The 72089-nt window shown below is 39.8% G+C and overlaps 2 protein-coding genes across 3 annotated transcripts in view; both read right to left on the minus strand.

Annotated features, from left to right (window-relative positions):
- Window positions 1-16641: 16641 nt before the first annotated feature.
- LOC121674365 (protein cordon-bleu-like) lies at window positions 16642-45803 on the minus strand (the record flags this gene model as incomplete). Its single annotated transcript, XM_042048655.1, has 7 exons — window positions 16642-17951; window positions 23150-23401; window positions 25680-25799; window positions 26415-28432; window positions 29677-29780; window positions 41896-42208; window positions 45707-45803. Coding segments are annotated over 7 exons (2922 nt in total), but the record flags the coding sequence as incomplete, so codon positions are not given.
- Window positions 45804-60837: 15034 nt separating this feature from the next.
- The window catches only part of LOC121674390 (protein cordon-bleu-like), a 115946-nt gene continuing 104694 nt past the window's right edge, over window positions 60838-72089 (minus strand). For both annotated transcript variants that reach the window (XM_042048707.1, XM_042048708.1), the window contains 2 exons: window positions 68419-68557; window positions 60838-61514 (listed from right to left, as the gene is read on the minus strand). In XM_042048707.1, the coding sequence (XP_041904641.1) occupies window positions 61471-61514; window positions 68419-68557 (183 nt within the window). In that variant the 3' untranslated portion in view covers window positions 60838-61470. The remainder of the gene's footprint in view (window positions 61515-68418; window positions 68558-72089) is intronic.

A 72089-nucleotide genomic window follows, 5' to 3' on the forward strand; every position in this document is an offset into this window, starting at 1 on the left:
CATTACTCACTGGAAACCCTGTTCCAGCAGTCCTGGAGGAAGTGAGATACTAGGAGTCAGGGCACATTGGTGGGATGAGAGGTGACCCAGCCACCAGGGCAGCCACGGGCAGGAGATGTGAGTGGACTCAAGGGCAGACTCCTGTGACAGGCCCTGGAGCCGCTCTGGAGAGGGAAGGACAGTGAGCAGAGGATGGCTGTGCAGGGGCACGAGATGTGTGTTTGCATGCGTGTGTGCATGTGTGTGTGCATGTGTGTGTGGCAGGAACTGTGACCTTGCATGGGAACATGCCCCTGAGTGCAGGACGACACAGGGAGAAGAACTTTTTCTTCAGTATGGGGGGAAGGAAAAATGGCAAAAGCCCCTTTTATTGCAGCTAAGTGCCAGAGACTCCAGGAAAAAGCCAGGAGATTTTGGTGTCCTTCTTTAATCAGGGAGGTTTTGTTACTCCATGGGGCAGGCATCCCTGTTGGTTTGGGTAGCAGGGGAGGACTGGTGCAGGGTTTTACAGAAGGAGTAGACAGGTTGCTGAGGTGGGAAGGGTGGGAGAGTGGGGGACACTGTCTGAAGGAAGTGGCAGAAAGAGTCAATATACCCAAGGCTAAAGACTGACACGGCTGTAAGAAGTGATGGGGCATCTGAGGGCAGCTTGGAAGGACCAGACAAGAGACACAGAGCCATGCAGCTCTTCCCTCATTGGGCCACATCTCCTAAACTGAAAATTTGTGTATGGTTGGGCAAATCCCTGTTTGGACCATGTGATCTCCCCAGAGCCATAGGATTTATAGGTCGTCCCATGGTGCTGGTTCAGGCTGGAAAGGGCACAGCAGACCACGGCAGTCCTGACAGCCCTGCCCATCTCAGCCTTGTCAGCAGCATCTGCTGGCCTTCAGGCATCTTATAGCTCCCTTGAACAAACACCTGACAGTCACCTGGGGTGCATCTAACCTGCTGTGGAGATGGACATGAGAACACCTGGCTCTAGTTTCTGCCTCTTCCTCAAGCTCTCTTGAGAAACAGCCCTCTCTCTCCACCTTTCTAAACCACAGCTATAGCTGTACTTCCAACAACATATCCCTGTAAGGGGGTCCAGCAAGGCAGCTACGGACACTGGCACTTTGCAGGAGGCCAAGCTCTGTTTGCAGAGCTGCTTCATGGAGCAATGGGCAGTGCTGCACCACCAGGCCCACCTGGGTGAGAGAGAGAGCTGCCAGGGCTTTGCCGACGTGACCCAAGAGCTTGGGGGAAAATCCCATCATGCTCCAAGAAGTCCTGTCCTGTAACCAGCATGGCCATGGATGGGGGCATGCTGAATATATGTTAAAAGGCCTGACTTGGAGATATGAGTTATAAAGTAGTGTAAAGGATACCCAGGGAAAATCCAGGAAAGCTCTGGTCCTATAATGCTGCAGGGAAACAGCGAGTTTGGGGATGTCACAGTTTTCCTTCTCCTGATGCAATTCCTTGTTCGGTGTTAGAAGGAAAGGACCCCACCACTCCCTCCACCTAGCAGGAGCTCTGACTTAAGCTTAGCTGGTGTCACATGTATAACTGAGGAGTATATCAGAGAGAAGCTCAGGCCATTGCATTTGGTCTCAGGACAGGAGAGCTCTGATCGCAGACTCACAGGGGCTGCTTTTACTCCAGAAGAAGAGGATTTGCCCACAACCAGCAATTAAGATATCATCTCTATTTGATACAGAAATCACCCCTGCAAATGCTCTACAGAGTAATTTTTCCCTACAAATGCACCTCAGTTCTGTTAATGAAATTGTGAGAAGTTTTTTGCAATATTCAGTGCAAAACAGGACCTGTATAGCATGGAGGGTGACAGCACCCAGACTTTTCCTATCTAAGAAAATACCCAGAAATTCTGTACAATGACAGCAAGCCTGACCTTTTTCCAGACAGCAGCATCAAATTATCAAGCTGAAAAAAAAGAGAAGCAGTCCTTCTAAGAAGGAAAGTGAGCAAAGAGAAGCAGTCCTTCTAAGAAGGAAAGTGAGCTCTGGAAACCAAGTAATTTAATGTCCTTTAATGTCTCCAGCCAAGCTGCATATCACTTAGAGCAGTAAGGAAAAAAAAAGTGGCAAAAAAATCAAACCACCTTTCATTCCCATGAGGAGGTCACAGAGTTTATCATGTCCAAAGGCTTACAGCCTGGCCCAGGGGCTACAAAAACCAGCAGGAAGCATTCCCTCAGAAAATGATACATCTTTCCCCCTTCTGTCAGGATCTTGCTTCTCTAATCAGATAAAACCACGTATTATATTCAGTATCCTCAGAAAAGAAAGATATGAGATTGTGCCTTTTATTCAACTCCTTTAAGACCTTAAAGAGAACCATAACAAAAAGTCCAGTCTACCTGCCTGACCGCTCCTCTCATCTCATAAAAGATAGGAAAGCTGTTTATGTATTTTCTTTAAACTTTAGCTCAGAAATTCATGTTCTTGCTCTCATTTTCTTCTTCCAGCTCAGACTTTCAGGCATGCCTCTTGCTGTCATACTTGATGTGAGCACTGAGGACTTGGAGAAAGCCATCCACCTGTGCCTTGTAGCAGGAGAGCCTATGGAGTACCACTACCACTAGCAAAGCAAACGTGCAGGTGAACCCAAATGTTCTCAGCTCTTTGCTTCTACCCATTGAACTCCCAGCAGTAGAGAGACAGTTTATCAAAAATCATATGACGGTGTCTCTTCAGCAAATGGTTGAGAAATGTCACAATCCACTTCATTAGTCCTCTCAACAGGCGTGAACAAGGCTATCAGAAAACTACCTTACAGGTCAAAAAAATTAAGCAAACAGTCTAGGACTTCTTCATTGCACTTTTAGAGTAATAACAGAGAAAAAAACTTGTCTTAAACAGAAGTTGCTATTGCAGAGACATCAAAGCTTTTAAGCTCGGGCTATTTTAAAGCAAGATGATCCTAAATATTGCCCCAAAACAACAGCTTGTTAAGCAGGCAGGTACTTACCTGTAAGGCTGAGCAGGCTACAGAGCCCATTTCTACCACAATAGCTACCAGCTATTCTGCTGTGCAAATACACTCTTCAGCTACATGGCTGCAAGCAAGCTCATATCTCAGCAGAAGGGAGAAAACACCCCTTTGGTCCTTCTACAGCAGCTGCCTAACACAGGGATGTGGTTTGAACTTGCAGAGGAGAGAGAGGCAGGGCTGTACCTAAGAGCTTGCTGTGGTTGAGAATGAAGTCAATGAAAGTCAATGTTTATCCCCTTTTCTCAACTCACAAGATGTACAGCATTTCTCCAACATTTCCAAGGGAAGAAGAACTATGAACTGCCCAGGAACACATGTTGACTAGGCTTAAATAAGGGACAGAAGGACTGCAACTGCCTTTCAGCTGCTATTAAGGCTCCCAACCCTAGTGCTGGAAAAGTGATCATCTGTGAAGGGAAAAGTGTAGCCTGCAGCAGCAGAACAAAAAGACCACTTCCAGCTCTATACCCCCATGGGAAATTTTTCTTTAGGAAGTTCACAAGCTAATTACAATCACATAGACATGACCTGGCAAAAGGGAGTTACAGCTCATAACCATCCATAGAGCTGGAGCAAAATTTGAGCTGTGTCACTGACGAACTTTTGATCATGATCTGAGGGCATGATTGGGGGAGCAGGTTTGTGAGACAAACCAGACAAACCACCAAACTCATGGTGGAGTTTTAACTCAATAGCCTGTGGTGGGGTAGGAAAAGGGAGGCCCCAGGACATGGAGAGCACTTAGGGTTGTTCCTTCAATAACGCCCAGCTACTGGGACTGTGCTTAAATGAAACCAAGTATGAGCAGGTTCTTGCTGTGCACCTTTGACTGTCTTCAGTCAAATGACCCCATAGGATAATAATTACTCCAGAAATTGGCCCAGATCCTATCTCTAGGACTGCATGTGTTAAAAAAGCTTAAGGCCATCACCAGTGAATTAATTTGCCACACTCCAAGAGGCACATTGCACTGGGCTGCTTTTGAGAGGTGGCTCCCTTCCCCTGCCCTCTTTGTGGCTTCTTCTTCCCTTCATAAGATTTGCTTGAGCATCAGAAAAATCTGTCTAGGTAGCCTGAGCCATCCCACAGCTGGAAAGACCTGTGCCCTGTGGGAGGAAGAAAGCCAAGCTCATTCAGCTGTTTTTCAGAAGGAGCCAGGGTTATCCTAGCAGTTGAGCTGGTTGCTTGCCAGGAGGAGCAAGGGAAGCTAGGAAGGGAGTTTCTAAGGAAAACCTCAGTCTTTGGCTTAAAATGTGTGGCACAGGACCCAGGGATGAAGTTGGGCTGTGAGTCAGGACCTGAAGAGAAAATATTTATTGATGCTTGAGCAGCATTTGCAGAGGAGAGAGGGGAGTTGTGGACTCTTACCAGTTATGCCTGGAAGTGATGAGGCACAGAGATGCAACACACCATGTTTTTTCAGACATCACTAATGCTTCTGCATGAGCCTGGGGGCTCTGTGGGCAGCAGGGTTTCAGTCCACACGGGGTTGGGTGCATGTTCTGGAGATTTTCAGATGAAGTTTTAATAGGTCTGTCATGCTTATCAGCATCTCTAAGAGCTCCAGGTTTAGATAAGCATTGCAGAGGATGCATATTTAAACTGACATAGGGAGAACTCTTATTTTTTCATCCATCACTTCACAGGTTTCTTTCTTAACCTCCTCAGGAGGTAAGACACCTGCTTGTGTGCATATGTGTGTGTGTGTGTGTGTGCAAAATCTTTCTCATTCCATCTGTGTTGTGATTAATTTAAGTACAACGCAGTCAATATAATGCATTGTATATATTTTAATTTCTAGACATGTCATGTACAAAGGGTTGTTCAGGAACATGTGTATCAGCCCCTCTCCTTTCAGCAGCTTAGAGAGGAGAGGAAAATCTTTAGGAAAGAATATGTGTTTTGAATAGTCAGAATTCTTCATTTTGTCCTGTGTGGACATTTTCTTTCTTAAGCCTGCTGGTTTATCCTGAACGTTGGACTTGGAAAAAACCCCATATAATTAAAGGATTTTTGTTTTTGTTGTTGTTGATGTTGTTCTGTTTTGGCTTTGTTTTTTTTTCTTTCAGCAGTAAAAAGAAAATTGAAGGGGGAAACAATCTATTCCTCTCATGAATAATCTTCAGCTTGGGTCTATGACTGCTCTGTGGTCAGCGGTTTGTTGACCACTATGGTCTGGCTGTGCTGGCTGTGAGGAGACTCTGGATTCTGAAAATCTCTGACCTCTTTGCCAAGCAGTGATGCCATGAGCTCCATGCCAGCTGCCAAGGTCTGCTCTTGCCCCCAGCACCGCAGCTGGAAATAGGGCCTGGGAGATGGTGGGAGCAAAGCATGTTATCCCAGAGCTCAGCACTGCAGTGGGAGCCTGGGACAGATGACCTGGTGGGAGAAGCAACCTGCCAAAAGAGCACAATTAGCCCAGACTGGACGATTACTGAATGAGATTACTTGTGTTAAAGTCGTCATGTGGTTGCACTTGCTGGACCACTACTGCAGCTTGGTTAAAACTCCCTGTAAAGGTCCATTGTGATCTCCTTGCTTCTTACTGAAAGGACCTGTAAGGGGCAGCACAGAAGAGGGAGAGCAGCTTTGAGCATCATAGAAGACTTAATTAGCTGGACAAAATTTACCATGGGTATAACTAGGGGCAAGGCATGACACTTCTGCAAGTGTTACTCATTCAACTCTCTACATTTAATCATGCACTTCTGTAGCTATTCTGTGCCTAAACTGTCACTGCTGAGAGTGATCCTGGTATTGCCCAGGTTATTGTGGTCCAGGATAACACATAAGCATGTGGGCTTTGGAAACCTGTTTTATAAACTAGCTTTGGAGTTCAATCGTCTATCTCTATCTGGATTTATAAGTGAAATGGTTATTTAAAGATGACATGAGATGGTTATTTAAAGATGCCAAATTTTTGTCTTGCTCTTTCTTGGATTGTGATTGAGGTCCTACTTCTGCTTGTGCTAAGACTAATCAGAGTTATAGCATATACTTTAACCTTCTGCGACCAATGCATTTATGTGAACACTTGCTGGGACCTGGCAGTAAAGACAACTCAGCACCTTTACTCTAAGCAGTGCTTCACAAACATTACCCACACCACCTTTCTGAGGCAGCAACCCACCATAAACCTTTGCAGTTCGACAGCCAGGGAAGCTAGATGGGTTAAATAATCACATTATTATATTGTTCATATGCCGCCCAAGATTTGTACCTCCCCGGTGCTTAACTAATGCACACCAATCCAGCCCCCTCCTCGTCCTCTGGCAGGTTTCCTTTGAAGCAGACAGGACAGGGGAGGCCAGCAGAGAGGATATCCTGTATTAACACAGGCCTGGAAACCAGGACATGCAAGAATAGAGTGACTTGCCCAGGGTCACGGAGGAAGTCTGTGAGGAGGCAAAAATGTAACCCAGGCTTATTGGGTCTCAGGACCACCCTCTGTTCCAAACAGGGAATCATGGCCAGAAACTGCACAGAAACCAGGAAGTTTTAGCTACTGGATACATTCTGATATTGTGAAATTTTGTTTTGTTTGGGTGACTGTTCCAGATTCCCTAAAATTGCCACATGTATTTTGGAAGTCGGACTGCTACCCTTTCAGCAAAACACACTGAAGCCTGGGAAAGGGCTGAGAGAGGAGCTGAGGGCTCATTATGGCAGGACACTGTACCACAGGGAAGGTGCATCTCACCATAGTCTGAAACCACTGATATACAGCTCCCTTACAAATCCCCAGCAAGCCTTTACCCTCTATGGGTCCCCTATTTCCTCTTCACCCTGAATCAGTTTTTTGTTCTGCTGATAAAGTCATTATCTTTCTTTCTTTCTTTGACCCCATTGGGCACCCTGACCTTGCAAAAATGAGACAAAATACCACACACGGACCTAATGATTTAAATATGAGACTGCACATTTCATCTTGAAATTCAGACGATCTTATTCAAGTGTGGAGGGAAAACAGACAGAAGTACAGCCTTTTGTGTTTGGTTGGGTACATGTATTATTTATGATGTAGAATGAATGACTGATTACCTTGAATCTTGATATGTGAGGCAAATGAAGAAACGTTACCTCTTTATATGCAATGCTACAGGAAAGTGGTTTCTTCAAGCCTCAGATGTGGGAAAAGCTGGATTATGGCACATTTCATGTGTTTAATCTGCAGCTGAAAGGTAAACAGGCAGAGTTGATTTAACAACAAGGACCTACAGTCATCTGTGGGGCAAATTCCATTGTATTTAACAGTATGGTACCGGAGCTGTATCTGCCCAGTATTTGCTGATTAAAACTTCATGTAATGGCAATGTGATTACTGGCAGAACAGTGACCTTCACCCCTGCAACTCGGCTTCAAGGGCCACAGAGCTCTGCAGCTGAATAAAAGACTCATGTCTGCAGAAGACTTTGGTCATAAAAATCAAGGCACTTCTCTGACTTTGTGATTTTCCCATAATGACCATCAGGATAGCAGGTGGATTAATCCATTTTTCACCCTGCCAAAACGACCTCTAAATTATTACAGACAGAGAGAGGAAGACTGAATTTGTATTTAGTGGGAAAAGACTTGGGTCACCAACTTGCATACTCTATCTATAATGCCATAAGTAATCATACTGTCAGCAGGCATTTAAAAATCATTTCCCCCCCATTCTTTAAGTTACTTTTCTTATCACCTAAATGGAGAGGCCGACTCCATTTCTGAGCACAACTAGAGGCTGTGAGAAACAAAGTCCTGCCCTTCCCTTCCCTCCCCTCCCACAGGAGTCCCAAGAGCAGGAGCTCGACCGTTTCCCAACCACTGCTATGCACAGTTCCCTCATTTTCCTGTTACATACACTGACCTGTGAGTGTTGCCTATCTTCCTGGTATGTTTACAAAGAGCATAGAAAAAAGGACAGAGCACCCACACAGACTCGCAGAGGCGTATTCCAGTGATATGAGTTTAAATATAACTAGAGCTTGCAAGGCATTCTAAGGTGAAAAGCTTCACATAATTGCTGACTACCCTTAAAAGTTGTATTTCTTCTTTTTTTTTGCTTAACATACACTGTCTGTAAGCGATGACAACTGAATAGGCTATTATCTCACAGGATAATGGCTTTCTGCTTCTACATCGTGCTGAGTTAAATTGGAGATACCCAGGTGTGAGCAAGGGAAAGATGTTCATTTCCAAAGCAGAGAGCCACACAGTGACAGGCTTCTGCTACCAAAGCTTTATTTCTCTCCTGTGAAATGAACTTAAGAAGGCATTGTAAAAGTAACTCTTCTTGTTGCAATGTGTTACAAAAAATTGACTCTCATTTCTGTTGTCTGCTGCCTCTAGATACAGCAAAACCATTGCCAGTCCATGCCAGATACATGGACTATTTTAGCAGACAACCAAAGTAAATGAAAGCAATCCTCCTCCTCCTCCACCAGGTTTTGATATCCTGATCCAGTGAAATAACTAATACCTGAATACTCTCATTGACTTTCTGCAGCTTTTGGCACAGCAAGGCACTGGTCATCATGAGGGCTTTTCTACCCAGAAGGTGTCCTACTGCAAAGGCTTGGCTACACAAAATTGTAACTACACTGGTGTAGTAAAAATGGTTTAATTTTCATAGGGTAGAAACAGTTATACCAGTATAAAGAAGCTTATTTATGCTTAAATTTCTATTTCCATACAAGCAGGTGAATAAGCTGTACCAGCAGCACCGTTGTGCCAGTACAAGTGTCCCCAACTAGTGGTTCTATTGGTTTATCTACTTCAGTAAAAAATATCACACCTCAAATGGAAATAGCTGTACCAGTACAAAACCTGAGTTAAACAGGCCTGAGCAAAAACTTAAAAGACAGTCTCCTTTTTTTCCCCCTCAATACTATAAAAACTGTCTTAATAAGTAATCTGGCTGGATAGATTTTGAGCACTGGCTTGAACTACCTTTCAGTACTCACTGGCAAATGTGGGTCAAATATTCAGTAGTCTGATAGCATGAATGACAGTGCTTGCAGGGAATATTGTATTTTAATCCTTCTTATTCTCATTCTTTTCAAGCAGCAATTAATGCCCTGTGTAGAGATACTGGTGTGGACAAGGGCTGAGTGAGAAGCTGTGCTCATCAGGGCTGCCCAAGCACTGTGCTGACTCAACATCCCTTCTCCTGGAACTGCTCATTGCCTTTAGGGCCAGTTTGTGTTTCCCTGCCTGACCCCGCAGCACAGCTGGGGGGACAAGGCGGGAGAGGACGGTGCTGACAGCTGTATCCACACCCCACAGACAGACGAAGGAGTTTCAGAAATCAGGCAGACCAAACCACACGGCAGAACCTGTTCCCTTAAAAACAGAAAAATGCAACCCTCATCATACTGGATACTAGTCTCATGATTTTGTGGGTCTGACTCATCATTCTTCATCTCTGAAAATTCTGCCTCACAATCTGAAAAATAAAATCTGCTTCTAGGCACAGGTCAGGTAGAGCTGGGTTGTGTTTTTCATTAAACAAGGTTTATGTCTTCCATTTGGTATTTCACTGGCAGACTTCAGTGCTGGACTGATTTGCTGCTATGGAGAATAATGTTACCTGCTCTTGGAAGAAACCTCCCTTGGCAAGTTAAACTTTTTCTAATGCTACCTTTGATTATTGGTGACAATTTACTGTCCTAGACATATGTGGCAAAAGGGCATTTTTGCCATTTTTGGTAACAGTGGAAAGCTTTCTTCTGGTTAAAGGTATGCAAAGGGAACTGGTTGAAATTAGTTTTGAAATCTCATTTGCATCACATCCTTAGACATGTAACATGAGATCTGTATTCCGAGGAAAACAAGAAGTCCTCACCTTTTGTTCCCAGTTTTGGGAACATGCAGCACGTTATTGCCCTGGGTTGGGCTCAACACTGTCAGTTAGCACCAGGAAAAACACTCTGGAAATATACTGCATCTTGCCATAGACCACGCAAGCCTAAGAACAGCTCTTCTGAACCAATGGCAAGAAAAAAGGGGGAATGGAGGGAAGTACAGGGTGTCCCCAACCCCTTTTTTTTTGTCTGTGCTATTACTGTGCTCACTAAGTTCTGACTTGTTTTAGAATTGGGATTAAAATCCTCAGTCTTTCCACTGTGAAAAGAAGGGCAAGTTGTGAGCCTGTGCTGATGTAAGGCTTTTCCTTGAGAACAGGACTTCTCCTGTGCTGGGTCATTTGTTGTGAATTTTATTAGCTGGGAATAGTCTCCATTGCCTCCCAAGTGCAGTGTGTAACACAAGATCCACTCTTTGCAGATCGTGCCCGGTGATTTAGAACGTGCCAATGATTTAAAACGATCTGTGCTCCCTCCACCCAGAGTTGCCTGCCTGGGCTGCCATCCTGTGTTTATACAGGGGCTAATAGAAAGATCCTTGTTAAAGCACTCGGGCGCTGCTGAAGCAGTAGTATCAGGAACCTTTTCCTCTTGGACCTTCCCTTGGGGATAGTGGGCAGCACAGCTACAGGTGGGCAGGAAGCTCTAATGGAGATACTGGCTATTTAACTATCAGGGAACTTCTACCACGCAGAAAATCTGTTTTAAATTTAGCAGCTGGATTCCAAATCCCTCTTCTATTATGTGTTTGTTGGAGATGTGTCTCATTATAGACACGAGTACCCAGGAGCACTATCTAATATTTCATATTTAATGCATTTGGGAGAACAGGTAAAAACACAAGGGCATGTTAAGGTGTCTGGTAGGAAAGCCAGGGGAACAGCAGTTTTCTTTGCCTCTCTGAAACTTGAACGATACCAAGAGAGGTTGAGTCTGTTTCTTATTTGATCCCTACTTACTGTATTTAGTATATAGACCAGGAAGCTGTATGACTTGGAAAACAGGGCTAAAGAACAGCACAGGGATCCGGGGCTCCAGTTCTGCCTCTGCCACTAACAACTTGGGTGACCTTGCGCAAGTCACATGACTGCTTTGCTCCCATCCCCCTCTTCGGACTTTTCTAGTTTGTAAAGGTCTTTGGGGCAGGGACAGTCACTTATGTGGTGTCTGCACAGTACCAAACACAGCAGGACTCAGGAGCTCAATTAAGGCTTGTATTTACAAATATAAGTAAATAGTAATATAAATAGAAGGCATTCTGCCTGCTCAGCATACTGCTGCTGCAGAGGATTAACCCATTCCAGAAGTCCAATGTCTTCTTGACCGCTTTGATGCCAGGACAAGATGAATAAAACATGCTACTCATTACTTTTAAAAAGCATTTGCATAAAATATATTGCTATATTTTACTACATTTTCCTGTTGTGCAAGCCCACCTTTATGTGGTAAGATTTATTGCATGCTAAGATTTATTGACTTATTTCAGCGTGGAAATGACTATTAAGATTGACCTGTCAGCAGTTTTTAATTTAATTGCTCTTTGATCCTTCAGCCTTGAACATATTTGCATTTGCAACTAAGCAACACTTGTAGAGTATGGCAGAAGCAGTCACTGAGATGCAGAGTCCTAAGGAAGCCTGCAAGTTTCTCCATTTCTGGATGTGGACCATGTTGAGTTACTGCAGGTTTTCAATCTCACTTTACCCTTACAAGCGTGTTTTTGGGTGGCAAAAATACTCCTTTCTTTCCTTAACCTTTTAATCCTACTCTGAGTATAGAAAAGGCGGAATCTCAAAGGCACAATTTCCAACCTGAAACCAAAACCAGATATATCTACATCTGCCCATATTCCATGTTCCCTGCCCACATTAAGTGCACAGGCTTCATCCACAAGGGTAGGGGGATGAAACCTGTGGCCACTCTGCATGAAAATGCATCCTAGGTTGCTCTGTGATATAAAGCAAAGGTCTGGAGGATTGATGATTTCCATGGCTTTTATATGGAAATGTATTACATAGCATCCTCCTCTGCGGGGAAAACCAGCGCTACTGCACAACCTAGTGCAAAACTGACTATTTGGAAATAGGTAGGATGATCAGGACTATAAAGGAGAATGAGGATGTGGAACTTCCCTCTCCTGGAATGAAAGACCTGCTCTGCTTCCCAGTTTGAACCTGGAAAAATTATCTATAATGACAGATGCATAGGATAAAACTAGCAAGCTTTAACTTGTATAACTGGGCTTAGAACACTTTGTACGAACATTGGCCCCAGTAGCAGTAAAGCAGTAATTTTACATAACACAGAATCGTTGCTAAATTATTCATCAACACATAAAAATATAACTCTTTGCAGTTCTGCAGCACTGGCTGTCAGCAAATTGCCTCTGACAGTTCCTTCCATAAGTTGGGAAGTTTGGAACATTAGCAGCAAGGCTAATGAATGAGGAAGTATGCACTGTGCAGGCAGCCAAACCACTGCTCTGTGTTTGGTGCTGCTGGTTGGGAACATGCCAGGTACACCCACCTCCTGGGCTGACTGAAGGACTGAGGGCTGGATTTTATCAGCAAAGGGTCTATACTGGGGAGAGGTGGAGTCTGGTCCTGAGCATGTTAACCCACCAAGTAGCTGTATCAGCAGAGATATGTGCAGTCTCAGAATCTTGTTGGTAAAATTCAGATCTATCAGTAGTTTTGGTGGACCTGCTGCTTCCTGAGGCACCTCCTGCACGTCCTTTGCATTCTTAGATGCGGCTGGGGCAGGAAGGGCTGCAGCTCTTTGAAGTACATGTGCCTCACTCCTAGGTTCTGTCAGAGGGCAGATGCATCCATTTCCCTCTCCCTTCAACATTATCATTACCTCTGGTTTAAGAAGATGAGATTACACTGGCTACTGGCATCTGGGTGCTGTAGTTGGCAAACACTGGATCATGGATCATTCTCCACCCCAGCTGCAGTCCACATGTGGAGCCTTTGCTCATCGCCGCAGGACAAGCACTTGGTTTGCAGTCTTGAGTACTGGCTAAATCAAACCACATTTTGGCTTATCACAAGGCAAAAAAAGCCCAAACCAGAGACACAATCCAGCAGTACTGCCACCCCAAATCAGTACCCTCAAGCTGTGACCCACTCACCCGTGCCAAGCACTACTAGGGACAGATGCCAGTGCTTCTGACAGAAACCCCTCTGTTGAATGCATGGAACAAGACAAAGGCAGCCCACGCCTATTTGCACTATGTTTGCTTTGTTCCTGTTACAGTAAACACAGGTTCTGATGTAGAAGACAATGATGTTCCACAGTCTTGCTCTTTCAATAAGGTTTCCTCTTCCAGCTCCTGACTTGCAAACTGGACAGTGGTGTTTGTGTATGAATAAATGTCCTCTTTCAGCCTGGTGTTCAACTGCAACACCACTATGCTTTGTTCAGGGGAAAACCTTTTAGGGTTTCAGGCAAAATAGTGACCCCAGAAAAGAGACATGGCATGTACATGTTTTTATCAGTTCACAGACAAAAAAGCAAAGAAGAAAAAAAAACAAAAACAAAGGAAAAGAAATTGGCTGAAGATAGCATTATCTGGAGCTGGATTTGACATTGCCTCCAGCAGGGACTGCGTATAGCTGCTGTGATTGCGCCAAAACCTAGTCCCTGACTTTCTGGAAGTTCCTATTTTACAGGACAAAAAAAGCTACTGTTAAAAATGGAAAAGGATCCCGTGGTAAAGATACTTTTTTAACTATTCCTGACCTTCTCAAATGACGAAGGAGACTCTGCGTGCGCGCGTGCTCCTGTACATATGGAATGAGTGATGGGAGGGAACAGACTATGGAAGCGAGCTTGTTCCTAAACTCCTTAAGTGTGAAAAACACAATATTCCTGTTAAGTAGTTCTATTTTCTCTCTCTTTTTGAAGTCTTCAATACTGCAATAAATCAGAAACTGTTTAAACAAGAACAAAAAGTTGGTAGACAAACACAGGATAGTGGGACTTTGATACCTGGCACAGCATCATGTAACCTGCTAGTACTTATGCAAATTATATTTATTTAACAAATACTTTATAATATTTGGTAACAATAATAAAAAAAAGTACCTTTTTGCTCTCAGAAAGGGTCATCCATCTTACCATACTTTGATGAACAACCCTGAGAATGCAGCTACACAGAAAAACTTTCTCCAGCCAAAGGAAGACATCAGCTATGAATCAAACTCCATGCCCTACTCAGCAACAAAAAAGAAAAGCAGACCAAAACAGTGATGCACAAAATCCAGGTGAACATTACTAAAACATCAGGAATTTGTTTCATTTTATGCTTAAAAAGAACTTTATTATTGCAAAAGTAATTTTCTGCAAGCAAGGAAATGCAACCATTATGGCAGCTAAAGCTATAGCAGGGGAATGGCGTATTTTATTGTGTGTGCTCAGCAGCAACAAATGGAGTAACAATGGGAATAGTCTAATAAATCTTAACAGAAGTGTCACAGGCAAAGCACGTTGGTACACATAATGCATATGTAACCCAACAGAGAATTAGAGATGAGAAACAATGCACACAAATAAATACTTTAAATATGTAAAAGTTGCTAATTAATGGTTGCAGAAAACTATTTTTCATATTGCACCAACAAAGAACCAATTTATAAACATTCCATTCAGACTAACTGATTCAAATCAAGATTTGTGCAAATCTTTGGATTCAAATTAAACCTTGTGCTTAAAGCTAAGCAGCACTCAACAATAGAACTACTTCTTTCTTTTCTGGAGAGGTTAGAGGGAAAACTATCTTGGGGTGTCATTTTCCATTGTTTCATAAATGAATCTCTTGTTCTCTTTCTTTCTCCTTCATACTGATGAAGTGCCAATTTTTGGCTGTGGCAAATGTAGCATAAATAGTGCAAATCACTTGTATGAGCTATGGAAGTTGAACCCTGCCATGTTTGGAACTCCGCAGATTGATGTGCATGTCAAGAGGTCTTTTGGTCCAATACTTTGCATGACTAACAGGCTGTCTCTACCAAAAAAAAAAAAATCTATAATGAAGTCCTGTAAGTCAAATAGCTCATGCAGACAACCAGTATTATTTAAAATTAAATATCTAATCAGAGAGATTTAATGCTGACTTAATGGTTGAATAATGGTCTGAACTAAAAAAAAAAGTTAATAAAAACTTAAAAAAAGGGGAGAGAAGAAGCAGAAGCAGAAATTTTTATTTCAGATGTGAGATTAGATTTTTCTAAGCCCTAAACATTGAATTATACCTGTACAAAAAATAAAGATACCAAATCCAAACTCTCCATTCAGTTTCCGTGGTGATGCCATTTTTCCACTTAATTTCAATCTCTTACTAAAAAAGAAAATATAAAGGGCTGGATGAATCAGGCATATATCTGAGTCTTTCCTCTGGTTGAACTGAGGCAAGAGCATGTGGGGACAATCTAGGGTGAAGGACACTAAAGAAAAGGGGAGCTCCCTGTCCTTCTTGCAGTCTTTCAAAAAAGACAGGAGCTTGCAGACTGTGCTATGACAGGACATGTCAGGGTGTAACCTGGGCGACATGTACATCTCTAGACACAGGCTGTGTCTGCACTAGCAGTGTGGGACAGCAAGAGCAGCCATAAAGGTGAAAATACTTGGTACTGAGAACACCATGTCTTTACCAGACATGTTTCAGGGTTTCTCTTTTAACTCAGGATGAGCTAACCAATATTACTACTAAAAGCATGAACAGAAAGTTACTATATGGAAGGGTCATACCTGTAACTAGGTTTCACCATAAATGGGTTTACAGTAAAATCTGCATTTATCTGGGGTTTAATTGAGCTCCTACCAAGAGTTCAACAGCACCTGGATGACAGTTTAAGAGTAGACATAACTCCCATTAACATGAGAAAGGAATGAACACCCAGCCTAGGCTTCCTCCTGTAGGTAGCTGAACTCCCCCTCCATTTTTAGTTTGAGGTGTGACTGAGCCATCAGGATTTTTCGTAATATTTTTGCTGTCAAAGTCAAGATGACATCTCATTTTGTAGCTGTTTTTATAGCTTTTGAAAGCTTTCACTCAGAAATTTATCCATGAATAAAACTTAGAAACTTTAGTTCTATATAGTGCCAGCACCCAGAACCAGAACCTTTGCATTGTGAAATCCAGAGGATGTTATTGTCCAAAAATCCAGTTTTGGATCCCTTACATTGAAAAGTAAGTACTTATATAACTTATTACACTAAAAGGCTGTTAGTGTGGAAGGGCTACATACCCAGGGCCTCCAGGCAACACTAAGAACAAGAAGAAGGAGAGATGCACTGAATTTTGTCTTGCAGCAGCCAGCCAAGGAAGCAGTATTTGCTGCTGGTGGGAGTATCTTACAGCATCAAACCTATGAGTGACTGAATCCTTTCCTGTGACAGCATTTTCAACATGCTGTTGTTTCTGATCTTCAGCATACTGAGAAGACTTTGAAGGAAAAAGAAGCATAATCACAATCAAAAAAGGTGATCTTATTTATCCTAGGGTGCGACAGAGCACCTTAATTCAGAATACATAAGCTCCCCTAATGAGGAAATGGAACATTATCAGTACTCCATTATTGTTGAAATGTATATAACTCACATATCAATCCCAGCTGGTGATTTCTACTGCATTTCTAAACTGTTAGCTGTGAGCACTTTCCTGGCTTGAGGTATTTTACGTTAGACTTGAGATACTGAGCACAGAATACTGGTTTGCTTAAGTCTATCTCTAGTTCTAATTTCTCTGAGTAAATAGAAAATATCTGGCAAAAAAAGAGCCTTTAAAGTCATGTCAGGTTTTGATTTTGTTTTTATTCGTGGCACTAACAGACATCAGTATTTTACAATATATAATATATAGTCACATTAAATGCAGATGGCTAAATAGTCTCGTGCTTCAACAGTCCATAGCTATACATTTTAAATTCCAGCTAAAAAAAAAAAAAAAAAAAAAGGAATCTGCCACCACTCTAGTCTGTGATTATAAAAATGTAAATGTACAAACTTCCTCTTCTTCAGTTTCACTACAATATAGGAAACGTGAAAAAGCATTTTCATTTGTCCTTTTTAAGTTAATCAATTTAACGAAATATTTTCAAAATATGTACAACAACAACTACCAAAGTAGTTAGCATTTGAAAAAGATGCTGCTATAAATACTTGTGAGACAACATACAACAGCCATACGAATTAGAAACCAAGGGCCAACTTATGCATGACCTGAACAACAGACCACAAAAGTCCTGGATACTGATAGAAAGCAGCTTCACTTCATTTTGCAATGCAGAACGAATTCTGCATCTTGGACCTCTATATTCTGACTCTTGTTTATAACCTTCACAGTCTGTTGCAAATAGAGATCCTTTAAGGTGGCTCAATATTTCTGAAGTGCCATGAATGTTACCAGGGTTCAGCATATCTCTGCACATTAGCATTCTATACGTCGTATCCCATAAGTAACTTTTCAATAGACACTGTCTCACATTCATTATTGATTGCCTGCTTTCTCAGAGCTCCAGCAGAGACGCAAAGTTCATTTAATTTTAAAAACTGATGACCCCAGCATATGACAACTTAGGTATCATAACTTTTTTCTTGTGATTGTTTTTTATAGACCTTTATTCTGGTTTCACCCTAATCACTTACAGCCCTTTTTGAAATCAAAAAAGAAGCAAGTAAATAGTTTGAAATACTTACATACTTTTAACAGCTTGAAATGAGTATTACTTTTCAGATAGCTAGCAAAGTTTTTAATTTTGCCCATAAACACAATTAAGTATTAACACAGGACTGCACAGTGTTTATATTCTTATTAACCTGCCAACAAGAATAGTTTATTGGCAACCTTAAATATTCAGAGGCAAAACACAATTCCTTGGCACAGAAGCTTTACAGCAGAGCAACATATTTTCCCCTTAGAACCATTATGCAGGAACACACAGAAAATTAACTACAACTTATTTTGGCTTGTAGTCAAGAGAATAAACTAAACTTCTTGATGTTTTTTGCCACTTCAGACTCTGAATGATGATTAGGGGTGCATATGGGGTTAGATTTTCCAGTTACCTATTTTTTTTACATTGTTCAAACGAGCAGAGGGACCTGTAACAAAGAAAAGCACATGATCATTCAAGATATTTTTAAACCTCCAACTGCTGACATTGTTAACCAAACATTCTCCCATGGGGCCGACTTCAAGTTTGGTCTGTTCATCTGCTCCTTGAGACTATTTAAGCTTATCTGCTTTTTTTCTAGCTATATCACTTGGTCTAATGAAAAGTGCTGTCCTTCCCTAAAAACGCACCTAAAAGTCCTAAGGAAGTATGGTCGCAATTGTGTTGTTTCTGGAGCATAGGTGATGCATTTTTCTGAGATATTCCTTCATTTTGTGGAACGAACAGAAGCCCAGGCTGGAAGTATGCAACATCTGACAGTCAAAATCTGTTCTGTATTGGTTAGCTGTCACTGGCCATAAAAATCAATTGATGAGTACTTTGCTTCCTGATTGGATGAAGGAAACTCCCAATGGCTTTGATTCAGGAAAACACTTAAGCAAATGCTTATCTTCCTTCCCAGTCCTCAGGTCATCTAAACATATGCTTAATTTTAAATACATATGCTAAGGTGCCCTTCCAAATTCAAAGTTACTGAGCTTTGGTTCTATCAGAGAGATATACATTAAGGTCACTGCAAAAGCTAAACAGGAATAATCCATTTAATAAAGTCTAAATTTTCCATTTTGGCCTTTATTCTTGAGAAAAAAATAGGTCATGGTATTAATTATTAGCAAGGTGAAGAGTTCAAATTAAGTTTTATCTTCCAATTCAAACAGAGTAACAGCATGCAAATGCCTGCCTCTCACTCTGCATGGGAACTGGAATCACTTTATAGGCTCATTATAACCTGTATATCAAGCTTGGCCAACCTTATCCTGGGGCCTCCTGCCCTGTTTCCAGCATACCAAAGCCTGCATCAGCTGTGGCTTTGAGTCTGTAATTTCTGTCATTGACCCACAGATACTGATGATAACAAACTGTATTTGCTCATTCACAATTATGCTTCTCTGTTTATGTGAGAAGAATAGTCCACTGCTTGACCTAAAGGTATGGAACTAGGCCATGCTTCCTAGAAGACACTCAACAGGCCATAATTCCGATCGATGCGTTACTTGTTGACAACCAACTCCAAATTATTCCAGAGAACACCAGGGACTCATTGCAGTTGGTGCAGTAATTACCTTATCTGGCTCCTTTGATTGACAACAGAATGATACACTGCACATATCAAGAGCTGACGTGACCTAACACGGATGCCAAACATCACCATGAATGCTTGTGTGAACTGTGATGGAGCCAAATTCATTTTTAAAACCTCAGTGAACAAACAGAAAAGGCTACTTCGGTGCAACTCCAATCTTTATTGGAAAATACACGGAATCTGCAGAATCTCCCTTACACATACCATTTAAAAGTGGTCTAAAACAATGATTTTACTAAGAGCAACAGCCTGTTCTTTAGAGATATAACTTGTTTTCTCCACCATGTGCAGACACCTTCCGCTGCAATATTTCTACCAAATCCCTGGGTACAACTCTACCTAAAGTGAGTGGATGGTGTATAAGCTAAAGCAACTGTTATAGCTTCTCTTTGTTGAGTAAGATTTTTAATCCTGCATGGACTTGTGCTCCAACTACCTACAGCTAGACATCTAACAGGTTATTTGCATGTGTAGTTACGGTTTTTTTCACAGATAATCATGGTAAATCCCAAGGCAAGTTACACAAACACAAAAATACTCAAGCATTGATATACAGAATTTCAGAAATCTAGCTATGTTATTTTGCATTTTCTGAGATGGCAAATAGGAAGTTAAAAACTGGACATATAGATCTTAACTATATGACACTTTGACACAATTTAAGAAAAACACTAGTTCACTTCTAAAATCAGAACGTCAAATGGTACAGCTCTATGGCCTGAGTCTTGCCCACCAGAATTAGCCAAAATTTGGTCTCAGATGAACTTCCGAAATCAACTGATTCTCCTTTGCACATGCAGCAGGCCCCATGGCTGGGACGCAGCCTCCTCACTAGTGAGATATGTTCATTTCTCGAGACAAGAAACCACCAAAGGCACCAGGGCCGCCATCATGGCTGGTGGCTTTACTTGACACCACAGTTGAGCAGGCTCAACTGGGCTTAGCATCTGCAAGGATTTTTCTTCAGGAGTCTGTGAACAGCAACAGTGTGCAATAAAACAGAAGCCATTTCTTCAACACAAAGAGAGATTTATTTCCTAAAACAGGCACAGTACTCGAAAAAATGGATTAAGGAAGAGTCAGGAGAGCTGCGCATATACTATCTTACCTATACTTGGCATTTCCCTGGAGCATCTATTTCTGCTCTGGTTTGTTTTGGCTGACCCAATTAAAGACTGTGCTGTGCAGACCCTGACTCTCAGCTAGGCAAGGTCAGCCTGCAGCAACTTCTCTCCTCACTTCCTGCACAGTGAATCTTTTAACCTTAAAGTTCATGACTTTAGCAAACAGCTGTGTAATCAGCGGAGGAGTGGAGGAGCTGCCTTTTCACAGATATTACTTGAGCTCAAATGTTTGTTGGGATGCTCCTTATCTAGGCAATTGGTTGCTTTTTACATTTGCTTCTCCTGACAGCTCCGTTTGATCTACTTCCATTGCAACTAACCCCACATAAATAAGCATCGAGTCACACATAACTGTGCAACACAGATTCTTCCCAGTTTTCTAAAATATTAGCTAAATAAATGACTCTGTTGTCAGCAACACAGATTTTTCCCAGTTCTCTACAATATCAGCTAAAAAAATGACTTTGCTGTCAGAAGCCCTTGTCCCAGAAGACTTTGAGAAGACAATGGAAGAGAAACAGATGCCATTACTGAACTGAACTACCTACTCCGCTGTCTAGTTTGCTGCAACCAAAATCTTCCAGAAAGCAAAGCCAAAACCAGCCCTGTGCTCACATCTCCAAATCACAACATCATAGAACTTTGACAGAGGAGGCAAAACAAAGAAAAAAGTTTGCATCAGCCTTGGCATAAAGCAACCTGTCAGCCACTGCCTACAAAAAACTTAAGTGTTCCTTAGACACGAGTAAAGGAAGAAAACCCTGATATTCAGCTATCATGTACTCCCTCCTCTGTGGATTCAACTTTTGCTGCCACAACTTGTCTAACTGCAGGGAAGAATCAGAATTTGGCTCTCAATATAATGCAGAAAACTAGAAGAGATATTAAAACAGACTGGATAGAAAGTCTTTTCAGAAATCTGACAACATTTTTACTTTAATCAGTTATCAAGGACATGAGATCTCAGATGTCAAAGTGTCATGATGACTTTGGCATATACAAGACTAGCTTGCATATCCAATATCTGGAAGGACAGCAGAGTAATAAGAAAATCATACTCTGTCTTGGACAAAACACTGCTCTCTTGTATTTTCATAAGAGACCTATATAATGAGATGTACTCTTCTGCTGTTCCAACGTCGAAACTAGCTAAAATTACTCTGTCTTGGAAAGGAGACAAGACAGGCATAGTATTTAGCAGAATACATGAGTATATCTGGTGTACTTTCATGACCTGCACTGGTTATCCAAGTGTTTTGAAATAAATCCCCCAAAGATATGATAAAGACTTGTTTTCATGAGTAGTGCTATGGATCCCCTCAGAGCAATGCAGTTGGAAGAATAAGAAATCTGAAGTATCTAGAAAACAACTGCATGAAGTACCCTTGAATGTCCAAGTCCCATTTTTTCTGTCAACTGGTGAAGTGGGGAAATAAAGGCCTGACTTCTTCATAATTTGTAGTCTTAGAATCATAGAATTTCTCAGATTGGAAGGGACCCATAAAGATCACTGAGTCCAATTCCCTGCTCCTCCCAGGACTGCCTAAAACTAAACCATATGACTAAGAGCATTGTCCAGCTGCTCCTTGAACTCTGTCAGGCTTGGTGCTGTGACCACTTCCCTGGGGAGCTGTTCCAGTGCACAACCACCCTCTGGGTGAAGAACTTTTTCCTACTGAACAGGAAAGTCATATGAACTTCCCCTGACACAGCTGCATTCCCTTCCCTTGGGATCTATTGCTGGCTGCCACAGAAAGGAAACCATGCCCGTCCCTCAGCTGCCCTCCTCAAGGAAGGCACTGACTGCGATGAGGTTGCTCCTCAGCCTTGTCCAAGCTGAACAAACCAAGTGTGAACTCATCGTATGCATTACACAGACGTAATTTTTCACATGAAAAATTAACTGCACACCCAGATTCCTCATGTAATCAGAACATGCTGATGTAAATTTCCATGAAACACTGATTTGTTTGTGCCATTTGTATGATTCTGTGGAATTTCTGGTTCATCAGAAACCAGATTTTTTTGACAATTTTTGAATGTTAAAATTTGAGTGCATTTTAAAATTTAAAAGAGGACAAGTGAGCAAGGCTAAAGTCTATTTACACACGGTTGGCATCAGCTAAATCATGCGTTAGGAAAACTACATCTGCTTTTCTACATTCCCTTAAGTCCTTGGATCAAAATCTATTCTTGGATACTGCAGTGTAATTGGGATGCCTCCACTAAGGACAATTGATCTGCTTCTCTTTACCAAGAAATACAGTGTAACTTGAGATTAGGAACAACAAACTTTGATCAAAGAGATAAGTGAAGTTACTCCAAAAATCACACACAGACAACTGAGCATTTTGCCATCTGGGAGCTGACCGATTCACATCTAACCAGAAAAGTGAAACACACATCATTCAATTAATGAAGTTCAGGCAGACATTAAATTGACCTCACAGTTTTACTGACAGCTCTCAGCACATGTGACCAAGGTTTAAGTGTTGGGAATCAAGGTCTAGGACACAATACTGAAATTAGGAGAGAATATTTATTTATAAATCCGCTTCAGGGTCTCATATCTGATCTTTCTTAGGCTCACCTTGTCTAAAGGACATCTAGTATTATCTCGGATAACAGAGAACGAAAAGGTCATGAAAATGCTTTCTGAAATTATAGTCATGCTCTTGATGGTCTCTTTAATAAAAAGTATTGTCTGTTCACATGGTTGCATAGTCACACAGGTGTGTTTCATTAGCTGTTCAAAGGTTTCAAATCTATTCCTGATCTTTGATTCAGTTAGAGGAAATAGTGCATGTAGCTTCTTCTGATGGAAGGAAGAAATGTGTGCCTAGAACAGCTTAAAAATGGCTCTGAAAACACAGCAGGCATAAGTCGTGTCATCCCAGTAAAACATAAAAGTACATTTACCTTTCTTAACTTTGCTGCTCCAGCACCAGAGCGAATGGCCTCCATTAGGGCTTGCCTTGCCTCTGCTGGGTTACCTGTAGCTGTGGCAGAGGATTTAGGAGCTGCTGCTGACAGCTGAATGGGAGGTGGTGGTGGTGGCTGGGCAGGGGCAGGTGGGATATACAGCTGCTCTTCCTGAAGGTCTTCTGCCTTCTGCAAGGACAGTTCTGCATCCCTAAAACGCTGCAGCTCTTCAGAGGCCAATGAGGAGATCTGCTCATCATGCAATTGAAAGAAGGTGGTTAATATCAAGCATGGCTAAACTGTAATTATTTGACATTTGATGCACTTTCAGTATGCCGATTTCACTTTTCTTGGACGATGTAAAACACAAAACTTTTGGTTGCTCATGGGATTGAACATCTGTTACTACTCACTCACATCACTCAGCTGGGCTGATTACCAGCATCGAGGACTTGGCATTAAGTCTGTCTCAGAAACTCAATCTTTATTTACTGTGAGCTTCAGCATCCTGTAACTCTTCTTGGCATGTAAGGTAAGAGAGAAAGTTGGACTTGGTATTAATTTGGAAACAACCACAAGGGTTTTGGAATCAGGAAGATATATTAAGTCTGCAGTAGCCACCCAGGAATATGATTACATTTTGCAGTCTGGGCTGCACAGAAATAATCTCAGATGACAGGGAAGCTCTTCCAGATCTGAGCTCTCAGACATAGCTTCACTGAAAAAAAAAGCCATTAAACCTAAAGTTTCCAGCCATAGTTAAGGGAAAAAAAAAAAAAAAAGACCAGAGAGAACTATGTGAAAGCATTGAGAACAAAATCAATTGATTATTCTTCCAAGTGTGTTTCTGTGGAATTTCTGAAACTAAAATTTCTGCACCAATTACCAGCTTGGAAACTCATCCTACTTTAAATACATGCAGGAGAAGAAGACAGCCTTTCAGATTAAGCCAGCTTTTCCATCAACTATGTCAAGAGATACTTTTGCCATTAATACCATCACTAGTTATAATCATGATGAATTGTTAGTAATTACAATGATTCAGCAATTATTAGGAAATTCAGTATTATGGGCCAAATAGGAGGTTTCCAAGCAGACACATTATAATTCATTTCTCAGACAAACTGAGGCACAGAGCTTCTGTGGTGAAAAATTAAACTATTCATCTCCCATCAAACAATCCACAGAGAGCTCCTGTATTATATTCTTTCCCTATATATATATATATATATATATATATATATACACACACAGTATATATGAGCATCATGTCATGATAGATAAAAGGTGAACATTTGAGACAACATGAAAGGGACAGTTCTTTCATCACAGCACATCTGTATTGGGCACTGTACACACACAAACTGATTTAACTAGCACAGGTGACACAGAATGAAAAAGCATATGGTTTCTAGGCAACTTCCTTTAAAATCATGGCATAAACTTCTCTGCCAGAGGAAAGTATTCCAAAAAGTCTCTGTGATGACTTCATTGTTAGAGCCTCTTTTACACAAATTGCTATTTATTCCTAATGAATGCAGAATGCAGTTAAGTACATGTAAAGATTGCTTCTGCTTAGCACATCCTGCTCACAGGCTCAGAGGAAGCTGTGCCCTACCTGCAGCAAGGGCAGTAGGATATTTGAGGGGTGAAGTAATTCCCTAACACAAGAATTTTTCTATCTAATGCCAGCTATCTGGATATGTGCTAATGAACTGAGTCATTGCACGAGGGAAACGGGAACCTCCTTGCCAAGGACACATCTTTGGCTGGATTAGTCAAATGAGTGAAAACTAAGGCTAGAACAATGCAGGTTTTGGCTATTAGGAATAAGAGATACTTTAATGATTAGATAAATCTTTCAGAGAGAAGGAATCATCCTGCAGTGGTGAATGTTGAAGAAACATCAACATTGATTACTCGCATACAACTTGCACCATGTTAGCAGATAACCAGGATGTATGAATAACCCCTAGTGTGTATTCAGGAAGCTGGGATTGGATATATATGGTAGGTAATGCAAATATATTAATCTAACTGCAAACTCCTAAAGTATAGCTTCTCTGTGCCGAGAAGCTGTGGACGCCCCATCCCTGTTGGTGTTCAAGGCCTGGTTGGATGGGGCCGTGAGCAACCTGGTCTAATGGGAGCTGTCCCTGCCCAAGGCAGAGGGGTTGGAACTAGATAATGCTAAAGTACTTTCCAACCAAAACCATTCTACAGAAAGACCCCACTTAAAAGTGAAAATGATTAACATTTGATATCTTCGATGTAAACTCCCTGTAATTGGTTTGGATTTCTATGTGCTTCTTTCTAAGCTAAAAGTTTAGAAATTTTTATGGCAGAGAATAGGACTGAACCTGCTATGCTCTCTGCCTAAGTCAGATCTGGTCTTCTGTCATATGGTTACTTCCCTCAGCTTCTCTCTTCACAGCACAGCGTTTCGTTTGTGGGATATTTGGGTTTATTCAAAACATCCAGTAGGATCAGACAACTTCAAAGATCACTTACCATCTTGATTTCTTACCTTTTTTAGCTTTGAGGTGCCACTGTGGCCTCTAATTGCTGCTAGTAGGGCTGAACGCTCATTCTCTGGGTCAGCATATGAGGGTTTCCTGTGATTGCCATTTAGTGCACTGTTTGAAACCTAGAATAAAAAGGGAATAAACCTCACATTGTTATTAGATATTTACTTAGAGATAACTTGGAAACACTTTTTGGCACTTGTACCAGAATGCAAACTATGAAGACTAATCAGTTCGTCTTTTTTGGGGCCTGCTTGTAAAACCTCATTCACACTGAAAAGTGAGGGTATGTGCAGATAGTAATGCTGTACTTAGAGATGCAGTCCATATCCCCTGAGCATGAAGTAAGTGGCATACTATTATCCCCTAGTGATACAAAATGCAATTTTCTTTCACTGCCGGTATTTACAAGTTTTCTCCATACTGCATGTTCCTCTTTTTACACAACACACTGAAATGAAGGTTTGGCTCTTAGACTAACCTCCATTACCTCTCCTTTACCTGTGTCTGTGCACCCTCTGCCTCTTCCAGCTAGTGCAGTAGCCATAATGTTGCATAATATACGGGATGTTCAGAATAAGCAGCAGCTTGGTCTGAATTTTGCCATTATAAATTTTTCAAATACCTTGTGTTCTCCAGCTCACCAGCAACTGAACAAGTTACCAAACCTCTGGTGTCTGACAGAATGAATACAGGGCTCTATAATCTGAACAGGTTAAAAAAAGTTTCCCCTTTACCTTTCTGAGTTTCTCCTTTCCCCCTCCTGTTTGAATGGCTTCCATTAGGGCACTGTGCAAAGATGTGTCTTTTGGAACTGGCTTTTGGACGACAGGCTTGAACTTCTTCTTTGGTCCGAAGATATTGGTCTGCACGTTAACATCCAGTTCACTGACAGTATTAATATCTGAATCATCAGGTTTCTCCTCCTGCTCTGACTCCGCATTTGCTGCTGCACCATTTAGTTCAGGTGAAGCTTTCAGTGAACTAACTTGTACACCATTAGCAGGACGCCATTTAGTGACTCGCAAAGATGAGCTGGAAGAGGATGGGACTCCTTGGAGATCAGGAGACTTGAGGGATGAGGCTGAATTAGTGTGGGTCAAAGTCTCACATTTCTGGTCAAACACAAGACGTGTCTTTTTCTCTGCTATACTTTGTTTGCTGTTTAAACCATGATCATCTTCTGCACTGTTGTTATCCTTTGAAGAGGATTTAGTAAGTGGGACACTGGCATTCTTTTTATAGAAACTCAAAGGAGTTGCTTGATTTGGTGCCCTGATATTAACTACTTTGTTTTCCATGCCAGAATTATCACCTGGTGTAAATCTGTGGGATGCTTTCTGACTGGAAGCAAAAATACTTGAAAGTGTTTCTCTTGTTTCTGCTGATTCTGTTTCCACAGGGCTATATTTGGCCACAATAATACATCTTTTTGGTGAAACTTCTGCTTCATTCTTAATCTCTCCTGCCCCTTGCTTGTTTTCATCTTTCTCATGATATTCCATAGTGTCAGATTTAAAGGTAGTTGCACTGATATGTCTTGCAATGGCAGAGGCAACATACTGACTTGAAGTTCTCCTGTGTGGCTTTACAAATGGGAGTTCCAGCTTGTCCTTACTAATGGTTGGGGCTGCTAATGGTGTTACCTGAGACTGTGTAACTGAAAGAGCTGGTTTGGTCCTTTCATTCTCAGATTGTCTTTCAGCTACCTGGGCAGTAACAGTTTGTTGTGCTGCAGGTTTTGGAGCTGCAAGACAGACAGGTTTGTGTTCATGTTTTATAGTAAAGGGCTTAGAGTTTGTGGTGACTGCTGACTTTTTAGGAAAATGCTCAGCGGGGTCATCACTTTGCTTTTCCATAGAACTTGACCTCCAGAATGCCTTCACCTTCCCAATATGAATTTCCTCACTTTCAGCAGAAGAAGAGCCTTGTACTTGCTTACTGACACTGGTATTTGGGCCTATAAGATTGCCTAATTCATCTATCTTAATGGCACCAGTGGAGAGTGAAACTCCTCTATCAAAATGTCTTACTTCAGGTTTGGGAGGGACAACTTTAAAGGTTGTCAAACCCATTTTAGGTTCATAGCTTGATCCTGAATTCTGGGCACGATGACACCATGTGGGTGTTGATGGGACTTCTTCTACTTCCATTTTTTTTGCTGGTGGCCATTTGATTTCTAATTCTGATTTACTTTTTTTCAGAGATCTTTCCCTGCTACTACATTCATTAAATGGATTTAGCTTCTCTTTTGCTGTACTGATTTCAGTCGTGGCCTTAGAGTGAGACGGACTCAGCTTAGATTTACATTCCTCAGACTTCACACCGTGTTTAGGAGAGAGTTCCAGTCTTAAGTTCTTTTCACTTCTTTTTTCAAAGGAGGATGTGAGAGATTCAAACATATCTCTCCTCTGTTCCACAGGCAAGTGACTGAATTCATTTTCAGATGGTTGCTGATATATTAGGTCCTTGCATACAGCTCCACCATCTGTGTGTCCCTTATCAAAGGAACCTGCATTGTTGTTTTTATTTGTGAAGTTTCTTGCATTAACAGAGTCATCTGAGATATTCTGTGAAACCCTAATCTCCACCTCTTGATTTTCATCTGAGTTAGAGGTGCTAACTTCTGGAGCATCATCTATGATTGTTACTGGAACAGAAATGGAAACATCTTGGGTGGCCTCAACTTTTCTTATATGTAGGTTCAAGGCTTCACTGGTGTAGTTGGAGTCAGAGTTACTGACACCATCCACTGCTGCAAAATACACATACAATGTTACATATAGGCAGTTTTTAGGCAACATGACTATAAATTACACAAACAGCCAGTACAAGCATAAGCAAACCAGCCATTTTAGTTACACTAAAAGTAACAGGCATTTTTTAATGCCTTTATTACAAAAAAAAGGAGATTTCTCAGTCCTTCTTATTGTCTGGTTGCTGATTAGGATCGGCAAAATATTCCTGCAGTCCTCCTGCTTCAGCCAGTGGGAAACACACAAATGCAGCTGAAAGCAGGATTTCATCTATTGTTCATACCTTATCTTTGACTAACTTATCTCAGTGATAAACATTTCACCACATGACTCCAAAGGAGAAATATTTCTGAGAAACAGCAAGCAGCTCCAAATTATGTTTCCCAGACCTGGTTAGTAATAACAGCCCAGCTGAAGGATTTCCTTGAGCAAGCAAACAAAGAAACAGTACTTTCATTTTTTCTCCATTCTTCTCACCCTTTATTACCAGTGACTCCAGAAGCCTCATTGTGCAACAGGGCTATATATCCTCTCAAATTTGCTCGTATAAATCAAAGGTTACAACACAGAAGCTAAGGAATGGCTGTGTCTGAGAACTCACAAGAAATCAAATCAGACTCAAGTCCATTGCAGAAGTATTAAAATGAAGATGGGAAGTAAAAAAAAATGTATTCAATGTCACTTGTTGACAAACCAATAATAGAGAAGTATTTTTAATTCACAGTAGGAAAAAGAGGAACACAATATGGCATTTTATCTCTTCCCACTCTTTCATGTTTTCCCATTTTTAACTTTTAAATATGCCTTTTAACACAGAGGAGGCACTGGATACAAAAATGTTCCATCCTTTTCCACTTCATTATGATAAAATAAAACCAGAGAGATTCTTCATTAAACACTGAGCTAAATTCACAACTGATTTAACGTCACTGAAGTCAATGAAATTATACTAAATTTGGCCTATAAAATATGTCCATTGAGTGCTGTTATCTGTTTTTGGTAAAAGACACTGAAATATAATGACAGTCTGATATGCAGTTTGAAAAATATTCAGTGTGAGCCTATAAAGGGTGTCTGCTCCTGAAGCAAAGGAGCCACTTTGGGGGGACCACATTCTACCACGAGCTGTCCCCAGTGATCTTAGTGAGAAACATACAGGTGGTCTCAAGAGTACGGTTTGATTCTGCATCTACTGGCTGTGTCTCTGTCTTTTGTACTTCAGAGGTAACACACGCTTTCCCACCTTCTAAATCTTCATCCAGGTCAGCCAAAGTCTGCTGGAGCTGTGCTGCAATGAATGGATCTTCATTCTCATGCTTAGCCAAAGCCATTGCTTCATCTTGCCTGCTAAAGGAAAGAGGAGAAAATCACTGGGTCTGTCCCCTTTCTTTCACTTTGCACTGCTGCTCTGAAACACACTACAATTTCAGCCCCTTTGCTTCCACTGGGGTTCTGAAACCCATTCTCCAAAGCATGAAAAATGTGTAGCCTTAGAGATACACACCACCACACTGACACATCCACATCTAGGAAGGATCTTGGTGGTGCCTGAGCATACTCAGTGCGCTGGCAATCAAAAGATTAAGATTAATAAAGCCTGCAAAGAAATGGTCTGGCTTCAGTGTGAAGTACACACTTCAGCTGGACTGCAGAAACACAGCATATGCCAGGACAAAGGTTTTGCATATCCATACAATTTTAAGGCAGACCACTAACCATCCTGTGCATGCACTGTAACAATACATATGCACCTTAATTAAATAAAAATTGCATGATAATGAAAAATAACTACAGTCAAAGTACTGTTAGACAATCACTCTGCATCTAGAGGTGTGGGAGGGAATGAGAGCAGTTTCTAATGAAACATATCTAGGGACCTGATTTTGGCAGAAAACTGATGAAGCTGTACAATGACCTAAGACAAGTCTGAAATCAGAATGACTGCCAAGTGTTGCTTTGGCCTATTAAAAGAAGAAAAGAAGAAGAAAATGAAACAAACTAAAATCCTAACAAAAATTACTAAAACTTAAAAAAACTGAAAAACAACCTGTATGGCAACCTTGTACAAAACAGTCCTCCTTTTTCTTAGAGAGAAAAATCTTGATCAAAACATTTTTATCTAAATCATTGAAATGAGAATTTCACATTGGACAATTTATTTCTTTCAGTTACCTCACCCGAATTTAAGATGTTGTGGTCTATGACACTGTATCTAAGTTCTGCCCCTGTGATTAGCCTGTTGAAAAAGTAGCTTTCCATTCTAGCCACACTTACAACTATCACTGGCTGGGTGAAGCAGATTTGCCCTTTTCAAGATCATACCCTTAATCTCATAGATACAGTAACAGATGACAGATCTTTTTGTTATTTCACAAAAAATTACCTGGAAAACGCCATTTTTATTCTCCCCTTTAAGATAGCAATCTGAATAAAAATTCAGGGACATCTCCTGACATTGATTTAAATTGTGTCCAACAATGTAGCTTCATTTTTTGCTATTTTATTGTTTGATTTCCCTCTTGCTCATACCAGGAGCAACTGAAAGCACTTGTTGAAGCATCAGGTATTTTATTTTATTTTAGTGCATTATTTATTTAGCATTCAACTCTCCTTTATGTTTTTTGTAGTAGTTCTGCAGCCTGATCCTTCTACTTTTACCTAAACAGCCTTGCACTTACAAAGCTGAGTTCATGTATGTGGTATCGATGAAAACAAAAAGGTACACCGCCAAGGAAGCCTTCCAAAACTGCCATACACACGTTCTTGTGTATCTGAATACACAGATGGGATTAATTCAAGACAACAAGGCTTGATATATGACTAAGAGGTTTCCTAAACTGGAATCTAAGACAGAAATCAGAACGGGTTGTTTTTAAATACAGAGGAAGAGACAGGGTGCTCTGTGACTGGAATAAAATTTTTTCCAATACCTGCCACTGACCTGAGCTTTGACAGGCCCTGAACATGCCTACAAGCCAATGTGACCTAATGATGCTCAGGCTTAACATCCACACTGCAAGATTCATGGTGAACTGAATTTCCCCCCTGATGGATTATGAGGATGGTGGTGCAAATCAGTTACAGTCTCCAGTGCAGGCACCTGGCGCTGTAGGACTGCAGTCCCTCTGTACCCTGAGGTACACACACACACACACACACACACACATACACACATCAATGAGATTACTCATCTGAGCCATCTGACAAAAAGATTTACACTTACTGCAACATTTAAATTGGGAGAGAAGACTGGCAAACAAAACCCTCAATGTGAAGATGTCAGAAAGAATGAACTAATTGAATTCCATATTGTTCTTGCAGTGGAAAGTTTCATAAAATTATTAAAAAACACTCTCCTCTGAGTGCATTTTAAAACAATTTATTTGCAAACTCAGAGAGAGCATTTTGAATGGGAGAATCATTCAAACTGTGCACCAGCTAAGCAACAGGTCTATGCATCATGGAAAGCAAATAGCACTTTCTTCCTTACAAAGCTGGTCCTTCAGAATAGTTGTACACAGATGGAGGCAAGTAAGTGACACTGAGACTCTGACCTATTGTGGACAAGTTGTTTCCAAAGCCTTGAAAGGAAAATTTGTAAACTCACAAGACCTAATTTCATGGAGGCGATGACAGCTCACCACCTTTTTGGTACCTGATTGTATTTTGCTGTCTAGTGCCGGACTGTTCTACAATATAACCAAAATCAGTACTACTAAGGTTGTCTGTGCTGGAATTTCGACAGGAAATAATAGGGTTGAGAATTGTATGGGAAATTTATCTAGAAAAACATATTTGGGATGGGAACAAGCATTCCTGGGCTTCAAACACAGAGTGTAGGTCCACTGCACTGCACTGAACCGTTCTTTTCTCACATCTTTCAGTGGGAATCTTTCAATGACTCCTCATAGCAAAATTATCCTCTCCTTGCTGGGCACAACAGTCAGCAGTGGTCTCTTTCATTATCCCCTGTGCACTTATGCAGCGACTATACATAATTTGCCTCTCAATCTTTGCTTCAATCTCCTTACTTAGACAACTGGGATAATATTATCCAATTCACAAAATTCTTCTGAAGAAAAGAGAACAATGCAGTGCAAATGAAAGGATTCTTATTTGCTGCTACAGAGGGAGCTTCAGAAAAAGCAGATCTTTTCTTTTGCATTTCTAAATCTCTGAAAGAGCTACTGTTCAATGCATCTCCAAACTCACCTACAAAAGCAAGCCAGAAGGTATAGATTAATCATAAAGGCTTTTCTTAAAATTCTTACCACTGGGAATTTAGAACGGGCTATGTGTTTTGTGAGGTGAAGGTCTGGTAGTTTCCAGTAGCTCACATGACTTAAAAATATATCTAAGAAGACTCTTTCTCACAGGAAAAGGAAAACGAAAGGGCCTCAAATTTTTTTTTCCATAGTCTTCTTCCCTTCTAAGCCCATACACTTTTCTTTTGTTGACAGCTGTTCTGGCCAGAAGCCAAGAAAAATATGGCTTATTCTGATACCATGTTTTACATTCTGGATAAACATTACCAGTGGTATTTTCTCATACATGCCTTTTTTTTTTTTTTTTTTTTTTTTTTTTTGACTTAGGGAAGAACCTGATAACCTTTACGCTGCCTTCCTGGTTAAAACATGAGGTGCTAAAAATACAGCTCTGGTGAGCATTTAGCCCAAGCCCAAAATGGCAAATGTGCACAGTTCCTGGAAGCCTGCACACATATTACTTATGTAGATTAGCAGAGATTTGTGCAAGAGCACAGAACGAAGCAAAGTGACTACTAAACTACAGCATTTAATGTTCCACTGAGCTCAGGCTACAACGCCTAAATTACTCCTTGGCAGTCATTTGCGCAGTTGGAGACAAAATGAAACTTACAGCAGCATTTTACCAAATTAGTGCCATGGGAGACATACATTTATGAGAAGGTTTACATTCTAAGAAAGAGAGAAATGTCTCTGATAAAACTCGCTGGAAATGCTGCATTAAAAGAAACCCAAACTAGTGGTAAGACAAGGGATTTTCAATGAGAGAAGCTGCCATTTTGTTATAGTCAGAGCAGCTTTACCCACGGGTCCATAAATGATAAAACTGACCCAAGTCCCTCTGAGCACTTCTTAGGAGTTCTGGTGCAGAAGGACACGCAGGGATGTAGTGACAACTGTGAGGCACAGTGAGAGCATTCAGCTTCTCTCATGTGCCTTGGGCAGCTAAGAGGGACTGACCAACATGGAAAACTGACATGGTTACTCCAGTTCCAAGGACTGGGCTTTGAAGGATTCAGGCTCCCCTCCCAGCTCTGACAGTTGTCCCAGTTGTCCCAGTCTGGTACTGGGGAATTACATTAACCTATCTTTATGTATTCAAATTTGTCCTCTTTAAAATGAATCCATGATATTCACCTCACACACAAATGCTGCGAAGAGAAATGCTTCTACCTTGTGTATATAGCAAGGTGGGTGTTAAAGAAGAGACTGATATTGAAGGATTTTAAGTCGTAGAAAGTATGGCTAAAAAGTTAAATGGCTAAATGCTATGGCTATGGCTAAAAGAAGCTTTTTGAAAACAACTTGCTACTCAATCAGGCCAGAAACATGGCACTAAGTAAACTCAGGGTGTTTATATATTCATTTTTGTGAGCGATGTGGTGAAGTACTCTTCAAAAGTGGAGGTAACTGTTTTCTGGAGTAACCAATGGTTTCTACAATCTTAGAGACCATTTTTCCGTTCTTTCCATTTCTTAGGCTAGGTAACTTTTTTTTCATTTCTTTTCAAGGAAGTAATATAACTGCAGCAGGAGAGCAGCTAGTGTAAATGCTGGACTTTCTAGTCACCTAAGCCATGACCTGACCGGTGATATTTTCCATTTCTACTGCCTCCTGTGAACTTCAGAATGAATTTTTAACCAAAGCCTGTTAAAATTCAAAAGTTGTGGACTGAGCAACCAATATAGTTAGATAGCAAAGTCATCACTTGTATTAGAAGCATGAGTTCTGAAAGTGGCTGGCAACCAGGAAAGGGAAAAAGCACATGGTCGTATTCTGTTGAATACCAGATAACCTTCTTTTTTATGTTCTTAGATAGGCAGTAAGAAAAGGCTGCACCTATTTTTGAGAGCAAGGTACAGGCATCATTTCCATTCCATTTTTACTTTGTGTTCTGTTTCTAGGTCTGTGGGACTACATCAAACAAAGGTCTTTATGCTGCATTTATATCTGTGCTGAATAAAAGTCATCAGATATTGAATTTAACGATTTTTCAGTCCTGTAATACACAGGTCCAGTAGTAGCTTCAGATATACTGCCACCCAATTAACAACAAGAACTTGCAAATAGAGGCAAGGAGGAAAACAAAGCAATTTTTCAACAGCAGCTGGGTTTATGGTCCTTTTACAATTTTCCTCCATGGTTACTGGTCAGGAATCTAAACAGAAAGCAAACGAATATGCTTTTGTATAGTATCATTTTGTGTTTTAATGCTAGAAATCTCTAAGCTTGTTACATACCAGGGTGATTTTAGCTTCCAGAGTGCCCCGACATATGTCAGTGCCAGGGTCCTGCTGCATAAGCAGCAGCTTGTAGTTGCTATACAGCTGGATGCATGCCCCCACTCCCCCTCCTCTGGCAACAGCTTCTCAACAGGAAAGCCCGCAGGCAGACAGCACTGCCAGAAATAGGCAGGAAAGTGGACTAGCATGATTTAGACCTTAATACAGCCACATTACCTGTGCAATGTAACATTGCAAGTTAAAAGATAGCACAGTTAAATAACTTCTCTTGATTTACATGGAAAAATAGAAACAGAAAAGGACCAGAGCCTTTCTCTCCTGGAAACCAGTATCAGGCCTTCAGCAACCCAAGCTGCTCTCTAATATTTAAAATACTCTACAGCTCCAAAGCATACAGTATTTTTCCAGTGGGTGAGTTTAACAGAAAGGCTAATCAGTATTCTTGCCCTAAAACGACTATGAGTATCCATTACTTAACCATAAAATCCACAATATCTTTCCTCCATGAAGATCTGCCAGCAAAAAAGTGCACAAAAGTATCCAAATTTAAAGAGTTTTCTGGAACAAGGGGAAACGGAAAGCCAGAGATAAGGAAGGAAAACTATTTAAGAAGCAGAGGCTTGCAAATCTGTCAGACATCTGGGTCTTAATTAAATAATTTTTCATCCCTGAGGTTCTCCCTGTCACTTTAACCCTTTCTCTACCTTCCTACCCCTTGAAACTGTTTTCAAAAAAGTAAAACATGCCTACCCAGTTAAAATAAAACCTATCCTATAGAGAAATAACAGAACTGAACTTTCTCCTGTTTCTCAGAGACAGTTAAAAGTGATAAGTAATTATACAGAACGTGTTTTTTGCACAGAGGTATATATAATATATACACACACTGCTATTTTTCACTGCAGTTTTTCTCTTTCCTTCCTGCCTTCTGCCATTCACTATTTTTATTTCCTCTGACCAGCTCCCATGCTGAATTCTCTCCAGCTGCTGACTTCTCCTTCTGTCCTGTCCTTCCCAAGTGGAATACAAAACCCTGTAACATTTGAATTTGAATGGACTGAAAATTAAGCAGAACAGGTTCACCCACCCCTATCGTTTCAAGCTTTTGTTTTAAACTAACTTCTCAAAACCTGAAGAGTTTAGTAGCAAACAGCAAGTATCTCTCAGGTTGGTAACTAAGAGGACTGTCCTCCCAGTAGCTTCAGCTACCCTGACCAGAGCCAAAGGTAACAAATTCTTCCAAGAGAAAGGGAGGAAATGGGATTATCTCTGGCCAGACCCACAGCATGAACTGATCTCTGGAAGGTTCCCCCACCCCCACCCTACGTCCTCTGCTAGCTGTACGTGAAAAAATATTCCTCTCTCATGGCTACTTAAGCAGACACTCAAGGGAGGGGAAAATCCCTTTCAGACATTTAGAAGGTATTTTGTCTTTTCTCCTCACACAAGCCTGTATTCATTTCTATCTTTATAACTACAAAGTTCCCTTCACATTTTAAGATACTTTTATTTCTTAAACATATCAATAAATTTAAAATCTTTTCAGAATTTAAAAAAAAAGTCCGGTATTTTAAAGTGTTTTTCCTTGTCCGAGACAGGCCAGCAGAACCACTCTTAAGAGTGACCCCCTTTAAAACACTGATTTCAGTTGCTTGTAAATTTGAGAAACTACACACCTCTGTGAGGTGACAGTCCACTTTATAACATGCCCATAATCATACTATTATTTTATTCCAACCAAAATGTTTAAATTTCTTCCAAGAACAGAGCTTGGAGGAAAAGGAGAGCTGCATTCTGATACATGAAATTCTATTTAATGCTCAGTCCTCTGAAAAAAAGGTGGTCCTTCATGCTCTAACTGTTCACTACTCTGCCTTGACTCTGCCCATCAGCTCTCCTTCCCTAAAACAGGAAAATGCCACCTCTTCATATCACATGAGCACTGTGCAGAGAAATGAACGAAAGTCTGCATGGCACGTGAATACTACTGCAATGAGTAAGATAAAAAGAGCCAAAGGAAATTAAGTCTCCAGATGAGAATTTGAACTGAGTGAACATTGGTATGTCTGTTTTATTAATTGAGCTCTGAAACTTAGAAAGAAAATAAAATTGAGTTCCATCACTTTAACCGAAGATGTTATCATACTGTACAAAAGGGGGGAGCTGAGGTTAAAAGGGGGGAATCTAAGATTACACACAGAGCCTTAATATTGAAGTTACCTAACTTCGAGCACATGACCTAGCATCCCTAATAATATTAACATAATTTTTAATGTGTAATTATTTGTAAAGCTCCAGACAGTAGGTGTGCACAATGTTGTACAGGCGTATAAAACTGTCTGATCCCTGCCCCTAGGAGCTTGCGTGATGACACCACACAAGGGATGGGAAAAGAGGGGGTATGGGAGGACAGGGTTGCAACACTGTGAGATCATGAGATGCACTTACTGCTACATAAGCAACATTTCAGCTTCTCTGTGGTTTTCTTGTTACTCATTTAACACTATATATTAAAATTTGGTGAACAGATACATAATACAAAGACATCAACTGTAAGAAAGGATATGAATAAAGAGAACTATGTAGTACAATGTTCAGACTCAGCAGTTAATATTAAAACATTCACAGCCGAACGTTGCATGTAGTCAATTATTTATATGGGTTTAGCCCTTGGCACCTCCAGCTGAGGTCTGGATTCTGCTCCACCAGGCACTGTACAAATGTATTGTGAGATATGATAGCTGTGTTATGGTTTTTACTGTAAAAAACCAGTCAGTGGCAGAAGGGGATCTCACAGGAGGAGAGACCAAGATGGTTTAACAGGTTAAAGGCAGAGCTAAGAGTAGAACTAGAGTGTTTTGGTATTTGTTTTGATATTCTAATTGCTAAGTAGTATGTGTATTTAGATTATGATTGCTCGAACAAGAATCCCCAAACCAAACCAAACAAAAAAGAGTGCATTTGCAAGTTGCTCCCATGTACAGGAAAACAAAACCATGGAGGAAAGACCTGAGCTTGGAAACCCAGGAATACATGTACCTTCTTTTAGAAATTTCTGTTTCTGTGCTCTGGGAGCTGAAGGAGATTTGAGCTCTGCTGTGCTCTCGTATTTGTTTGTGCAAAGCCTGTGGTTGGTGTAATTTCTGACCTGGCCACGCTCTTACCCTGCAATGTGCTGACAAACATATCCCATGTCAGAGACTGTACCCTTAAACGCTCACAAGTTTCCTTGACTTCAGCAGCAGATGAAGACCCTGCTGTGATATTCTAATGCTATCAGGCATTACAGCCACACAGAGACCACCCAGGACATCCAGAAAACAACTCCAGAAATGCTAAGAAAAATTAATTTAAAACTAAACATACAACTAATTAAAGGAAGCAACATGGAAAAATATTCTTGATCTGGAGCACAGGCTAACCCTTTGGAGCAAACCTAGGTAAGAACTGTGGACTTGATTCTGCTCTTCTTCGCAGTTCTCCACAATGAATGGGCAAAATACTGCCTGGACTTTTTTCACAGCCCTTCACACTCCAAATATAATTTGCTTCCACTTTAAGGGTAGTTTTCACAATCCACAGAGTAGAAAATGATTTTAGTACAGTGCATTATTAATTCCTAGGAATTAGTTATTTCACTGGGTGAAAAGCCCAATTTTTAGTCAGTTTTACAATTCAAAATGACAACCTAAATGTTTCCATTATTCTTATTAACCTTTTTTCCCCAAGCCTTAGCCAAATTAGTCACTAAATAAAATTTCTGGCTTCAGTGGAGCTCAGATTCAAGGAGAACTCAGTCTCACTGCTGCTAACCCCTACTACTTTACAGTAGCAGCATGTTCTTCCAATTTCTTTGCTCTAATCTTCCTTTTAGAATTGAGTTTAGATCACTAGTGTACCAAGTAGAAGATAGAAAGGAATGAGTAAACTTTGTGTAAAATTTTCCTTTAAATTTTGTAGCTTATGAAATGTACTTAAAACTCTGTATAGCTTGGTATTGGTTGTTCACATGAAGTGCATTTGGACTTGTCTGGGAATTTAAGAGGCTGGTTTGGTCCTGAAATAGTCCATTCATCAAAGAACTACGTAAAATTTCTGAGTTCCCAACACATTTTACTAGCAGGGTGGCAGTTGTTCTGACAGTGAAAATGAAAATTGAAGTTCTCCAAATTTGCCTGTACTCAAAACTGTACTAAGAATTTATTTATATCTGATTAAAACAAGAATTTCATGAAAATAGTTTTAAAAACCTACTTTTTTTCCCTTTTCTAAACACTTAGGAAGTGGCTTTTAAAAACTTAGCAGCTTGACCTCAAAAGGATTTAGGGTAGCACAATTTTCAAAGCTGTTTTGTTTACAAAGATATGTTAGGAGTGGAACTGGATCTACCTTCAAATATTACTGGAACATTCAGAGCATAAAATTTTAAAAGATATTGCTCCCAGCAATACTATAGTGTCAATGTAAGTGGTTGTTGACACAAGATTAAAATACATCACAAATGTTAAGTGTTTTGTATATCCTTTGGCTGATCTGGAGCAATTTTGCTGTCCCAGAACCTAAAAAATAAATAGTATTTATGAAAAATAACTGCATTCCCCAAACAACAACAACTGTCTCCTATTTCAGTCCCAAACACCTTTTTAAAATTATAGATATATTAGCTAAATAGAGAATATTTAGCATGATAAAATCACAGAAAAAAAGCAAGTAGGAAGCCTAGCCCAACCTCCTGCTCCAAGCAGGGCTAATTTCAAAGCCAGAACAGGCTGCCCAACGTTTTGCATGGCTGAGTTCTGAGAATCTCCAGACATGGAGATTCCTTGACTTCTCTGGGAGGCCTCTTCCACTGCTTAGCCATTCCCATTTTGAGGATTTTCCTCATATTTAATTTTTATTTCCTTTAGAGCAGCTGGTGACAATTGCTTCTTGTCCTTTCACAGTGTATGCCTGAGAAACCTCCTAGTCCTCCTTTTGTTAGGGAAAGACTGCAACCAGGTCCCTCCTTACCAACGTTGCTTTCCCAAGGTGAACAATCCAGCTGCCTCCCATCCCCCTCATACCTTGCATGCTCCAGTGTCCCAGCTCTCTCAGTGGCTCTCCTCTGGACCCTCTCCAGTTTTCCAGTCTCTCTCTTGAACTGGGGGCCCACGACAGGACACTACAGCACTGGCCTCTCAGCACCTCCCTGACTGCAATGGGCAGTGCATCACACTATCCTTCCAGCTTGCACTCCTTTGGCTCAGCAAGACCCCTGGACAGCAGTCCTGCTGGACAGTTTATGACACATCCTGCTGTCTCTTCTCTGTGCACTCTTTTCAACTAAGAAAAATTTTGTGTGTGGGGCAAAGGTAAATCTGAATGCCACTGACATAATACGTATCTTTGGCTGAAGTGAAAGATGGAGGGAATACTGCCTTTCAAGAGGAAGTGCATCACAGTGACCTGTGGTCAGTCTTTTATTTGATTTGAAAACCAGAAAAAGTTCCCCCCAAATGGTAGCTGATTAGTATTGTTATTACAGGGCTTTGCTTTGATGTCTTTGGTCAACAAAATGCTAACTTCTTCCTTCCCCACCAAATGTACATGTGTGTTTTTCAAACCACTTTAGATCCCGCATTTTGAGGAAAGTTGGGACAGCCTATTTAACTCAAAAGGACCAATCTAAGCCTACTGAAATTAATGGGTTGCTTTTTTGGATCAGGTCTGGAATGTTAATTGCAGTTACGATAGCAGCCTATCTAATCCTTCCAATAGAAACTGCATCAGGACCTAAGACACTGCAAAAGAAAAAATCACAAGAAAAATGTGTTGTGGAGCAAGTATCTAAGGGAGGCTTGACCTTGTCCCCATTGATACTGATGGATAAAGAAAAACCCCAAGATCATTCCAGTAGGTTAAATACTGACTTTGGTCTAATTTATCCCTAAGTTATCACCCACTGCATGATCCAAGATGAAGTTCACACTCAGAAATGTGTGGATGGAAATAACTAGGTCATGATACACACTTTTATGAAGGGGCTACAGATTAGCAGCTGAATGGAGAGAGACCAGAAAGCACAGACTTCATGTCAACTGAGAATTCAGAGGAATTTCTGGCCCCTGTCCCATGACTCTGCAGCATCACACAGAGCGGATCCCTGTCAGTATTACCAGGCCACCCTCCTTGCTGGAGGCACAGCTTCCTATTTGGCCAGTTTGTATTTGCAAAGTCCTATAAATTTTGGGTTCCCTTTGCAGCCCTGCCACCAACTATGTGAGTTTTGGCAAACAAACAGTGTCAGAGTCATTTGTGCTTGAAGGAAGTTTCTAGGTAAATTCCAGGTTCTCGTATTTTCTTGTAAAAACTGCAGAAAAATGTTTGTTTATGCTAAAAAAAAGAAGGGGGGAAAAAAAGGAAATATGCTGAAAAAACCGCCAGCCCAAAGTACAACACCAGTGGAGGTTAGCATTAGGTGAACATATATATAAACATACATATATATATATATGCATGCAAACATTTCCAAACCAATCTCCAAAGGTCACTGCATACAGTCCTTTTCCACCTGGCTTTTGGTGGCTTGAATTTTCCATTATATGGCCTGCATGTCATTTTTCTGGATCAATAAATAGTAATATTTTAAACACTTCAGGTGCTATCAGAAGTACAAAATAAACCAAACTGCAACAAAATTATTTCAGACTCCTTGAAGAAATCAACTCTGGAGGGCAGTGGTATTTTGAAAGAAATGTAACTACAAGTTCAAACAAAAAAGTGACCTTTGCCTGTTGCTACAAGTGTGTCGCTGGAGGGGATTTGACAGTGAGCTTTTCACTGGGAGGAGTCACTTGGCATTGGTACTGGTTTATGAAAGAGCAGAAGAAAGTATAAGTTGGTTTTCTTAAACGAGTCCCTACCAGGAGGACATGCAAGATGTTTTCCAAGTGCTGGTGGCAAGTAAATACTTACCTCAGAGGAGCACTGTCAGGTCCCACGCTGCCGCAGTAGGCGTTCCGTACAGGGCACATCTCTGTGTCACACATTGCACCTGCCTCAGCTGGCTCCATGTAGCCATTGACCAGCTTGATGTCTCTCAACTTCATACTGTCATTTTGGGAATCCAGAGATACAATGTCAGACGGGGAGCTCACAACACCCGAGTCCTCTGTGGTGTCCTCTGATGCAAAACAGCTGCTTTCTGACGCCGTTTCTTCCACCTCCGATAGCTCCAGAACCGTGTCATCCACTACATAAACATTATCATGTGCAGACAGCAGGCTCTCTAAATGAAATATAACAAGGAAAGTTAGCTGGAAGTCATCAGTACATAAATCAGAGAGCCGTCCCTTTGTAATTGGAAAAACCCACATGAAATACATTAGAAATGGTGGGAGGCTGCTCAGTATTTGTATATAAGATAAAGATGATTTGAAAAGTGACAAAAATTATGTCCTTTGCTTTTAGGGAAGTGGTTTGCTATGCTGGTCCTGTGGAGCTTGGGTCTTACAAATTTCATAGCAAATCAGTTTCCTAAATTCTCTGAAGAAACAATTTTCCAGGGACAGTTTTTTGAGGAATTACACTCAAGTTTAAATGACATGGTTCAAGAAATCACTACTGTTATTCCTTATGGCAACATAGTCTTTTTATTTCTCTTCTATTCTGCCAAACAGATGAAATTTCCAATAAGAAGTCTATAAACAGGTAAAAACAGGCAGCATTTCCCAGTCAGGACACTTAACTGGTAAACTAGATCTACTGCTGGCCCAGTGGGTGTCACTGATTTTATCACCCTTCAATTTCGATTTTGCGTTAAGTGGGAGAATAACAATTTTCTATTCTTCAAAGCATACAAAATCTGCTAATAAGTGTACAGAAAAGTCAACAGCACCATGCTTAAAGCAGAAACTTTTCCGATGTTTAGTTATTTATAAAGGAGATCAAGGGAGATGCCCTTTGCATGTTTAATTCTATTAAAAGCTGCAAATTTTGAGAGGAGAGTAGATGCAGTACAGTTCCTTGTACCCTGTTTTAGTTTGGTTCCTATAAGCTAGCCCCTTTTGTGTTTTTTGATAAAAAATACAATTTTATTTTCCCTTAAGAAATGTACTCAACTTCATCCTGCCAATTATGCCATAAAGGAGAGCTCCCAACCAGGTCAATAATTTCAATGACTGAAATTACTCAGTGACGAAACATAGAATCAAGTCTAAACACACTTCTCCTGATCAAAAGGAATCAATAAAGACTAATCTAAATGTTTAATTTGGAATTATAAGTGTGCTCCATTCTCTTTGTGAACCTCAGTAAGCAACAAGGAAGATTAAACAACAGTTTATGGTCTGATCTTCCAGACACTTGTGGTGGATATTAATTACATGAGAAGTCCCAGATCTGCAAGTGCGACTAAGATTAAACATACACTTCACTGTATTTTAGGCTCAGAATCTACAACTTTTTGAAGCATACATGAAATTATAGCTCAATAAAATGATCAACAGAGAGAAATACTTCTGAATTATGTTGTATAGACGAAAGTATTTTCTTTAAGTCAGAGAACTGAAAACAACTTTGTCAAAGAATGTCACTGAAATAATTTTGTCAGGATATAGCTTAGCAGTGAAGCTTCGAGTAAAACTAGAATAAAAATCCAGCCAACATTCTCCTTGACTGAGGTTACAAGATGCCATTAAGTACTGAAATTGATTTCCGACAGCAGAAGCAATAAAATTCAGAGGGTTACAAATCATGATTAAACTTTTAAGTGCTGTCAAGCGTTGATATTAATGATGGAAGATGATCCAAAGACTCTATTGCAACTTTGGAAGCAATGTTATTTGATTTCTTTGACCTTATTTTCTGTAACATTTGTTCTAGATTCTGAATATAGTTTCAGAGATTGTTCCATTTAAAAATGGCAATTACAGGAACTAAGGATGTGCCACTGAATGGATTTGAGTATGCTTATGACAGAACTACAGTTAGGAAAACACCAACATGAAGGATAAATATGAATAATTTGACATTGAACATCAAATAGTAAAACCCCACAAAAACAGACAGTGAACAAACAGGTATGAGTATATGGCTTCTTGGCTTTTAGAGGAACAAAAAAAGCCCAGTAACAAACGTTAATAAAAGCTACAATATGTTAAAACCAGGACGAAGTAGGATAACAAAGAAATCAATTTAAAGAGTGGAAATTGAAGAGTGAAAGCACATGGAAAGATTTTGAAGTAATGCACAATGCAGTATATATACCTCGATGCAAAGAGACCTCTCTGTAACACATGACAAATCTATTGTCACATGGATGCCATAAATGACCTCCACCCTATAGCTGGCATAGCAATTTATCACCGAGTACCTACTCCCACATCCTGACACAAGGGGGGCAGCCTTTTCCTTCCTCGCTGTCTCTCGCATTTCCTCATCCTCTTCTTGCCTGCCTGCAACTATTTCCTGCATCTTTCTGCTCAGGGATTTAGATCCTTTTGGTCACAGAGACCTACTTGCCTACTGCAGTTACAACAACACTCAAGTCTCTCCCTGCTCTGCAGCAGGATCCCCACTCCCAGCCCACTGTCCCCACATGTTGATGAGCAAAATGAAAACCAATCTCTTATTATCAGAGTCCACGGGTGAATTGATCCCTGTTACATCTGGATCTTGGCAGATGAATCACCCAGTCCAGAATAAGAACCTCATTTAAAAAGCAGTTTTATCCCAAAGCATGGATATACAAATAGTCATCTTTCTACTCAATGATTAAATTCCCAGTGCTCAAGCAAAACCAAAATGTCTCCCTTTCTTCAAGCCTATCAGTTTGAAAAAGTGCTTCCCTATCTTTTATCTTCACCAAGACGATTCATGAATTTTTAACACAGCTAACGCATGGCACTGAACAGAGTTACTGGCTGAGACAAACCATTTTGATTGCCACTACTACTCGTCTGAATGTGCAAGCACACATATAAAACACGACTGTGATGGTTCTGTGTCATGTTAACAACCTTGTTTCAGCTAAGAGAAGCACTAAAACAACCATTTCAAGTTTGAGCCATTCTCGGATGGATTAAGTAAGAACTATTCTTCCTCCTACATGCTTGATTAAGCCTTCACTGGTGCAAACTGAAGATGGGATGGGCATTACCGGGTAATGATACATGACATGAAAAAAACCTGCCTCAACATTACTGAGTGGTCTTGTCTCCAGGAGTCAGAAAATACTTTATAAAACTTTCTCATTCTACATGGAGAACAGGGTAACATTTAGTAGTAGATACACAATTTTTGCTTTTTATTTTCTCTAAGGGATGCACATGCAGAAAACCACCCCACACTAACACAGTGTGACCACAATGATGGTGCTACTGAGGTTTTTTGTTGGTTGAATGAAGAAAAATCTCAACATTTTCTTCTCTTTCCTCTGTCATAACACTAAGACAAATTCAGGCTCTGATCCTCAGGACCTCATGGAGACATACCCAGGTTAAGAAAGAGTATTCAGCAAGTACTTCAGGATTGAACAAATAACAACTGCCACAGACAACATATTATTGAAACATTTCTATACAGAAGACTGAGTTTTCAAATTTATAACAATGCCAAGATCATTTTTTCAGTAACGTGACCCCATTCACTGGCATCAGGTGGGGTATGATATTGAAAAGTATGCAGAAGTAGGTCCATGGTCACGGCTATTCTAAAGTCTCCATGGGACATCTCAACCCCACATGAAACTGGAGAGAGTCCTTCAAAGCCTTGCATTGCCGCTTACCTATATCCTGCTTCAGGTTGCAGACACTGCTAAGCCCACATGAGTGCTGTACTGGGGATCTCCCCAGATTCGCAGCAGCAGTGCTGTCGCTGCACAATTAGGTCAACCACAAGTTACAAAGGCTTTCTTACAGAGGGGGATGGACTGGGACGTCTGTTTGCAAGAATGTTGCCTGTGATCATCAAGAGGGAAAGAGGAGAGTAGCTCATGAGTAAAGAATGCGAGCTTCTTGTTTAACACAAAAGAGATCTTGTTGCTTTAATCTCAATAGCCTGTAAGTAATTAGGAAAACACTGAACTCCGAGTTTAGAGGAGTCATATCTGCACTTGTGCAGTTTGATATCACATATATGTACACATTACTCATAGAGAATGCCAATGATGAGGAGACAGATAAACCTCACCTGGTTTAAATGCAAATCAGCACTTTCAGAAATGAACATTTCATTCAATGCGTGAAGACTTCCATGGGTAAAATACTTTGATTACTACTATGAAAATAACCACCATCAAATTTGAATGAGATTAGAATTGGACGTAAGTGTTCAAAAGATGCCTATCCCACCTGGGCTTACAAAATCAGTCACCAAAGCCCAAGTCATCACTTCTGAGTCCAATGGGCACAGGTTGTAAATCCTAACTGTTCAGGAAGTGCTGCTAGCTTCTGGTTTTACAGCACTGCTGATGTTTTGTTATTACATTCAATAAGGACAGACAGAAGATGTAACAGTTGATTCAACCCCTACGTGATGAGTAACCTGAAGTTCACAATCGTTTTAGAGATGCAGAGTTTCCCTAAGTCATCTAACTCTTACTAAGAAGTTGGTAATTGTTTTACAATTTCTTTCATCGTTTGTTCCACTGCCAAAGAACTTTCTTTTCATGGACTAAAATTGCTTTGCTGTACTTCAAGTGGTCTATTATAATGAAGTTGTAAAAAATTACCACAAACCTCGTGATGTTAAAGAATATTAATTCTTATAATGATCCCCAAATTAGAAAATAATTCTTTCACTGACAGTACTTAAAACTTCTAGCAGGATAAGGAAATACTGCTGTAATTATTTGTCCTGGAAGTAAAAAGTTAAGACCATCACAAAAGACCAGTATTAAGAAACTGCACATTTTTATTCATACACTTGGAAAAGAAGGCTGATGGAAGAGATGGGAAAAGAAAACATTTGTTATGGCAATTATTTACAGAGATTATGAAAATGGAGAACACAGGATTAGCTTAAGAGTTTTCATGCAGGTACAATATGTTTTGCTCATGGATCAAAAACCTGTATGTAGAGGTAAGTGTTAAAGACCACTCAGTAAGCAGATAAAGTACTAGACAGAATGGGTGGCCTTCTCCCTATCACAATTAAAATTATTTTAATTCAGTGGGCTTCTTAGCATATTTGAGCCTACATGCATCCTTTCTTCTTTTTTAAAAAATTAAAAGAAACTAAGAGAAAACAAATGACCACTGTTATACCTTAACAATAGTATTAGAGGAGTGGGGGAATGGATCAATTCCAAAGCACTCCTCTCCCAACTCCTGGAACTGCCTTGCAGAAACTGAAAAAGAGGTCAGGAAATACTGAGCTGAGGTCCCATGTTCTGCAGCTCCAGCCCTCCTCCAAAATGAGGATGTAGAGCAGCTTAATGTTGGCCCAGTTTATTTAGGTCACAGAATCACAGAACAGTTTCGTTTGGAAAGAACCTCTGGAGGTCACCTAGTTCAATGTCCTGCTCAAAGCAAGGTTATCTTCCAGCTTTGACAAAGTAGCTCAGGGCCCTGAATAGCTTAGCTTTGAAAATCTCCAAGCATGAAGACTCAACAGCTTCTCTGGAAAAAACCATGAATCACTCCCTGGGCAATGTCTAATGCTTCTCCCACTTAAGAATATTATTTTAATGTCAAACGAAAAAATTTCTAGCTGCAACTTGTCACTGTTGCAGTCTTATCTTTTTGCAGTGAATCTCAGAGAAGAGTCTGTCTCAGTTTTTCCTCTTGGTTTAGATGCAAGACAGCGTTCAAATTCTCCTTACCCTTCCCTTCTGCAGGGGAGGGCTGAACAAGCCCTGTTGCCTCAGCACCTTCATGTACATCTTTGACACTTCCTGCCAGACTCTGCTGCCTCTGCTCTGGTGTGTCAGTATCTTGTTACACAGAACTCAAAACTGGACTCACTTCTGGACAATGGACTCACACGTGGCTTCATGGCAGCCAAGTAAAGGGGAATAATAATTTCCTATGATCTGCTGGTTGTGCTCTTGGTAGTGCAACCCAGCCTGTGGTTAGTGCTTCATCACTGCAAGGGCACGTTGCTGACTCACACAGCCCTGCATGCAACTTCCAGCCTCACATTATGAGATATTTTCAGTCTCCTTCCTAGTCTTATGCCCCATCCTCATGTTTTCCAATAGGCTCTTTAATTGAAGTTATCCTCACTGCAAACTCTGCAAACAGAACTAAATCCATTCCTTTACATACTCACCAATAACAAAAATTAAAAGACTCACAAAGGACATGTCTCACCAGACACATCATCAGAAAGGTACAAATGGAGTGTTATTAGTTACACCCTGTGAATCTTCAGCATTTCCATAGTCAATCCTAAACTAATGACAGTTACCTTAGCTAGGTATACTCTCCTATGGTTGAAAAATAAATGCAATGTGGACTCATTTAACCTTCCTTATGAATTTGAGGTAGTTAAGCACTTCCCTTGAGGTTAAACTTGACTGTTGTTAGTTGATATCACAACAGAAGAGTATTGTAACTTTCGCAAAAGCTTTTTTGGCAATGGAGTTTCCTACACCAAAGGCAATACAAGATAGGATCAAGCCAGGGAATGAGAACTGAAGAGTGTTCCAGTCCCTCCATTGTTTTTCCCATGTACAAGCAGCTGTGAAGATCTGCGCACTGTTTGCTTTTCCTTTCATACATACACTGCAAACGATTGTGAAGTCTCTCTCTCTCAAAACAACACTACCTAAAATGTCTGCTGGCTCTTGAAAGACTCAGAGAAAACTACTCCTGCTACCCTCTCCCATTTCAGACCTTTATTTTTACCACCTGCCAAACAAGCAAAGAAAAATTTCTGAACTAATGCAGCACAGGTTTTCAGACAGGGGAAGATCAGCATATTGGACTTTATTATTCCTATTTCTTTCCCACAATCCTTTCTTCAGTGACTGAAAAAGACTCTCTGACCTCTGCAAAGCCCATTTGACCTAGAATGCTGCTGCTATTGCTGAACTGCTTTTCATCCTCTCCTTTTTGGCACCCTCTTGAACCCACGAGCTTCTTGCTTTTATAAAAGCCTTGTTTGGACTCTCTAACAACTCTACATCGTAGCCAGTAACTAGCCTTCCTTATTCAAAGGGATCAGATGTCATAAAGTGACACAAAGAGTAAAATGCTCTTTGACAGAAAAAGGATCATGTGTCAAAGTAGATCCTTCCCTGATTAACTGGAGAACATTGTCACTTGGCTTTGCGAAGGACAAACTTTAGAAAATTGATCAGTAGTGTGCGTTTTTAATTTCCTTTTATACACAATAAAGTATGATGGGGAGAGTTTCACAACAGTTCCTGGTGTTCACTATCTGAGGTTAACAGCAAGCTAGAATGATTCACAAGGTGATTTCAGGGCTCTAGATGGTCCCTTACTTCAGGTGAGGAGAGGGGCAGGGTGCCTAATCTGTGCAGTTCAAAAAGACTGCCAACAAGCAGACAACGTAGGTTAGAGGAGGAAGATAACACAGAAATATATTTAAGAGCAATTATAGATAGCTTCAAACTCGCACTTCATAAATCACCACGTGTAACACTGGTAACATGCTGTGTTAAATAACAGGGCTCTTTGGGGGTGTTTGCAGGACAGGAAAATCGAGATCTAAACCCAGTATAATGAGCCTGGTGAAGAAATAACTCACTCTCCCTGTTTTGCTGGGAATTATTAGTCTTAAGTGATAGATTTGGCCAATCTGCATCCTTTTCAGAGGTGGTCAGCTTCCACCAAGCATGCTGCAGCATCTAAACAAATGGACTGTGAAGGTGATTTTCATGAGCCACCTTAGAGAACACACTCTATAAAATTGCTTGAAAAGTATATGCAGTGTAATGATTAAAATCAGAAATGATTAGTGTACCTATGCAATAAAACAATGTTTTATTAGGTGATTTTTAAGACCACAGAAAAAAGGCCATTTGCTCAACTTTTCTTTTTAAACTTTGCCATCTTTTTCCTCTTGTGCACTCTGTATCAATTCATTCTCTTCCTTAAGTTTGTTAACAATTCCATAAAATCTCTACTGCAGTTTCGTATTTATAGCATAATCCCCAGCAGAAAACTATAAAACACTTTTGCATTGTAATTTTCCTTTCCTTCCCCAGCAACTGGCTGCCAGCAAGCTCAGCAAAGAAGAGACACAAAAACCCAACCCTAAACCGAGCACACATACACATATGTACAGGCACCCTTGTGGGATTTAAGGGCTCTTTCCATAGTACAGAGACACCACTCTACTCACAGTTGTACATTTATTTCTAATTAAAAGTGATTGGAAGGGTGGAAGAGAATCAGGTCAACCTGTAATAATCTATTACTGAAACCATTAGGTATTACACACATACAAATAAAAAATTTTGAACAGTTGCCTTCTATTTTTGGGGACAAAGTATACTTGTTTTGGGCACAGAAGCAATTCTACTGAGAACTGCTGCACAAATGAGAAGAAAACCCTTCCTATCAATGCAGACTTACTAGGCAGTAATGGCAACAAATACTGGTTTTGTGTAATACCTAAAGCTAATAGTGAACTACAGGCTGTAGTGATGGTTAACAAAATGGGATTTCATCACTCTTGCAGAACCCTCCAGTTCCCCCATCAGTGCATCCATCGTTTTCCCTTACATCTCTTTCTCTTTTTATAGAATAGTACCTATAGTATAATCTGAAGTCAGACAGAGCCCTGAGAAAATTTTGTGAACAAACCACCTCTCTAACTTACAATTAAATTGGCACAAAACAACTCCATTTAATTGGCCAAAACATACTTCAGCCAAACCTCCAATAATGTAAATACCTACACAGAAGATTTTCAGCAGCTAGCTCCAGATTTAGATATGAAAACATTTTCATACACCTCTACAGTATAAAGACACAAAGATTTACTCTGACCTTTTTAGATGTATATTAACTGACTCCTCTTGGACCTCCTGACCAGTGAAATACTTGCTTTCTTCTCCAAGAGGCTTTTTCAATAAACTTGGGCCGGTGGTTTACTTTGGCAATTATATTTCCAGAAATATTTTAACCTAGAAGAGCATGTTTCTTTTCTGAGTTTAGTTATTACACATTTTACTGCACATACACACTGGATTACTCTGCTATCATATTTCTCAGGGCTGTAAGACATCCAATTATGTCAATAAAAGCATATACCTGGTGAGAGACTAATTTGAGTACGTGAACACTTCTTGTCACTAAAACAGTGTGCCTTCTGAACAGTCTGCCCAGTAAAGAAAAAATTATTCTTGCAGGGAAGAAAACTGAGGGCTGGAGTACCTAAATTATCTCCCTGGAGTTCTTGTGTGATACCCTCCGCAAGGGCATTGTACCATTTTTAAAGGATGTTTCCTAGGCCCTTTGAAGACCAGACTCCCGTGCTTGGACGAGGGCAAACCAAGAGCAGTGAGGCCAGGAGAGTGCAAGCCAATCACACTCAGCACCTAAAACACTGCCACGCACCCCTGGGTCTCCACTAGCAGGAAACAGGCACACACATGCTGCAGAGGCCCATAAGGGCAATTGGTTTTACGGAATTATAGCAAGAGATGGACTTCTTCTTCAGTGACACAGACATAGCCAAGCAACCACAGCATGGGACAAGAATCAAATGCAGGGAGGGTATCATGACTGCAGAGGAGGGCCATGAAGATGATCCGAGGGCTGGAGCACCTCTCCAGTGGAGACAGGCTGAAAGAGCTGGGTTTGTTCAGCCTGGAGCAGAGAAGGCTCTGGGGAGACCTCATAGCACCTTTCAGCTCCTTGAAAAGGGGCCTAAGAAGAGAGCTGGAGAGGGACTTTTTACAAGGGCATGCAGTGATAGGACAAGGTGGAATGACTTTAAGCTGGAAGAGGGTGGGTTTAGATTAGACATTGGGAAGAAATTCTTCATTTTGACACTGCAACAGGTTGTCCAGAGAAGCTATGGATGCCCCATCCCTAGAAGCATTCAACATCAGGTTGGATGGGGCTTTGAGCAACATGGTCTAATGGAATGTATCCCTGCCCAGAGCAGGGGTGTTAGATGATCTTTAAGGTCCCTTCCAATCCAAACGATCGTATGGTTCTTTGATTCTATGAACTCCACACTCCATACATGAAGTTACCTTTTCTGGCAATGCACACTGAAGCTCTCCCTGGGAGCCTAGTAAGAAGAGGAATATCAGACAAGTAGAGAACAAAGTGCTCACAGAAGAGCACTGCTCTCATGCCACCACTCCTCTTTGACAGAAGATGGACTACATCAGATTATTTCAGACATAAGCAGAGATAGAAAAACTTAAATCAGAGCTGAATTTGGCCTGCTCTTCCACAGTCCTCTTGTGAAGTCAATTATCTCATCAATCATGCTTTGCCCTGGGGCTCTCTTTCCCTATTAACTTCAAAAAATGCAAACATGCAAGAGCAGTAACTGGATGTTACGCTTTGTACTGATTTGTGGATAGTAAAATGTTAATGGCAGTGCCATCTCTGGTGCTCTGGTGAACAATAGCCTGATGCAAGAAATGGGTCATCATCTGAATGCCCACTTGGAAAAAATTTCCCCCTTTCATTTTATGTGCTGTTAGTATCAGATCCTGCTTCCTCTGCAGCAGTTAGGTTTTGCCCCTGACTTCAATGGCAGCAGGATCAGACCGTTCACTGATTAAAATGCAAAGCTGCAGATATCTCCTGCATGGGATGAATCCCCACAGGGAAAATTTGTCTGCATTTTTATTCATGTGAAGCATTTTAAGGCTTTCATTTACACAGTTCATTCAATAATAATGTGCATGCTGTATAATGGGGTACCTGATTAAGCATGCTTAAGTGCTTTGCTGGAGCAGGGCCATTTCTAGAATTTGAAGATTTGCTATGATCACACCCTCAAAACAGGCAAGCTAGTTTGGGGAATTTTTCACCTGAGTTAATGGGCTTAAATAGGAGCAGCATAAAAGGGGGAAATTTGGAATGTCTTTGAGTTTCTTTCTTTTTAGCCTCAGTTCCTCCTCAGTTTAGGCTGAGAAGGTCACCCTGGTTTAGGTTTTAAGTTTGTCTATGAAACCCTCCAGTAACTTTTAAACTGGCTACCAGCTTCTCCTGAATGAGTCAGGAAGAATAACAGTCTGATGTTCAGTTCCAGATGTTTATAATAAAGAGGTAGGACAGAGCACAGAGACTTTCTTCATGTGTTGACATAAAAGCTCATTCTCTATAATTTACCAGGGATACTGAGGGAAGGATGTTATGAACAATAGCAAAACTGCAACTCCAAGCATGGTGGGGTTTAGATATCAGAGAACTCAGTCATTAATGCAGAAGTTCAAAAGAAATGCTTACGGAATTGATGGGGTCTGGAGGAAGAAAATAAGAAAACAAAGAAGAAAGAAAGAAAAAAGGGAAAAGTTCTCAAATCCCAACATCCATTTTGGTTTTGAAAAGCAAGAACCTCAAGCTCCTGTGATTTTCATCTTCATCTACTTTTTCCCTTTTTTATTCATTATTGCCCTCTCTCTTTCCTGTTCTTATCCCTAATTAAAAAACCAAAATGGCAATTAAAAAAAAAGAAGGCACCTTCTCTTTTAAACTCCAAAAACCCAGTTAATTTCTTTTCCTAAAACCACTACACAAGGAGTGTGTTTGGAAAATTTTTTAGCAGGTGTGACTGGCCACTGCTTTACTTTGTACAGTACAGTTTGTACAGTAATGCTCAAACATTACCTTAATTCTCCTGATTGCTCATAATTTCAGCATGGTATTATAAAAGTCTCCACTCACCTTAGAGCGGCCCCTATCAAACCAGCACAGAATCAAGCTGGTGGTTTGTTATTACTCTTCCCATTACAGCATGCAAGTCTAAAGATTTCTGTCTCAATTGCTTTCAGCCTGCTAATTTTCTCACAGGCACTAATTTAAGTCTGTGGAAAAAACCGCAAGGAGTTTCCCTGTGCAAGGACTTTTTTGTGTAAAAGAATGCAATCGATACATTGCCAAAGCCTTGTATTATGAACATGTATTTAATGTACTCTGAAAGTGAAGAAAAGCCTTTTTAGTACAGTCTGTGTCCTTTGTAAGAGCAGGCTGAAGACAAATGATTTTATTTCAGGAACATCATCATTAGCAAGATGAATACAGAACAGGAAAGCTGCCAGGTACAGAGGAAGCTGGGCATGTCCACAAGGCAGTGGAGCAAACAAGCAAATTACAGTATATGCATGCTTTTTTTTTTTTTTTTACCCAAATGTTTTCATTTGGAAAACTTGGAGACTTAAACCTCTAAGTTTCTTTAACTGACTGGTCAGTTAATCAGCATATTGCTCTAATTCTCTGAAGGCAAGCAGAGAAGAGTTTTAGAAGTGAAAAAATACCATTTTAAACTGTAAGTAATCAATAAAATAGTCACATACATTACATTTAATTGGGATAAGATCTCTTCTGGAAAAAAAAAAAAAAAAAAAAGATGTTGCTTATTTTAGGGGAGAACGGTGGCATAAGTTTTACTTAGCAAAAAATAATTATGTCACTCCTAAGCATTGATTTAACATGTCTGAGACTGGTAGTACCCAAAAAAGGTTTCAGAACAAAACCAAGATACCAATACATTCATGCAGTAGACCCCAAAGTGTCATCTACTTCCAACACCACCAGTAAGTTATATAGGGTGGCCCTTTACAGTCTTTGGCAGTCCACTGTGAGGTTTTCTGGAGAACAAGTCCCGTAACAGTTTGTTTGCCTTCCAAAATGCTCCATCTTTTACAAGTAAAAGTTAAGTAAACAAAGCTCTTATCTTGAACTTGAAGCCAGTAATTATTTTTTTCATACAATCTTTACAATTCTTATATATTTCATCATAATTTTTATGTTTTAAGAAGTATATTCATTCAGGTCTGTTGAATGAAACATGAAACATGACTGTTTCATCCATAGACACACCTTAAAAATAGAGCTGTTGCATGTTTCCATAAGTTTAGAAAAAAAAGTTGAAACTATTTCTGCATGAAGTTTTACGCTTTTACAAACTGTAAAAATATTTCCCTTTTAGTTTTTAACTTTCTGTCAAGTGAAAAAATTGAGAAAAAAAACAAACATGGAGGAGAAAAGAAAAACGCTTACCAACATGTTTTAAAAATCAGAAATCAATAACAATTTTTATTAGATGTTTGAAGTAGAAATATTAGTTGTTTTGTTTGCTCTAACAAGTAAGCAGATAATCCCCTACCAGTCTTTCGCTGTTTACGGGAGGGCACCATATATTTAGAAACTTTATTTTCACCTTTCAATCACAACAGTCTTAGAAGAAAAAAATTGTATTTGTCTGTTATAGTGCTCCTTTCTCGTTCTTTCCTCCATCTTCTTTTGTTTTAGGTCATTGTCCTCCACTACACCCCACCTTTGCTTATGGTTAGAAAGTAATTATTTTATCCATGCCAGGAACCAATTATGGAATCCACAAAACGAGCTGACAAAAGAAACGCTCTCTCTGCTCTCAGCCTTTTGTTCCCTCATGCCCGAAAACCCAGAAGTGAATGTCCATGGCCAGAATTCTCAGTTTCTTAGAAGAAAGTAGGCAGGCATTTTAGTCAGTGTTTACTGACTTAGAAGTGGTAATAGGAAAAACTGCGTATGAGCATCTCTAAGGATGGAAAAGCACTTTGGTATGAGAATCATCACCTACCTGGAACAGAGAAAAATTTTCAACAGTTTGTTTACTGTAACTCCTTGAGCATTGCCTGTGTTTGAATCAGTACGATCTGGCACTACAAATGCCACTTCAAATACCAACCTTCCAGTTTGATTTGGCCCATACCTTATGTGTAAACCTGGCATAACTTCAAATTCACACCCAGGATGAACACTGTCACACACACACACTTGTACCACATGCATGTATTTGGTTGAACACAGATGTTTAGACCTGCTTGTTGCGGATAAAGTGTGAGCTGCTCTATGTGTATGGGCATGATGACTTCCTCACATTCCACCATACAAGGGCAGCAGAGTGTGTCCAAGATGCCACTCAAGTATTAACAGTACAGTTCTGGTAGTTAAAAATGCTCTTATTTTGACTAAGGAAGAAGAAAAAAGGGAATTTTGTTTCACTTGGAAGAAACATTCACAGCTTATCCACAGACCACTTGGATTGCAAAGCTGGTCTGCAAGGGAATTAGAGGAGAAATGCCTTGACATTCAGTCAGGATGGGAAAAGGGAAGACCAGGTTTATTCCACACTACAGGAAATAGGTAAATAGCTAGTTAAAAATCTAAATACCAGGAAATGAGGCTAGAAAGACTATTTCATTTACTGGGGCCCAGTCCCATACTTATGTAACCAGGAAACATTTTCTTTGATTATTCAAAGTGAGTGTGCTCCCTTACAGTCAGACTGACTTCTCTGCCTCAAAGTCTGCAAAATAACAACTTTTATTTCCAATACAGGCAGGCAGCATAGTGTAAGGGAATGTAAGGGGATACAAAATACCCCCACTTTCCAATCAGTGTTTCCTGTACCCAGGACTCAGACTCCTTCCTTAGAACTTTCTCAAGGCATGACAAAATGAAGCAGATCTGGTGACCCAAATTTACAATTTTCTTATTAGAACTGAACAGAAAAAAAAATTTTTTCATGTTCAGGGTACATTTAAGGAATAGAAAGGACTCAGTGGTTGATACCCGTTCTGTATGTTACCAGCTTCTGGAGTCATTCATTCTTTCTTTTGCCTTGGTGCTTTCAACAGTCATTTACTACTTGGAGCCAGAGCACTACAGAAGAATATGCAATAAGAAAGGAACAAAATAAGGGATTCTTGCAGAGAAATATACAAGATCACCTTTCACCTCATCCACCTCAGCAAAAATCAGCATTTATTACCTGTAAGCTCTTCTGGATAAACAAAGAACTAATTATGTCACTTTTTGTTTTGTCAACTTCTTAAGAATTTTAGCAGTGGACTTCTCTACCCATGGAGCTGCTACAGCAGAAGCTTGTGAACAAGAAGTGTGTAAACAGAGACAGCAATTTTGTTTCACTGTCGTTGAGGGGGGAGTCCATAGTTTTGCAATGACATCAGAAAACAACATAGCTGTAATTTTCGAGGGATGGAATAAGTTCCATTCTGTCTTCTAAAATAACATGTATTTTTGTATGGAACGTTAAATGGTGCCTACTGCATGTACTAAATATATATTGAGAGTCATGGTAGTGACTGGAAGCCAAGCTCAGAAGACAGAACTGCTGTCATACATACACACACAGAGCCCAGCTCTCAAAAAAAGGCACTTTTATACTGGAACAGAACAATAGAGAGGGCTTAAACTGGCTGTAAACATAAATGATGAGGGTATGAGAATCATGACCACAGATTTTACTTTAAAAAAGCATAATAAAGGGACAGATGATGGGCATGTGATAGATTGGATGGCCATACATTTAATAAACAAATGCATCATAAGTCTTTGCAATTTATCATACAATTTGAACTGGATGATTTCTCTACCCATCATTCTCCCTTGGCACTTACTGGAGCACTCTACATGCCATGGACAGCTTTAAATAATTCCAGTTGAAAAACAACAAGAAGAGAAATATTTCCTTTTTCCATTCATATATTTAGAATATTTTTTTCCATATTTTACCTGCCCAGAATAATTTTCAGTGCTGGACCAGTAGCACATTTTCTGAAGACAAAAATGGAATGAGTTCAAAGTTTAGTATTACTCTACAGCCTTGTCATTAGAAAAGGGGAAAAAATCCATCTGCCCAGTAAGAAAGATAACATTCATTTCAATCCTCAAAGATTCCAACTGTAAGAAAAAAAATGAAAGCATTACATGTAGAAAAGATATTTAAGGATGTTTTGAGAATCAGGGATTTTAGCCTCTGAGTGACTGGATTGCTGAAAATGAAGTAATTTGTCTGTGAAAGAAGATGGGTACTAAACTGATCTGGTCATGATTTTAAAATTCTAAGACTCAAGCTGATTAAATCCACCAGGCAGAACACAGTCTTTCTATACTGGTACTAAACCTGACCTGCTCCTATGCACTTACGCATAGTTTCAAGCACGTATACCAACCACATGCACTAACTACCATTTGCACAGCTGCCATAGATACAGAGGAAATATCCATGCAATGTAATAGGCAACCCAATATGCCACCATCCTCTGAGAAAGCTTGGAGGAGAGATTTGAGCTTGCATCTGGAAGACGCCATTGCAGTGGCATCACCTGAAAATGTAATTTTATCTTAATTTTCTTATTTGTGATGAAACTGATTTTAAAAAAATCTAAAAACAAAATGTATTTTTTCTTTTTAGTTGCAGAAAAAAACCGACTCCAAAAAACTAAAAACTGAAAAACTTTTTGTAAGTGTGAGATCTATCAGGTTAAAATTCACTTTTAGCGCTATTCTTGCTTGCTCTCTACTGTGAATCTGGGACAACACCGGCTCCCTCTGGTGACCAATGTACAAAAGGATTTCAGTAAAATCTTGTGCACCGCGAAGCTTAATCAGTTTCTAGTTCACTGGATTTCGTACGAGTTGAGAAAATTCATCAGAATAGGTTTAATCATAAATTATACCTCTGTCCTTATTCCCTAAGAGCACTGAATGTCACTGACATTGGAGCTGTATGACAGGAATTCGTTTTGATTTATAAGTTACCCCTGCATTTATTTGTCCTCCAGAAATGCCTCAATGGTATTTTCCATTTTTTTGGATTGCTTATATGATTTTCACCCCAGATATCTTAACTTGAAGGACAGCATTTGAACAAGGCTGTTTGGCAATACAGAAAAATCCTGATTATATTAAATGTGTTGCTTACTAACTCTGGTAACAGCATTCTGGTGAAAAACTGTATTCTAGTAGTCTATTTGTTATCAACTTCTCCATGTCACTCTCACTACCCTTCCAATGTCTCCAAGATTAAAATAAAAGGAGTAAAACCAAGCCAATGTCCTTTCATATCACTGCTAACCTAAGACTCCATCAAACAGATGGAGACCTAAACTGATACTCCTTCCTGTTATTGCACATGACAGAAAAACTCATTCTCTTTCAGAAGCCAGGTTGAGGAGCCCTTACAAATCCTGAGCTGAAGCTTGGAACAAACAGGAATTCCCCAACTGTACCTCAGGGCTGAGCTGTTGCTCATGAACCAACTCCCAGTGAGTTCCCAGTCCTGCAATCGTGCTTTGCTTAAGCCCTTTACCTCCTTGCACACATGGTATTGTGAATTAACAGTTCTGAGACTGAGTACTGACTCAGATACACTGAGTATCTGTGCCATTCCACTCCACAGATTTGGATTTCATAAGTGTCACTGAAAGTTTTTTCTGACACCATGTACAGTACTGCGAGGTTTCAAACTATGCTAATGTCACAGTATAATTTCTTATAACTAGGATGATTTCTTGTAAAGATGCAAAAAAATTTTCTTCTGTTTTTTTTGTAAGTTCTGTTTAATAGTATATACGTACCTGTAACTTATGAAATCATAATAAACAAAGGATATGAGTGAACATAAGCAATGATTTTTTTTAAAATCCTGAAAGGCAGAGCTGGCTAGCTTAAGCTGGTCTTTAAAATATTTTATCTAGGATTTCACAAAAAGTGTTAATTCCCACAAACATATTTTAGAGGTAAATTTTGCATTTTAATAAAAGAAAAGGTAAATTAAGTATAAATAATGAACTTTTTGAGTTTTCACCTACAGCTTTTAAGAGCTTAAGGAGGCTACCTGAAGAGACTGCTTTTCATAGGAAACATGCCAGCAATGTGGAGAAGAGCTATAGCTGTATCCTTTCAAAGCAAGGAAATTTTTTCTTTAAAAATGTGATTTTCTTGAAAACTTGTGCCACCTTTCAGCGAAAATGGTGTCAATGGAAAGAACTGCTTTGACACTACACAGTATGTTGTACTCAATATAAAACACTTTGTTTCACCACTTCATTACTTTTACCCTAGTCTGAACTCCATGGGCCAGGTAACTCTAGAGTTACAAATAGGATGTAATAGAGTAATGAGAATGGGTAAATTAGGTTCTTAATCTTCACATTGTGAACACCTACTTGGTTTTTTTTTTTTTAAGAGAAGACTTACAATTAAACTATTGTCCTGTCTTAAGAAGGTATTACAAAGTACCTGGCAGCTCAGAGAGTTCAAATCTACTCCACTTTTATTAGAAGACCCTTAGGGTACTAAGTATACTTTCTAAAGCATCACTTAAAACTTATTAACTACATGTCATATTTGTATTAAAAACTGTCAAACCCCATTTTAGTCATATTTCATATTATTTGTAGTAATGCTTTGCTTTCTTATTCTCCATTTTGCCTACCTGGAAAGGATTCAAGATTAACATGATTATTTGCTTGAGGGTAAAACAATAATTTTTCATCATTTAAATCAGAGTTATGTATTGCAAGTCACTCATTTAAATAACATGAATGTCTTAAAGCACAGTACATGCGAGGTCAGAATAGTTCTGGGTGTGTGCACCATTACATTGCAACTCATAAAGCCTATGTTTGTAGTTCAAGATTATTAAAAATATATGTCTTATGGGCCGTTCTCATGAAGAACTTCCTTCAGTACAAAGAAGATTTTGCTAAGTACAAACTTATATATGATATTTTAATTAAAACTCACTGACTGTTCCTAGTACAAGTGCAAAAAGGAGACTTGTGGAACGAGATTTCTGTTGAGCAAACAGTGTTTGCATTTTTTGTTACAGAAATAGAACACACACCTTGATTTCCACAGGATGTCTCCAGCATCAAGATAAAATTACTCATATTAAGCATCAGGATGAAAGCAGAAGTAAAGAATATGAATCAGTGCATTTGGTATTGGTTCTTGGTATTCCTTTTAAGCCCCTTATAGATGCAACAGATCTTCCTGTTTCTTTTTTTCTTGACAGCTTGATTGATAGCCAAGATATAGAAAGAATCTTGCACTTCAACTTGACTAGGCCATGCCCAGTTCTGGTTTTGTTTCAAAGGAACAAAATAGATGCAATAAGAGGAAGATAGAACAATAGAGAATACAAAATTTTATACTTAGAGTAATAGAAAGAAAAAACAATGTTTTTAGAAACTTTTCATTAAAATTTTTAACAATATGAAAAGTAAGACACCCTGTCCCAAACCTACACTCTTTTGCAACATCAAATCAAATTGAACCATGGCTCAAAATAAAGAGAATCTTTTGGAAAAGAATGACAGATAATTTTTCTGAGGCTGGTATACAGATTTATATAACACACCATTCAGTTCTGGAGCATACATCTCACAAATGAGTATGAACCACAGCCAAAAATAATCAATAGTAATTAAAAGAGAATGTGCGAGTTTAAAAAGAAAAGAAGCCAAAATCTCAGTCAGAAAAAGAGGGGTTTTTTTTCCAGCTGGGGAGGAAGGAAGGCAACAGAAGAATCAGGGTAGCAGAGGCAACAGGAGGTTCAGAAGTATGAAGGTCATAGGAGGAGAGGCAAGGTCTGTCAGACACGCTTGGAGTATGAAGGGAATGATGCACAACAGTAAACTGTTGGGGGAAAAGAGTAAAAGAATAAAATTGTAAGTATTGTGTAGGTCAGTGAGAAGAATGGCTAGCATGCTCAGTAACATTAAAATATCAGATGCCCAAAGGAGGTGTAGGTGCATGGGCACGTGTGTTAAAATTTGGAATCCCACAGATGCTCTGAGACTGACTCCCCGGATTCATGTGTAAGCTAACTCAATCCTAACAGCACAAGACCTACTGATATGCAGTATGTCTATGAATTCTGCTTTACCTGACCTGAATTTTAATTCTCCAGAAGGTGCAAGATAGATGAGACTGGAGATTCAACTTCATTCTTTAGCCTCAGATTGCCTGAATGAGTAAAAATAGTGAGGGCAATGAAAGCCTCCTAAGCCACACCTGCAGGTGTTCTTGATTTAAAGACCACCTCTAAGGAAGAAAAGGCTGGGTCACTTGACACGTGCCTTATGAAGCAGTGTACCATGACAAGCCAGCAAAACTCCCTGCATAGCAGCCCTCAGCTCTCAACTGATTTAGAGTCACATGTAAGAGAGTGAAGTTTCCTCTGTTCCTCTTGAACCCATTTTTGGTTCAAGCTAACAAAACCCAAGTCTTAGAATCTAGCCCTGTGAAAGACTAGATATATATCTAAGGTGACTGAAGAAATACGACTGAACTTCTTGTGAAACTGTCATTGCCTTTGTCAGCTGGCTTGTATTATCTGTTCACTCATCAGTGATATAATGAAAAGAAAAATTAAAAATTAGATATAAGGCTCTTTTCTGTTCTCCTGGTTCCTTAAAATTAACCTGGTTTTATTCAACTGGTAGTATGTATGTCATTTACAGAAAATAAAATGCTTGTACCCACTCCTTCACCCCTTAAAAACCATCCATTTAAGTGATGATTGACTATTTTGAACTATAGTTACAAACAAGGACAGGTTCAAATCAAGATTTCATTTCTTCAAAGACAGAGCACTTTCTGAAATTTACAAATCAATCAGTTGTCAAGCCCTTACCCAGTGTGAACCCTGAGAGCACTACTACTTATCCAGTGCCAGAGTAAAAATTTTAACTTCGGGATCTCACTCTACAGGGAGGTGAACTGTGTATTCTTTTTCATAGAGCTTTTCTTACTGCATATCATAATGATAGCTCGTAACTAGCCAAACAAAGAGCTGATCGTGGAGTTTCACAGGAATACTGAATTTACTCTAACGAGCTGGCTGACATTTCAAGGCAGCACGTTTCAGTTGTTTGTCTAGGTGCAGCAGCCTTTCACTATGTGCATTCTTTACCTCAGGTAAGTAGCACAGAGCTCACTGTCAACTCACATATTGGGAACTCCACAGGCAATGTGACATAACCAAACACCATGCAACAATCTCCATCTCTGCATTCCCAAAGTACACTCAATCTTAGAATCAGGCTGTGAACAATCTGATTAGTAAGATAAGGAAGGAGAAAGGATCCCATAAACACATCGATTTAAACCTGCACACAACATGCAGCTAAGGTTCTACCAGACCAAATGTTAGTGAAACAGTCCGGTAATTAGAATAAAAAGATTTAAGAGCAAAAACTGTGAGGAACTTTTGTACTCTTGTTTATGGAAGAGATTCTTACCATTTGATACAGAAAAGCTGAAGTATCTTATTCATACTCATGAATTACTTACACTCCACATAAGTTCGGGAAACTCAGTGAAGAGTGATGGCCACCACTCTCTGTGAAATGAAAATCCCTCAACATGTGTTTCCCAGAGCACAAGGAGACAACTGTGAGGGACGGAGGGAGGAAGGATGGAAGAACAGAAGGAAGGAAGGAAGGGTGAAGGACAGTCCCTTCACAGACGGTGGCAGATCAAAAGGAGTGAGAATTTCAACTCCACATATCACAGAATTTCTAAATGGGAATTTTTTCTCGTGGAAGACATACTGCTGTTGACAGTCACCCACATAGCAAAGGAAGACCACAATCCTCATCACAGAAAGCTGTTTTGAGAATGACTTCAGAACATCCTCCTCCCCACCTTGTTCGATGAGAAAACACGTTTACTGAGGTTAGAGTTGGGAAGATCAAAAATTTTGTTGTTCTTTGAATCTACCACCCAAATCTTATTTGCACTGCTTGAGGCATTCTCAGGCAATAAAAGACATCATTGCAAAACCTTGTTCTTACACAGCTCAATCGCTACGGTATCTAAGCACCTTTCAGAGTGGCATTAGGCAATGTAATTAGCATCTGTCCTACATGCTGCTGTCTCTCATGGGTACATCTATACACACTTCTCTTGTGTAAATCTACACACTTATCTTTATCTAGCTAGGACACAGCATATTTACAGAGCTAAAACTTGTCGCTCTCCAACACTGATGCTTTAAGTCTAAAATCAGTACCCACTAAGCTCTTGCTCTCAGTAAATCGAGGATAATAAAAATGCATGTTTTGTTTCTATGTACAAGCTTCATTAAATCCTTTTGGCTGAGATACTATGTTTGTTTAAGAGCAAATTATCTCACTGATTAAATCAGGGCTGCATTGATTAAAGGGTATTTGATCAGCAAGGTAGATCAGGAAAGCATTGCAAAATTAACAGTGATAGAAAATCAAATGAAGCAGAAATATTAATGCAAAGAAGGCCACAATAGATTTTTAATAAAGAAAACATTGTAGGCAAGCTGATGGTATCTAGAACAAAAAGAAGATTTTAAGTATGATATGATTTCTGTGCATAAGCTGGTAAAGATGTCTTAGGGTTAATCCTCAGTAAGATTCATGTTTTCTGTTAGTATGATCTCCTTAATTTCCATCACTAGGTCCAATAAAACTTACCAATTGTATTTCCTCAGCACAGATTTGAAAAATATTGCTTTAGATTTAGCTGGTAATCAACAGCAAACACACCCACAATAATGTATCAGAGTAGCTGCAACCTGCAGAGTACTTTTGGCAAACATAAGGTCCTGGAAAGAGACCTTCTGTCAGATTAGCAGCTAATGGAGACATTTCTCTATCCCATGGTTAGGAGACACCCTCCTAGTCTTCAAAGGAAGTGCATCCATGAGATGTCATAACGTGCAGAGCTCTGCTGCTTTTATTGGCTCTACATGGGTGTGCAGGGCAATCCCACAGGGAACATAATACATGATCAAAGACTTGGATTGTGTACAAAGATTTAAAGGCAGTCAATGGATAAGCATGAAAAAGTAGCATGAAAACATGCTTTTCACAAGTACATGGGGACATGGAAAATATTGTACTTCTTTGTCTGATAACTGTTATGCCCCAGGGTGAAGAGCACACAAAGGACTACCAAGAGATGCCAAGAAAGATGTACCCATTAGGACAGGATGGCCTTTAACAATATACAGCTCCTGTAAATGGTTTAATTTTCCTAAGGAGGATACTGTAGTTTTCAACCTAGACTGACAGACCCATTGACTCTCAATGGGACTTGTCTCTGGAGACAAAAAAATTGTTAGTACAGAAAAACAAACTTGGGGAATTAATACAAGACAACAGATTTTTTTTTTTTCAGTTGAACAAAGCAAAAAAAGCTTGATGGTTATTTTTAAATGCTTCTGTACAATGGCCAGGTATCACATGCAAAACTCTCTTGAAACAAGTGTTGATATTAGTTAGTTACAACTTGATATTAGTTAGTTACACTGCATTGGACATTTTGAAAGACAACAGGCTGGAAAAAGGGGGAAAAACAGACACAGATGTCTAGAGAGCAGAGAGGAAAGTCTGGAAAAGCTACCCTTGAGAGTAATCATCAAAAGAGTGGAAATGCGAATACAGATATTTTCAAACATACGTTTAGGTACCAGCTCTGTTGGTGCTGTAACATCTGCTTCTCTGTAACTCACTGATGGATCCACAATGTCACTGCCAGGAGGAGGGTAAGGTGGGGGTGGGGGGATCACTAAGTGGGGGGGACCACGAGTGGTGCCCCTAGGAGGCTTTTGTGGCACCTGCCGTCCATCACCTACAGGGGGATCAATTAACTTGTTACTTCATTGCAAGATAATGATTGCTCTGTTTATTGTTATTTTTTTTAAATTACACATTGATTTTCCCTTACCCACATCCAAGGTCTCTCTGGATCTACTTCCGCTCTTATTTACATACAAACAATTAAGGCAGAAGGAAAAGGTGGGTCTTAAACCAACAGCAGTGGGACCAGAATTGAGCCCAGTACACACATGTACATTATAACTAACAGTTAAAATCACTGGTTTTGGCAGACATAAGGAAGGAGAAAAGTAGTTGAGTTAAATAAAAAAATTGAAAAAAAGCAGTGTAAGAAAATGTGAAAAATATGTTTTATTTTTATCTTCTGAAGTGTCAAACTGCCTGAGTTTGCTGACCTCTCAGATACTTTATATGACTATTTTCCTGACTCTTCCTGAGAAAAAGAGGAAGATGCCTTAGGTCAGTATTTTGAAGTAGGTATCTTACAGGTTTTTCTGTTCTTTTTTTTTTGAGCTGGTTTTCATTATTTTGACATTGTAGAGAAGCAGATGATTAAGTTGTTTTATGCAAAACAGTGTTTGAAGCTATCAAAGGAAATGCCCATAACTTTGTCTGGGGGATTATTTCAACACTGTGTGCAATAACTAAACAAATACATGTGTCTTTCACTGTACTCTGTGAACCACTTGCAAAGTTAAAGAGCTGCTGCCAGTTTGTAGGGTACAGAACTTGAGCTACTGCTATTTGGAAAGCCCTTAGAGGCTGAAAGTACACTGAGGAACCACAACTACCTGCTCGTCCTGCTCTCACACCCTGCCTCAAGCATGTGGTCATTGCTGAACATGGATGCTGGCAGGGACAGATCTTTGGTCTGATCCATTCCTACACTCTCGGGCTTGTGCTTTGGGGCTGCTGAGAAGGGAAGCAGCACCAAGGGGGAAGATAAAAGATTAAACCATTATGATTTTCTACTTAGGAGTCACTAGCTTCCAGGGGAGTATCTTCCAGAGACACATTTTAACGCTGGCAAATGTGCAAGCCCTTTTTTTACTGCTTTGAGGAAATTTGGCACAATACTTTGGTATCACAATAGATGATTCAGTATTGAATACTACAGTGAATTTCCCAGTTTGAGAATATTTTTGATAGGATCTTCTGCTTTGATTCACATGGCTAACTTGAGAGCTACATAGGTACCTTTAATACTTTTTCAATCATGTGGCTGACTATTTCTTGCAGCACGTTTTTCCCCTCACTGGAGTCTTGCTTTTTTCGCAGCTTTTCTCTCATGCTTTCAGAGCCATCTGTGCTTTCTCATTGTTTTCTTGCAAGGGCCCCGAAGAGAGGCTGTTTTACCAACCCTCTCTGGCTGTAACATTTTTTCTTTTTAATGACCACATTCATTCAAGAAAGTAGCAGAAAACGAAAAGCACTGAAGACAGGGCTACTGTGGGACAAGTTCTTTGTCAGTGTAAAATAATAAGTCTCCATTAAAGCAAACGATACTACAGAATCCCACATGAGCAGAGTCTGGCCAGCAGGCACTTACGTACACAGTATTGAACAGACTAGAAGTACCTCTGCTATATCTCATCTGTAACATTTGAGCACCAATACAAAAAAAAAGAACACTTATAAAAAGTTAAAGCAACAAATGTCAGCAAAAAGTGACCAGCAGTAGGGCAAAGCATGAGAAGCGGTAGAGCGTGACATCTTTAGTGGCTAAAAGTAAGCCAATTTGCTGAAAACTTCTGTGTTATATGGCCCAGCAATAACATTGCCCTTACAGAGTTTAAATAAGAGATGTCAATGGAGTCGAATATGTCACATGATAATGGACTCCTGCTGCTACATAAATGCTGAGGCATTAAATGTGAAGCATTTACTGAAAATAAATGTTGGAACAAAGCCAAGAGGTTTCTTTCTAAACTGTAAGGCATCTGTAATGTAAGCCATTATGTATGACAGAATGTCATATCTGTATGTCTTAGGCATTTTGATGAAACATGAGGTCAAAGGCATGAACTGAAGTGCACTGAGTGCATTATGGCACTTGAAGAATGATTCTCTTAATGTACTGAAAAATGAGTTCCAATATGTGGGGTCATTATCTCATATCTTTATCCATTATAAAATCACTTTGCTTGCTAGAAGCATAATCCTGGTGTCCTCACTCAGGCAAGGCTCTCACCAATCTGAACAAGCTACCAGGCAGATAACAACAGAGTTCTGGGAGAATGTTTTTCAGTTTTCCTGTAGGAGTAGACGTGGTGCCACATGCAGCTGAAACTACAGTCTCTTTTATTGTCTCTAGGTATGTATGGCATTCCTTTGAGAGCATCAGTTCTTTTCTTCTACTGATTAGCTAAAGACTCAGAGGATGAAATTTAAAAAACCAACTTTACTCTGTATGGGCAGTTGATGTCAAATTGTTGGAGGACTATATGAAAATCAAATGCCTTCAGGTTTTAGAAACATGAGGAGACACTGAACCAGCCTGACTGTACTTGGGTTCTAGCAGAACTTCATGGCTTGAGATGCATTCAGTATTGCCTGGCCAATCTCTATTTATTATTTATTAGCATTTCCATTTACTATTTCTGTATTTCCATTTACTAGCAAACCAATCATGACCTTCAAGGTGCAGAATAGGCCCAGGGCTAGTGCTTTTGTATGTAAAGTTGGTGCCAAATATTCAAATGATCTGATGAGTGTTATCTACATTTTTACTACCCTGTGGTACTCTGTATGGTGGCATTAAAAAAACCAAGAGGTAATATACAAACACTTATTTCCAGACTTTCATTCTGCAGAGAAATGTAGGGTTTTTTCCCCAAGTTACAAAAGTTTCCAATCTCACAGCGTAACAGAATTAAGGCAACTTCAAACAGTGAGCAGTGAAAGCACATGAATAGGATTATTCAGGAGAAAACGCCTCTCACCCATTGTGCTCTTCCTCTTGTCTTCCCTGTCTTCTGTCCTGTTTGGCATGGCAGGAGTGGGGGGAGCAGATGCAGCTGGTGGAAGAGGGGCACGCCTCTTCTTTTTCCTTAAATCACTGAGGGATGCTCCTTGTGATATCTAGCAAAGTTGAAAAATAAGCACAATAAAGGATGTATTTTGTTGATGTTGCAAATTGTCAACAAGCAAAAGAAAAGTGTTTTCCATATGACCTAATTTCTCAGCACAGTTTATTTATAATGAGCATTTATAGTGACAACAGGTGATTAAAGAAGTACAGTAATATTGCACTCAGAAAAGGAAAGAGACAAGAACTGCAGATGAGTGTCACAGCAGAAATACCAGTCTGGTAGGCATTTGATGGTTTTGGAAAAAGTGAACTAGGGAGCCCAACACTCATCAAAGCAGAGTATGATACGATGTGTGTTGTTAATCTTAAGCCATAACATGATCTTCTTTTTCCATTGGTTTCTTCAAGCCTTAAATTATGGTTAAATACTCCAGTTGGCATGTGTAGTGCATAAACTCTCTCTCATTTCTTTTATTTTTTTCTCAAATTCTTGTCTAAGGACTTCTGAGAGAAGAATCAGAATTGACAGTTTGCTTGCATGATGATATGAGATCATACTGTACTCTATTCATGCCTACTGGACTTCACAGACATACTTTTGAATATCTGTAACACCTTGGCTTCCAATAATTGCAACATGCTGGTTGATATGCCAGGACTTCATTACTGTTTATGCCGCTTTTAAAAATATGAAAAATGTTATTACAAATGACTTGGGTTTCACTGGGTTGCATAATATTTTCTGTAGCTTGTTGGAACTTAGCTCTATTTCCTTTTTCCAGAAAAATAAAAATAATAATAAAAAAACCATGTAGGAAAGTCTGTGGAATTTTTATATTTGAAAGGTACTGACAACAGCAGTCGGTACCAGGCTTTGCTGAGGAAGAGAGTAATGGTGGCTGCCCACATATGACATGCTGCTGGCATTCCTCCAAAGAAGCCTTCACTTCTTTGACCTAACTGCTCTGTCTGTCCCAATACTCCTGTATCTAATATAGAAAACCGCTGGGTGGTTTTCTACTATCTCAAAGGCCCAGCTAATAAAAATAAAAATAAAAATAAAAATAAACCCAATCATATTCGTAATATTTCCTTTAATCCAGAGGATTAATGGACCCTTAAAAGACAATTGTTGCGGGAGATTTCATTGAACAAATAGTAACTTCACACTGCTTAAATCTACCATCAGAGTTCAGAGGAAAGGCACTGATTTACAGGTTTCCTTTCCTACGCTGAGTAAAAAGTCTGAGAATAAATGAATTTTACTAAGATTAGGATATGAATAGTGTCTCATACACTTAGCCTTCCTTTTCAAAAGCACTCAGGAGTGTCTTACATTATAAAAAAGAAGCTTTTTGTTCCCACCTTTCAAGGATGATGCTTTAACCACCATGCCACATGGCAATTGGACACTCTCCACCCCTTGGTGAACCTGCATCCTGCATGGGAGAAACTTGGCAGTAACTGCACTGGACATAGAGCACAGCAACCAGGATGAGTTGCAGCTTTGCACCAAACAAGAGTGGAAAAGAAAGGTGTCCTGGTCCTACTTCCTACTATTACGGATTATTTCAGCATTTTATACTAAATTTCCACCAGATGCAATGCATGACTAAAGCCAGTGAGGCCAATCTAGACAAAGTCAGGCATAGTAAATGGGCAATAATGTTAAGAATTTGTAAACTTAAATTTTGATCATCAAATTTCACAGAATTTAAAAAACATTGGACTCACACCCAGAAAAGAACACCACACCAAATGCTCAGGAATGGATACTGCAAAATTATAGAGCTCCACTGAAAAACTTTTGCCCAATGTTATAGTGTTGCTCTGTATTAAGATGGGACACATCCCCTGACAAGGAACTGCCTGCAGTGATTAGGAACTGAAGTTTAAACAGAATGCCCAATATTGAGCTGAACATGGGAAACCCTGTTCAGTGAAACAGACCCATCAGGCTTTAGTTTAAAGGGGAATTACACAGAGGACAGCTACCTAATGCCTCATTCTTCTCTACTGAAGAAATGGGCAAATACACACTTCGGGAAAAAAAAAAAACAACCCCATTCTTCTGCACTGCATTTTAAATAACTAAAAACATGTAGGCACTTAATACTGCATCTCGATTCTTCAGGATACCACCTTACAGAAAAAAAAAAAAGAAAATCATCGAAGTGGAGATTTTGATTACTACAGAGACTGCAAAATTCAGTAGCTATGAAGAACTTGAATCATCTGGGAGACAGGCAGCATCTGAACTTTCCCGATACTTCACAAGTACAAGCTTGACTTTTGCAGTTGTTTAATGGCATTTTGCAGCTTCCATGTTCACTCCTCCCTCTCCAGACAGAAAGGTCATTTTATTTTAGGACAAAAAATGGTTGGACTGCTGATTTAAAGGATAAAGCTAGGAAATCTTGAGAATCAAGGCAGAAAGTAAGGAAAAGTCTTCCCACTTAAAATGATAGAGATTACTGATCACCCTTGCCCAAGGACCAGATGAGTGAAGGATGTTAGCTTGGTGTAGTCAAATTCCTCAAAGACACGTAAGTGCTTTCCTATGAAGAAAGGATCCTTTTTAGAAGTCAGCTTATCTTTTTCAGCTTTATGTATTCTTATTTAGGTCGAATCTCCTGAGGAACATTAGATAGATGTATGGATGGACACACTGCTACAGTTAAAGAATAAGCTAGGAAATAGCTAGTGCACGACTGCAATAATGCAAGTTTGGTGAAGTACACACACAAAAATGCTTTTATTATACTGTCAGCTAAGTGCAGTACTCTTCACAAACACCATAAAGAAGATGAAATGCCTGTTTAAAGCCAGTCATGCTACAATGTATATAAGAAGTGTCTAGTTCAAGAATAGGTCATAAAATTGCAAAAAGTAGCTTTCCTTTAATCCCAATTCCGGTAAAACTGTGAGGCTAAACATAAATGGAAAAAGCACAAAGAACATTCTGTTTCTTTCTTCCAATTGCATATACAAAACCAATAGAACTTGAAAATAATTTGTTATGGCTGGCTGCTTCTTTTATAAAGAAATCAAGCCTTAACAACATTATTTAGAGTAATTTCCCATTGAAACTTTGTTACAGGAGCCCCTCTCTGAGTCTAACAGAATATTTCCTTGTCTTAGCACTTGCGCTTCACCTGTATTTATAAACAAGAAATTATTAAATCAGCTCCTGTTACAACAAATACATAATTTTAAAAGATGTTCATTAAGTGTTCTCTGACTATAATTAATGCCATGAACTGAGCTAGAGATGAATAAAAAAGGTCAAAAGGACTTAAGTCTGAAAAATAGTGTAATTTCTCTTCCCATATTGATAAAACCACACACAATAAAAAAAAAAAATTCCTTTATATTCAGGGCTCACATGCTTTTTGAAAAATACTTCCAATACTGTAGACAAAATATCTGAGCAATGTGCTGAACGTGTTCTCCTTCTGTGAAAGCTCAACGTACTTATCAAATTTGGAGGGCTCTAGATAAGATTTTAGAATATATTTAGAGCATAAAAACAACATCATGGGGAGGTTATTTGTCAAAATTGTGTGGAAAAGGATCCTACAA

This window comes from Corvus kubaryi, unplaced genomic scaffold (genome assembly GCF_017639235.1).
Source record: "Corvus kubaryi isolate FWS band 111438036 unplaced genomic scaffold, C.kubaryi_AGA036_p1.0 68, whole genome shotgun sequence".
Classification (NCBI taxonomy): domain Eukaryota; kingdom Metazoa; phylum Chordata; class Aves; order Passeriformes; family Corvidae; genus Corvus; species Corvus kubaryi.